This window comes from Prionailurus viverrinus, chromosome C1 (assembly GCF_022837055.1).
Source record: "Prionailurus viverrinus isolate Anna chromosome C1, UM_Priviv_1.0, whole genome shotgun sequence".
Classification (NCBI taxonomy): Eukaryota; Metazoa; Chordata; class Mammalia; order Carnivora; family Felidae; genus Prionailurus; species Prionailurus viverrinus.
The window spans coordinates 138,668,818-138,740,906 of record NC_062568.1 but is presented as its reverse complement, the minus strand read 5'-3'; the positions used below and the strand labels follow the sequence as shown (position 1 = coordinate 138,740,906).

General features: G+C 39.1%; 1 protein-coding gene across 1 annotated transcript; it reads right to left on the bottom strand.

The window, feature by feature from the left end:
* Positions 1-32,819: 32,819 nt before the first annotated feature.
* Positions 32,820-52,966, bottom strand: LOC125173264 (guanylate-binding protein 6-like). The gene is made up of 11 exons (XM_047872185.1): positions 52,835-52,966; positions 44,293-44,509; positions 42,941-43,068; positions 41,230-41,339; positions 40,832-41,028; positions 38,733-38,978; positions 37,347-37,627; positions 36,431-36,643; positions 34,597-34,699; positions 34,081-34,274; positions 32,820-33,084 (listed from the first exon to the last, which is right to left on the bottom strand). Exons 2-11 carry the CDS (start codon positions 44,480-44,482, stop codon positions 32,857-32,859), a joined length of 1,890 nt encoding a protein of 629 aa, XP_047728141.1. The 5' UTR covers positions 44,483-44,509; positions 52,835-52,966; the 3' UTR covers positions 32,820-32,856.
* Between the last annotated feature and the right edge of the window lie 19,123 nt (positions 52,967-72,089).

The following is a 72,089-nucleotide window of genomic DNA, read 5'->3' as shown; positions in this document are numbered from 1 at the left end:
CAGTCCTGAGAGGAAAATACATTGCAATCCAGGCCTATCTCAAGAAACAAGAAAAATCCCAAATACAAAATCTAACAGCACACCTAAAGGAAATAGAAGCAGAACAGCAAAGACAGCCTAAACCCAGCAGAAGAAGAGAAATAATAAAGATCAGAGCAGAAATAAACAATATAGGATCTAAAAAAACTGTAGAGCAGATCAACGAAACCAAGAGTTGGTTTTTTGAAAAAATAAACAAAATTGATAAACTTCTAGCCAGGCTTCTCAAAAAGAAAAGGGAGATGACCCAAAGAGATAAAATCATGAATGAAAATGGAAATATTACAACCAATCCCTCAGAGATACAAGCAATTATCAGGGAATACTATGAAAAATTATATGCCAACAAACTGGACAACCTGGAAGTAATGGACAAATTCCTAAACACCCACACACTTCCAAAACTCAATCAGGAGGAAATAGAAAGCTTGAACAGATGTATAACCAGCGAAGAAATTGAATCAGTTATCAAAAATCTCCCAACAAATAAGAGTCCAGGACCAGATGGCTTCCCAGGGGAGTTCTACCAGACGTTTAAAGCAGAGATAATACCTATCCTTCTCAAGCTATTCCAAAAAATAGAAAGGGAAGGAAAACTTCCAGACTCATTCTATGAAGCCAGTATTACTTTGATTCCTAAACCAGAGATCCAGTAAAAAAAGAGAACTACAGGCCAACATCCCTGATGAATATGGATGCAAAAATTCGCAATAAGATACTAGCAAATCGAAGTCAACAGCATATAAAGAGAATTATTCACCATGGTCAAGTGGGATTCATTCCTGGGATGCAGGGCTGGTTCAACATTCGCAAATCAATCAACGTGATACATCACATTAATAAAAGAAAAGATAAGAACCATATGATCCTGTCAATCGATGCAGAAAAGGCCTTTGACAAAATTCAGCAACCTTTCTTAATAAAAACCTTCGAGAAAGTCGGGATAGGAGGAACATACTTAAAGATCATAAATGCCATTTATGAGGGGTGCCTGGGTGGCTCAGTCGGTTAGGCGTCTGACTTCAGCTCAGGTCACGATCTCGCGATCTTGCGGTCCATGAGTTCAAGCCCCGCGTCGGGCTCTGGGCTGATGGCTCAGAGCCTGGAGCCTGCTTCTGATTCTGTGTCTCCCTCTCTCTCTGCTCCTCCCCCATTCATGCTCTGTCTCTCTCTCTGTCTCAAAAATAAATAAACATTAAAAAAATAAAAAAAAAGCCATTTATGAAAAGCCCACAGCTAACATCATCCTCAATGGGGAAAAACTGAGAGCTTTTTCCCTGAGATCAGGAACACGACAGGGATGCCCACTCTCACCGCTGTTGTTTAACATAGTGTTGGAAGTTCTAGCATCAGCAATCAGACCACAAAAGGAAATCAAAGGCATCAAAATTGGCAAAGATGAAGTTAAGCTTTCACTTTTTGCAGATGACATGATATTATACGTGGAAAATCTGATAGACTCCACCAAAAGTCTGCTAGAACTGATACATGAATTCAGCAAAGTTGCAGGATACAAAATCAATGTACAGAAATCAGTTGCATTCTTATACACTAATAATGAAGCAACAGAAAGACAAATAAAGACACTGATCCCATTCACAATTGCACCAAGAAGTATAAAATACCTAGGGATAAATCTAACCAAAGATGCAAAAGATCTGTATGCTGAAAACTATAGAAAGTTTATGAAGGAAATTGAAGAAGATATAAAGAAATGGAAAAACATTCCGTGCTCATGGATTGGAAGAATAAATAGTGTCAAAATGTCAATACTACCCAAAGCTATCTACACATTTGATGCAATCCCAATAAAATTGCACCAGCATTCTTCTCAAAACTAGAACAAGCCATCCTAAAATTCATATGGAACCACAAAAGGCCCTGAATAGCCAAAGTAATTTTGAAGAAGAAGACCAAAGCAGGAGGCATCACAATCCCAGACTTTAGCCTCTACTACAAAGCTGTCATCATCAAGACAGCATGGTATTGGCACAAAAACAGACACATAGACCAATGGAATAGAATAGAAACCCCAGAACTAGACCCACAAACATATGGCCAACTAATCTTTGACAAAGCAGGAAAGAACATCCAATGGAAAAAAAACAGTCTCTTTAACAAATGGTGCTGGGAGAACTGGACAGCAACATGCAGAAGATTGAAACTAGACCACTTTCTCACACCATTCACAAAAATAAACTCAAAATGGATCAAGGACCTGAATTTGAGACAGGAAACCATCAAAACAAGAGGAGAAAGCAGGAAAAGACCTCTCTGACCTCAGCCGTAGCAATTTCTTACTCGACACATCCCCAAAGGCAAGGGAATTAAAAGCAAAAATGAACTACTGGGACCTTATCAAGATAAAAAGCTTCTGCACAGCAAAGGAAACAACCAACAAAATTAAAAGGCAACCAACGGAATGGGAAAAGATATTTGCAAATGACATATCAGACAAAGGGCTAGTATCCAAAATCTATAAAGAGCTCACCAAACTCCACACCCGAAAAACAAATAACCCAGTGAAGAAATGGGCAGAAAACATGAATAGACACTTCTCTAAAGAAGACATCCAGATGGCCAACAGGCACATGAAAAGATGCTCAACGTCGCTCCTCATCAGGGAAATACAAATCAAAACCACACTCAGATATCACCCCACGCCAGTCAGAGTGGCCAAAATGAACAAATCAGGAGACTATAGATGCTGGAGAGGATGTGGAGAAACGGGAACCCTCTTGCACTGTTGGTGGGAATGCAAATTGGTGTAGCCACTCTGGAAAACAGTGTGGAGGTTCCTCAAAAAATTAAAAATAGACCTACCCTATGACCCAGCAATAGCACTGCTAGGAATTGACCCAAGGGATACAGGAGTACTGATGCATAGGGGCACTTGTACCCCAATGTTTATAGCAGCACTCTCAACAATAGCCAAATTATGGAAAGAGCCTAAATGTCCATCAACTGATGAATGGATAAAGAAATTGTGGTTTATATACACAATGGAGTACTACGTGGCAATGAGAAAGAATGAAATATGACCCTTTGTAGCAACGTGGATGGAACTGGGGAGTGTTATGCTAAGTGAAATAAGCCATACAGAGAGGGACAGATACCATATGTTTTCACTCTTATGTGGATCCTGAGAAACTTGGTGGAAACCCATGAGGGAGGGGAAGGAAAAAAAAAGAGGTTAGAGTGGGAGAGAGCCAAAGCATAAGAGACTGTTAAAAACTGAGAACAAACTGAGGGTTGATGGGGGGTGGGAGGGAGGGGAGGGTGGGTGATGGGTATTGAGGAGGGCACCTTTTCGGATGAGCACTGGGTGTTGTATGGAAACCAATTTGAGAATAAATTTCATATATTGAAAAAAAAATGCAGATTCTTATCCAAACTGTCAGGAATACGGGCTAAGAAAATGACCAGCCTGTCAATAGAGTTTGAGGCTCAATGGAACTTCCAGAGAAACTGTGGGAGAACTCACCAATTCCCCCTGTCTCCTGACTTCCTGTTGGCCCGATTCATATTTAGTAAGTGATAAGGTCTAAAGTTTATCCTTCCCTTCTTCATGGATGTAAAATTCTGGTTCTGGTGTCAATTTCAGGACAAAATCTAATAGTTTATTTTCTATTAATATAAATGACCTAAAAGGCAGTGTAGGGCAGGGTTACTTTGAAATCAGACTAATGCAGAGAAATGAGCTGCTTTTTCTGGTGACCGATAAAGTCTATGTTGTCCCGAAACCAAAAGAATTCTAGGAACAACTGAATGTTTTTGTGAACTTTGCAAACTGAATTTCTTGCCCATCCTGTAAACCCCTTTCCAGATAAATTAAAATTATTCATTGCATGCAGATGAACTTGGAAAAGTTGGTTAGAATAATTTAATTTGTATTATGTACTTTTTGATTCTATTTTTTAAATATACTTAAAAAGCAATAAAGATAGATAAAACCCTAGAAGAATATGTATGCTAAAATTAACATGATTTCTAGGACATTGAAGAGATTGAAGTTTATTTTCATAGTTTTGTGTGCTTTATAAATTTATCTTCAATGAATGTCAATTATTTTTATCACAGAAGTACCTACGTATAATAATAAAATATCTTCCATTTTGAAAAATTATGTCATTGCAAGTATTATTTTCTGAGTAATTTCCATGTATCATGTATTACAAATCAATCAGTCATATATTTTTTAGAGAAGTATCTAATAAACACTGACTACATCCCAAATCTCACACATTAGCGCTCAACTGGGCACATTGAAGTTATTTATATTAAACTGGGTCAGACAGGAAAAGTCACCTGGAGCAAGGGATTGTAGTGGCCTCCATGGTTTAGATAGAACCTGGGTATTTGATACACTTGCAAAGACAAAAGAAAAGGTACTTTATCCTAGCAAGCCAAGAAGGAGGCAAAACTTCATAACAATAGCAGTTCTGGACTGGAACAAGTTATTCTTTTATCCATGTGATAATTGAAATCGCACAGTTTCTGTTTCATTCTTTTTTTAACTTTATAATAAATCTTGGATATTATCTCATAATCATTAAATAGTGTTTCTCTTTTTATTTTAGCGACTGAGGAGTGTTCTGTTCTACCCATGTCCCATAATTTACATTACCAGTACCTGATAGACGGACTTCAGAGTTCTTTTAGTCTTCTGCCATTACAATAGTGCTGCCACAAACATCCTAGTACCTCTGTCATTTTCCACTAGGGCAGATTTTCTATGAGATAGAGTCCTTAAAAATGAATGGGTAAGGGGCACTAAGGAATCTACTCCTGAAATCATTGTTGCACTATATGCTAACTAATTTGAATGTAAATTAAAATAAATAAAAACACTGAATTACACATTTTAAAAAAATGAACTTGCTGGGTCAGAGGTTTTGTGCATTTAAAATTTTGATATATACTTGTACCAGTTTACGCCATTGCTAACAAATATGAGAGATCACCTGTTTCCCCAAACCCTTGACAACCTGATGTCCCAACGAATGTGTTATTTATTGCTGCTTTTAGAAGTAAAACAGATAACTTATAGTTTTAATTTGCACATTTCCTCATGACCCTTACATCTTTATTTTCTTCTACTATTTTTGCCCAGTTTTTCATGGGGTTGTTCTTTTTCTCACTGTTATCTGAAGGGCTCCCTTTTAGCATGAAGAAATTATCTCCTTGTCTGATATAAATTGCGATTTTTTTTCCATCTTGCCGTTTGTCTTTTTGTTTGGCTTATATATTTTAATGAATAATTTCATTATTTTTATGTAGGTGGATTTATTAATTTTTTATTTTATGTCTTTCATGTGACATCTTAAAAGGGACTCCTGATTATAGTACTGTTTTTTTAAGTTCAGATATATTATCTAAGTTTTTAGTTGAATTTTTCATGTTTCACTTTGATCCTTCTGAAATATATTTTGTAAAAGGAATATGGGAAGCTCTAACTTTATATTTTTTTCATAGTCCAAATACCATTTACTGAAAAATCCATATTCTTTCACTAATGTAAAACACCAAATTCATCATATACTGAATTTCAGTATGAATTTGAGTCTATTTTTAAGCTTTCAAGTCTGTTCTATTGATGCTTTATTTATTTATTTTTGAGAGAGAGAGAGAGACAGAGTGTGAGCAGGGGAGGGACACAGAATCTGAAGCAGGCCCCAGGCTCCAAGCTGTCAGCACAGAGCCCAACACAGGGCTCAGTATCACTCAGAGATCATGAACCTGAGCTTAACTGACTGAGCCACTCAGGCGCCCCTATTGATGTTTAAAATTAAGTACCAATGTGGTAATTGTTGGGATGTTTTACTGTATGATTATAGTGAGTGCCCCCCACCCCCATTTTTTCCCCAGAATTTCATTGGATATTCTTGCTTTAAGTTTTTTTTTCTGTGTGTGTGTGTGTGTGTGTGTGTGTGTGTGTGTGTGTGTGTGTGTTTAAGTGTGTTTAAGTAGGCTTCACACTCAGCACTAAGCCCAATGTGGGGCTAGAACTCACGACCATGAGATCAAGACCTGAGCTGAGATCAAGAGTCAGACACTTAACCCACTGAGCTGCTCAGGCACACAACTTGCTTTTAGTTTTTATATGTCTGCCTTAAAACAAGTTTTTCTGCTTCCCAAAGTATCTTTCTGCCAGATTTGTCTGAATCATATTAAATATATATATTGACTGTAAGGATTGACATTTTAATTTCTAACCCTCTTTTACAAATTTTTGTCTCTTTCAGTAACATTTTAATACTTCTTTATATGAACGCCTTATACTTGTTGATTTTATTCTACAGCACTTTGTTTTGATGATATTGCAAACTTGGCCTTTCTTTCATTACATCTTATGACTTGTTTCCCATTTATGTAAGTTAATTATTTCAAAAAACATGCAATTTGTTTTCTGTATTACAGGTTCTGATATTCTTTAGAAATTACTTTTTATTTTTAAAACTTGTATTGAATGAAAGAGGCATAATATATGGTGTCAAAAGTGAGCCACAGCATTATGCTGGGAAAGCAAAAAGAAGACTCATTGTATAATTTCCCTAACAGGAATCCCAAGCCTCTTTCATTTATAGCCTGAGAATTCCCTTCCCTATTCCAAATAGCCTCCTGCTCCCACAGTGCCAGCTGCACCACGAACTGTGTAACTCTGGGCTTCCATTGTCTTGAATTGTTTCAGTGTCTTCTCTTTTAGTTGATTTATTTCTTTATTTACCCCTCAGATTTCATTTTAAATCCTACATTAAGCAGTTCTTCTTGGACTTATCAAAGAAGAAAAAGAATTCACTTCTGAAAACCCCTAATTATCAGGAGCATGGTTTTGTATTTAACCAGAGTCAACAACTAAGCGTGTATGTCTATTTCTCTACCACCTCAGAGTATTCTTTGATGAGTTTGTCTAATGTTTCCATACGTTTGGGCCTAGATACTTAGAGTATCTGTGGTGTGACCCTTCCGAAGTTACCCTCAGCACCATCTCACGGCAGGTAGGGAGAGGTTGACCCAAGGCCAGTCCTGAGAACTAGCCTTATAATGTGTTCCAGTCCAAATGATACCCTTTGAGAGGTAATGTAGATTCAGTGCTAATTAATTCTCAGTTCCGACTGAGGTACATCTCACATCTGAAAAATAATGGAATGCTGACCCTGTATGAAAAACTGGTTATCAAGCTTCCTGTTGAGCCAAAAAAGGATTTTTCCCTCCGTGCTATAATAGGATGACCCAGGCACAAATCTAGAAACAAATGCAGTAAATTTTCGAGCTGTCAGCATCTCAAATTTCATATCAGGTGAAATTTGATTCTTTCAATATTGGATGGATCTATTTTAGATCTCTTTGATGATTGTTAGCAAGAATGATATTCATGGTTTTCTAAAGATTATAGATAGAGAAGGCTAAGGCTCTATTTAACTGGGACAAAATGAGACCATCTTATAATACACCCCTACTCATTCTTCCTTTTTCCAAACCATGCTTTTTCTATGTTTCAGTGAGTCAGGATCATTCTAGAAAATCCCAGTTTGAAGATCAACTGGGCACAGGAGTCCCCAGTGCCATTCCTTAAGTTCAAACATTCACTAGAAGGGCAGGGAACTCAGAAAAGTTACATGCTCAAAGTGACAGTTTATTACAGCAAAAGGCTCTGAATTGAAACCAGCAAAAGCAAAAAGTGCATAGACTAGAGTCCAAGACAGAAACAGGCACAGATTTCTAATTGTCGTCTCACAGTAGCATTGTATAGACAGTATGCAATTCTCCCAGAAACATGCAAAAACCCAAGCCTTGGTGTTTAGTATTTTTATTGTTGTGAGGGACAGCCATGTGTAGACCTGGGGAGCTCATGTAGCTGCTCTCAGTTACTCAGACTGAAGCCCCTTCAGAAGTCAAACTGATTCACCCTTATCATAAATCACATTGTCAGCATAAGTTATCTGGTGGTTTATATGGGAGCCCAACATACATACAAAACATTTTAATCAGGCAGAATATTCCAAGGGCTTTCATTTATTTTCTTCCAGGAGCCAGATAATGGCTACACCTTTCTTTGGAATGTGAGGGTCTCCCAGACCTACTGAGTTAACCTTCACTAGACAGGCTATAAGAATGAAGGCAATGTCGGGGCACCTGGGTAGCTCAGTCAGTTAGGTGTCCAACTTCGGCTCAGGTCATGATCTCACAGTTAGTGGGTTTGAGCCCTGCGTTGGGCTCTGTGCAGACATCTCAGAGCCTGGAGCCTGCTTCAGATTCTGGGTCTCCCTCTGTCTCTACCCTATCCCACTCATTCTCTCTTTCTCTCTCTCAAAAATAAAGAAACATTAAAAAAAATTTTTTTAATGAAAGCAATGTCATGGGAAAGGTAAAATGAAGAATTTGATCATCTTATTGGAAGGATATGTCAATGTTTTATTATTGGCTTTTTAAAGTATAAATATTATTCTTTCTCTGAAATATCTGACTATCCAGGTATTAGTAAAATATGTAGTATATGTTTTTAAAATTAGGTCATTTGGGGTGCCTGGGTGGCTCAGTCAGTTAGGCGACCGACTTCAGCCCAGGTCATGATCTCACAGTTCATGAGTTCGAGCCCCGCATCGGCCTCTGTGCTGACAGCTTGGACCCTGGAGCCTGCTTCCGGTTCTGTGTCTCCCTCTCTCTGCACCTCCCCTGCTCATGCTCTGTCTCTCTCTGTCTCTCAAAAAATAAATAAATGTTAAAAAATTTTTTTTAAATAAAATAAAATTAGGTCATTTTAGGGGCACCTGGGGTGCTCACTCACTTGAGCATCCAACTCTTGATTTCAGCTCAGGTCATGATCCCAAGGTTGTGGGATCAAGCTCTGTATCACACTCCGTGCTGAGCATGGAGCCTGCTTAAGCTTCTCTCTTTCTCTCCCTCTGCCTCTCCCCTGCTTGTGTTCTCTCTCTCTTTCTCTCTCTCTCTCTCTCTCTCTCTCTCTCTCTCAAATTAACAAAATTAAAATTAAATTAGGTCATTTTATTTCATTGTGATGTTGTAGTTAATAACTTCTAATCTGATTAGCTATTTTTCTTGACATATAACAGGGGGAACATTTGATAGGGAAAAGAAATAGTAAACCTTGGGAAGTTATAGCACTGATTGTAATCTGGACTTTTTTTTCATGGCATAAATTGGTCCAAAATCATTTGGTCCAATGTTGGGTGTACTGAGATCATTATTAAAAATGTTTAAACTTTTGGATGTAATGGAAGCCAAAAATATACTGTTGCTAATTTCAGTTTATTTAGAGTCATGTAAAATAAGGAGAAATGACTCATCTCACCTAATACTATAAAAACAAAAGACCAAAAATGACCTCATTTACAGTGTTTTCCATGAGTCAATTTCACGCTTCATAGAAGTCAGTGACAGGTTAATCTCAAAAGTCCAGAGATTAGGACTAAAATTTTTGTGAATGTTCCTGGCGTAACTGAAGTTTTTCTGTAGATTATTTAAATAGGTTACTTCACTGAGACCCTATACTTAGGATTCCTACTTCCAACCCTACCACTCTTGTATGCTCCAACAGGCAGTTCTCATTGATCCCAAGGTTACAGTCTAGATGCCTTTTCCTCTAGGATGCTCGTTCTAGCCTGGACCCTAGTGGGACAGGAGTATGGGGAGAAGTGAATAGGTTTTTTTAATTATAGTTTTTGTTGGTTGGCTTTATTTTAGAGAGAGAGAGAGAGCACACATATGCACGAGCAGGGAAGGGGCAGAAGGAGAGAGAGAGAGAGATTGAGATCTCAGGCAGGCTCCAAGCTCAGCATGGATCCTGACACAAGGCTCGATCCCACAACCCTGGGATCATGACCCGAGCCTAAAATCAAGAGCTGGACACTCAACTGACTGAATCACCCAGGCGCTCCTAAATGATAGTTTTATGAGCCTCATAAAAAGGCCATGGCTCTTGCACCTGACTTCTTATTTCTTCTGAAGATGCTTAAATCACAACTAATTCAAGTAATTTCAACAGCAGTTAAATATGTTCTAAGAGGAACATTAACTTTACAATTTGTCAATCTCGTCTATATTGAGGTAAAACCGTTTGAGAACCCTGCCTTAGGATCAACATAGGAAGAGTGTTCTTAGGTGTTGATGCCACTTCTATATTCACATTTTCTTCCCATCAGACCCAGTAAACTGTTTCTATTTTTCTTAATTTTTTAAAAAGTGTATTTATTTATTTTGAGAGAGAGAGAGAGAGAGAGAGAGAGAGTTGGGGAGGGGCAGAGAGAGAGAATCCCAAGCAGTCTCCACACTGTCAGTGTGAAACCTGATGCAGGGCTCAAACCCATGAACCATGAGATCATGACCTGAGCCAAAATCAAGAGTTGGACACTGAACCAACTGAGCCACCCAATACACTCCTCTTAATATGTTTTTTTTAACATTTATTTATTTTTAAGAGAGAGAGAGAAACAGAGTACAAGTGGGGGAGGGGCAGAGAGAGAGGGAGACACAGAATCTGAAGCAGGCTCCAGGCTCTGAGCTGTCAGCACAGAGCCCAAAGCGAGGTTCCAACTCATGAACCGTGAGATCGTGACCTGAGCCAAAGTTGGAAGTTTAACCTACTGAGCCACCCAGGTGCCCCTCTCAATATGTTTTGTATGCATGGTGGCACCCTTTTTATCCCAAATTTTACTCATGGGCTTGGTAATATTCAGATATGCCAACCTGCAACACAAGCAGCAACACCAAGGCACAGTGCCCTAATCAGAATTTTCATGAAGGTTAGCTAACACCACATTTTGATAACAGTGGGCCGAGATATAAGCATTATGGTTATTTTTTTTTTCTGTTAATGAAGTTGAGAAGAGTTTATTGAGTGCCTACTATGTTTCACATCTGTTCTTGTTGGTGGAAATCTAGCAGATGAAAAGCCAGATAAGCATTCTTATCCTACAGGTTTATATCTTAATATAAGAAGACAATAAATAAGTAAAGATATAGATGAACAAAATATTTAATATTGTGTTCAGGAATGAAAAAAAAGGTGGGATAAAAAGAGGAGGAGCAAGATAAAAAAAAGTGAGATAAAAAGAGGAATACAGTATTTAATATTGCATTCAGGAATGAAACCAAAAAGGTGAGATTAAAAAGAGATAGGATAGTCAAAGAAGACCTCTTGGAGAACTACATTTGTGGAGAGCCTTGAAGAGAAGAAGCAGCAGGAAGCATTGCAGGCATCGGAGCAGGGTTTATCAGTTCTTTTATTGAGAACCTGATAACTTTCAAAAGAAAAATTCAGGTGTTGTATGATTTATGAGCCTGAATTTCAGAAGAGTATTAAGGCAGGAAATATCAATGTGAGAGGTATCACAATAAAACTGACATTAAAAGTCCTAGGATTAGGAGCCCCTGGGTGGCTCAGTCAGTTAAGCATCTGACTTTTGATCTGAGCTCAGGTCATGATCTCTAGGTTTATGAGTTCAAGCCCCACATCGAGCTCTGTGCTGATGGTGTGGAGCCTGCTTGGGAGCTGTCTCTCCTCCTCTCTAACCCTCCCTAACTTGTTTGTGCATTCCCTCTGTCTCTCAAACTAAATAAATAAACTAAAAAAATGTTTTTTAAAAAGTCCTAGGATTAGATGAGATCACTTCAAAGAGGATATAAACAGAGGAGAATAAAGATCCTGGGGCCAAGTCCCAGAAGAGTTTATAATTTAGATGCCTAGAAGAAAATTTAGAGCCTGGTAAAGAGACTGAAAAGAAAATGGGAAGAAACCCTGAAGAATGTGGTACCACAGAAGCCAAGAAAGGAAAAGTAGTTGAGAGTAGCAGGGGTAAGTCACCTATGAAATATGATGCCAAGCAGGGGACCGAGATGGATGCAAAGAAACATCCATTTAATCAAAATGGAGGTCATAGGTAAATATAACAAGAGCAGTATCATAGAGTGTTGGGGTTTAAAACCAGAGACCAGCCAACTAAAATAACTAGTGGGGGAAAAAAGTGAAAAGAGGAAATTGAGACAATATACTTTTGCCTCGAAGAGGAGTAAAAAGAAAAAAAAAAGGGATGGTAGTCATTCTATCTGGGGACAGAAGAAGCTAAGGTTGCAATTTTGCTGGTGAGAATTAGAATGAAAAGATTTGTTAAATAAGAAATTTAGAGTCTCTTACCTTAGGATTTCACCACCAAGGATTTTCCAAGAAGTTCATCAAGCAGGATTATCCAACATGACACAGTCCTGCAATAAACACAGCCACCACAGGCTGAGAAATCTTGTAAAGAATCTTTTCGGCTTTCTAGTTCACAACAAACAGGTACTCAGTCTTCTTTTCCATCAGACACAGGGGAGTCCAAATAGTGGATTTAGATATCACGGTAACCTGCACACTCAGAACAACCTCTCAGGAGAAATAAAATCACACATCCATTTTATGTCTCAAGGTTATGCACACCAAAGCATATTTTATGTATTCAAAGCAGATGTACACCAGCTGAGGTCTGGTGGGACTTCTCTACTTTTCTATGGCACAAAACGTAGGCTAGTTGGTAAACAGCAGACCACTTCCTCCATCTTTCGCCAATTCTCTGATGATGTCAGTGTTGAAATGCAGGGTATTATCAGTCTCCATTGATTGTTTTCCATAATGAAAATAAAATTGAAGCCATACTTATTATGTATTGAGTATCTAATCTGTGCTAAGGTCTACGATGTATTCCTTCCATACCTGACCTCACTGATATTTATAAGAACTTTGCAACTTAGGACATATTATACTCACTTTGCAAATGTAGATGAAGTTCAGGAAAGGCTGAGTGCCTTCCCCAAAGGTAGAGTGAATAAGTGGTAAACCCAGAATTTGAAAACTGGATGATCTGTTTCACTATGTCATGCTTTGCAGCCATTTCACTGGCAGAATAATCCTTTAAAACATTAATTACTCCATGTACTCTTTGATCCGTAAACTACAGGGACTTTCTGTTGATTCTTCTATACCAACAGCATGCTCTCTAGTCAATAGTGTGACTATAAGGGCTCTATTTATTTCTGCAGAGTCAGCTCTCGTCCCACAAATTCAGTAGTTCCAGATTGGGTTCTTGCCTTGCATGGCTAGTCCCTCATCAGGAGCCCCAGTTCACTTCATATTTTGTAAAAGTATTGTTTTCATTGTTTTATATCTGATACTAGACTTTAAACTTGGTAAGTGTATTCACTTTTGCCTTCCTAAATTTTATTCTAGGTGTAATGATATTCTATTTAAAAAAACTAATTTAGAAGTCACATATATAAAGAACAGTAACTGAATTACATTCTTACAGTAGATAGTTTTCAAAAAGTAGGCATGCCCTCCTACCATAACCAAAGTCAAGCAATGGGTTATTACCCAAACTCCAAAAAGCGTAGTCATGGCACCTCCCAAATTTCAACTCCTTCCCTTCTCCCACAAGGAAACTGGTAGGCAGAGTTTGATAATGATCTCTGCCTTCTAGTATTCAGACGCTTGCATAATCCTTTCCTGAGTGTGGGCTTAACTTAGTTACCTTTATTTCTATCCTAACAAACAGAATATAACAAAAGTGACGGAGTGTCACTTCCATGATTAGGTTACAAAGAACTGATTCTCGTATTACTAGTACTCTGTGTCTCGTCTTTTTGACTTGCTCATTTTGATGAAGCAAATTGCCCAGGTGGAGAGGCCCAAATGTCAAGGAATTGAGACTAGTCTCCAAGCATCAGCCAGTGTGCATCTGAGGCCTTCAGTCCAACAACACACGGTGAGATGAGTTTTACCAACAACCACATGAAATGAGCTTGGGGTGGTAATCCTTCCCCAGTTGAGCCTTGAAATGACTACAGTTCCAGTCACACCCTGACTGTAGCTTGTTCTCACCTTGAAGCAGAGGACCAGACTAAGCCATGCCTAGATTCCTGGCCTATAGAAACTCTGAAATGACAAATGATGTTTTGGGAGTGTGTAGTGTGTAGTCATAGATAACTAATACAGAAACTGATCTGACTTCTATCACCATAGATTACTATTGTCTGTTTTTATTTTTACATCAATGGAATTTTACAGGATGATTTGTTTTATGTTGGCTTCTTCACCATTATGATTTATAATTTGTTCAAGTTGTTAGTTTTTTGTCATAATTTATTCATGTGTTCTGCTGTATAGTATTCCATTTGATGAGTATACTGCAGTTGTGTATCCATTCTATTGATGATGAGAACTTGGGGTGGTGTTTATGGCACTCAGCACATGCATGAGGATTTTAGTTGGGCATATGTCTAAGACTGAAATTAGTTGATCCTGTGGTGTTCATTTCGTGGTAGATAAAATCCAACAGTTTTTCAATATGAATGTCCCAGTTTATACTCTCACCAGCAATGTATATAATTTCCGGTACTCCATATTCTCACTGTTATGTAGAAATGCCAGTGTTTAGGGGCACCTGCGTGGCCCAGTCTGTTAAGCATCCAACTCTCAATTCGGCTCAGGTCATAATCTCATGGTTCATGACATTGAGCACCATGTTCAGCTCCGTGCTGGCAGTGCAGAGCCTGCTTGGGATTCTTTCTCTCCCTCTCCTTCTGCCCCTCCTCTGCTTGTGTGCTTTCTGTCTCTCAAAGTAAGTAAATGAACTTAAAAAAAAATTTAATTGAATCATAAACTATGTACTTTCTAGTATCTAGTGTATTTTTTCAGTATTATGTTTGTGAGGTTAGTCTATCTTTTGTGTGTAACTGTAGATCATTTGTTCTCATTGCCATATAGTATTACATTCTATGAACCACCATATGTATTGATACAAGTGTTCATGGACATTTGAGCATCGTCTAGTTTTTTGACTAGTATAAACAAAACTTTGTGAACATTCTTTACATATCTTCTCATTCATTTATGTGCACATCCTCTTGGGTATATACAAAAAGGATTGCTATAAAGACGTACCTACAGCATTAGCAGATACTGTCAAACATTTTCATAGTTGTGTTAATTCCTGTTTGCACTGGCAGTGAAGAGCATTGTGTGTGCTCTGTAGCCTTATCGATCCTTCTCTTTCATTTGGCAGATGTGTATTGGTAACACATTGTGATTTTAATGCCTCTTATAATTTGAGCATCTTTTCATATGTCTATTGGCTGTCTGATATCCTTGTTATTTCATTACAAAAATGATGTCATTTAGTATGTACCTGTTTTTAATATTTCTTTTTTCACACAATAATTGTTTTGAGACCTGGTGTGTTAGTAAATGTATTCTTGAACAGTTGCTTAAATAGATATGCATATAACTTTTGGATTTGACTGAAATCCACTTGAAGACTTTTAGGTTGTTTTCATTTTTTTAACACTTCTTTTTTACTTTATTTTTAAAATGTTTATTTATTTGTGAGAGAGAGAGAGCATAGGGGAGGGGCAGAGAGAGAGAGAGGGATACAGACGATCCAAAGCAGGCTCTGCACAAGAGCCCAGTGCAGGGCTCAAACTCACCAACCATGAGATCATGACCTGAGCCTAAGTCCCATGCTTAAACCAACTGACCCCCCCCCCCCCCCACACCAGGCGCCCCATTTTTTTTAACATTTCTTAGAACATCCCTACTTTGGGGCAGCACTCAATCTGTAGCTTATCCTCCAGTGCTAAGAGCCCATCTCATGCATGGTAGCCAGTCTCTAGGTCATTCTGTCTTGACATATGAGACATAGTAAAGAACTTAGAAGAGTCCAATAGTATGTGGCATAGGCTTCCATTCGCTTCCCTAGGAATTCACTTTCAGAGCTGTTTTTTTGTTTGCTAGTTCATGGTGGACTTCTTCACTCTACTAAGATCATTTATTGGAATAAAAACCCACTTATGTAATTCAAACATTCTGTCTTTAATTACACAGACTCCCAAAAAGGAAGGCATATCAAAGAGTCATTCCCTTTATTTTCCTGTAATGTTCATGTGGTTTCAAGGGCTAGCTAGCTAAGACCATGCTGGCTCATTGTCTGATTCTTTGCAGTATATTTTTTTGCGATACTGGGGGGAGCCGACTTCTTACCTTTTAGATGGTAATTCAATCAGAGATTAGAGCTGTTTATAGCACATCCTATAACCCCGCTGCTAAATGCAAGACTATCCATAAAGCTCATGTGAATGTAGTAGATGCTACTGAAGATGAGGAAGGACATCTTTTTTCCCTAAGATTGTTTGCTCATCACATCTTTGAAGGGAACCGTGCCATGTGCATTTCACTCACTGAAGCCCAGCCCCTTTCTATCTTGCTGGCTCTGTTTTCCTCTGCCTATTCTATTCTTTTGTTTACTCTCTATCTTGCTTTTAGGAACAATTAAAATTTAACACCATTTTTTATTCCTTAGATTTCACATCCTTGTATTCGCCCCCTTTGCTCCAGTAGGCGTGTCTATGAATTTTTACAAATACGCACATTTGCCTATCAAGGGGGTCAGGTGTTAAAATAATAACTCTTTGTGTTATCTTTTTATGTTACCCCAGGATCTACTCTGCTATAAGAAAGAAGGAGGCTGTGTGTGGAAAACTCAGAGTTCAAACAGTGCCCAGATACCATTGCTTTGGAAACTCTGTAGCAAAATATATCACAGAAACAGAGAGCTGTGCAGCTTCAATTGAATATGCATTTTGTTTTTTTTTTTTTTTGTTTTTTGTTTTTTAAATTTTTTTTTTTCAACGTTTATTTATTTTTGGGACAGAGAGAGACAGAGCATGAACGGGGGAGGGGCAGAGAGAGAGGGAGACACAGAATCGGAAACAGGCTCCAGGCTCTGAGCCATCAGCCCAGAGCCTGATGCGGGGCTCGAACTCCCGGACCGCGAGATCGTGACCTGGCTGAAGTCGGACGCTTAACCGACTGCGCCACCCAGGCGTCCCTGAATATGCATTTTGAATTGCAGCACTCTGGGGTTTTAGTGGAGTTCTGGGCCAAGCAGCAGTTGCATAGTCCATGATTTTTTTTTTCTGGCCAGTGAAATGCAGGTGGTGCCTAGTGGAAGAATGTGGTGTCTTAAGAGAGTTCAAAAACATATTAGGGACGGTGGTTTAACTGAACATTTCTAATACATTTTACTGTGGATTTAGATTATCACAAATAGGCTCTTGTTTTGCTCATACAGGAAGGCACCTGATTTCCTGGAAATAAGTCTGTTATAAAAGTAGCTCTTCATTACTTTCGGTTGCAATCTAAACTCTGTTCATAGGAAATGCCATTGTACAATGAGAAAGAATCAAACCTAGCCATTTGCAGCAACTTGGATGGAACCGGAGGGTATTATGCTAAGTGAAATAAGTCAGGCAGAGAAAGACAGATACCATATGTTTTCACTCATGTATGGATCCTGAGAAACTTAACAGAAGACCAGGGGGGAGGGGAAGGGGGAAAAAAAGTTACAGAGAGGGAAGGAGACAAACCATATGAGACTCTTAAATACTGAGAACAAACTGAGGGTTGATGGTGGGTGGGGGGAGGGGAAAGTGGGTGATGGGCATTGAGGAGGGCACCTGCTGGGATGAGCACCGGCTGTTGTATGGAAACCAATTTGACAATAAATTATATATATGTATGTGTGTATATATATACACACACACATATACATTTATTTATTTATTTATTTATTTATTTATTTATTTATTTATTTATTTATTTATTTGAATTCCATTGCAAAGGGCCTTGGATGACCAAAGAGATTATTTTTGTGGGTAGAAAACCTTTATATTAGATCATTTAAAAACCCAATTATGGGGCGCCTGGGTGGCGCAGTCGGTTAAGCGTCCGACTTCAGCCAGGTCACGATCTTGCGGTCCGTGAGTTCGAGCCCCGCGTCGGGCTCTGGGCTCGGAGCCTGGAGCCTGTTTCCAATTCTGTGTCTCCCTCTCTCTCTGCCCCTCCCCCGTTCATGCTCTGTCTCTCTCTGTCCCTAAAATAAAAACGTTGAAAAAAAAAATTAAAAAAAAAAAAACCCAATTACTGCACCTTAAACGTACACAATGTTTTATGTCCATTATATCTTACTAAGGCTGAGAAACAAAGTAACGATTGGAATTGTGCCCAGTTTGCAGGGAGCAAGGGGGAAAATGTTACATTTTAAGAGTTCCAACACCTCTTGTTGCTTTTAAAGCAAGTGTATGGCACTTAGCATTTTAAATCTTTTATAAACAGGATAGTAATTTTACAAAGCCCATTTTTAGGGGTGGTAGCATGGCCAGGAATCATCATTTTGGGCAGTCTCCAGTTCACTCTCACCCAGTCATTGCAGTGAGTTTTGTAAAAGAGATAAGTCATGTCACTTTTCTGCACGATCATAAAAGTTTGCGGTCGCCATACTGGGACTACAAGATCCTATAATCTGGCTGCTGCTGGCTCTTCTTCCCATTACATATTATCTGAGCTTCAGCGCGTGGACCTCATTTAGGTACCGAATACACCCAACGCTTCTGCAATTAGGAATTTTGCACACAAACCTTCCTTCTGCCCGGAAAGAACTCCCCTCATTTCTTCCCTAATTGCACTCTTATTAAAAATTCATCTTAACTCTCATTTCATCAGGGTAAGATGGCTGACTGACTAATCTAAATTAGCTCTCCTTTCCACACTTACTTGTGGCGCCCTGTATTATTCCTTTACAGTGCTTCTCAGAAATTCAATTATGTTTGTTTGCATAACTTGTTTTAATGTCTTATTTCTGAACTAAAACATGCATGAGCACAGGAACCACCACTATTATGCTAACCACAGAATCCTCAGTGCCTTCCACAGCGCCCAGCACAAGGTCAGCGGTCAGTGCATTTTTGTCAGTGGGGACTATGCAATGAGCTTTGCTGTCTGAATTGTAACCTTGTAAAAAAATATGAGAAACCCACGGGCAATACGCAAAACATGAATTGATGAAGGTGAGCTCTCGTTATTATTGGATGTGTTGCTCTCATCATCATGATCACTATAATCAGGCTTGCGTTTGATGGTCCCGTGACTCAACAAACAAACAAACAAAACAAAAAACAAAAAAAAAAAACACTCTCTCCCAAAGACAAATGTACAAAACTCAGGCAGTTTAGGGTTTTTGCTTAGCTTTCTTTTGCATTAATACTGTGAGTTCGGCATTTTATTCTGAGTTCAATGATTTGCTTAACATCGTTCTGAATAAAAATAAAAGGACAAAAAACTGAAAAATGTTAATAAAGTAGGGCACACTTCCTTACCCACTGATAAAGCAACAAAAACAAAGACCTGAGGAAGTACAGCAGGAGTCCGGTTGGATCATGTCACTTTTATTTTCTCCATAGAGAGTCAGGCAATTTAAACATATTTTAAGGCAAAGAAGACCTTTCCTCAGACATTGTCAAGTGGCCCCTCCCTCCATGTTTTTCTCCAGCCCTGTCGCTGCTTAGACCTTTGAACACCTGTTACGAGATGGGACTGTGATTGAATAGAAATGGTTTTAATTATTCCAGTTCAGTAGCTCCCAACAGTGGTGATTTTGCCCCCAGGTGACATTTGGCAATGTCTGGAGAAACATTTCATTGTCACACTGGGTTGAGTTAGCCTCCTTCTCAGGAGAATTTTGCTTGACTAAATGGGAGCTACTCTGCCCACAGTAGATGGCTCACAGATGTCTGACCCTTTGCTTCAGGGAGGGACCAACTCTGGTGCTATTTGTCTGAGATCCTACCAGGCCAGCCTGAAGCCAGCTTCCACCTGACACTGCACCCTCTTTTAGTTTTTATTTTCTTGTCCTCTCCTTCCCTGAGGCCACTTCTTCTGAAAGCATTCCTCTCAATAAGTCACCTGTACAAGAATCTGTCGCTGAGGCTCTGCTTCTAGGGAATCTGACTTAAGGCATTACAAATCCTACTTTGTGGTTTATTATATGCAAACTTCCTGTGGAGGTTCCTAGTGTTCCTCAAAAGAATGAGTATTCTGTTGTTGGATGCAGGTTTCTAAGTTAATTTATTAGGCCAAATTTGTTCACCGTGTTTTAAAAACATTCTCTAACGTTACTGATGTTTTTGGTCTGTTATTTTTTTTTTCCCCTGAATTACTCAGATGCATTAACATTGTTTTTGCATTTCTTAGTATGGAAATTTAAAACTTTCTCTGTTATTTGATTGATTACATTATAAATGACATATTCATACTTAAATTAACGAACTCAAAATTTTCTCCTTTACTTCCCTCCAAAACAATTCAGAGATTTTAGGACACTTGATTTATATCCCTGCACTTCCTGAGTTATTTTGTTAATTCCGTCTTCTCTTTTGTAATCCCAGAGTACGTTATTACAGATGCTTCATGCAGTCAGTGTTAATTGATTGCTTCATGTATCTACTTCTGTCTTGGATCTTCCTTTGCTGTTGCATTTCAGACTTTCTGTTTGGGATCTCTTCACTTCTGCCTAAAGTAAAATATTTAGAACTTCCTTCCGAATCCATCTGCTAATAGTAAACTCTCCTCCAAATATGAATTTTGCACACAGTTTTGAAAATTATTTTTTCCTCATACATTTATGTTAACAATTATTTTTTCTCTACCTTGCACTTTCTCTCTTGCACTGTTGTTTGGATTCCACTCATGCTACTGAGAAGTAAGCTTTCATTCTGTCTTGCTTTGAAGTAAATATGCATTTCCTCTGTAGATATTTTAAAGACATTCTTATTTGGATACTATAATTTTCCTCTGATTGCCCAGGTCTGGATTTACTACTTTTTTCTATTTTGATTCAATCTTTCATTTCCACATGGATGATTTTTAAAGTTCTGGAAAATTCTCTAACATTGTATCTTCAAATATTTCCTCTGTGCCATTTCTCTTTCCTGAGATGCGACTTCCGACTACATGTTGGTTGGACCCCCTTGCTCTATCCTATTACCAGCCGGTCTTTCACCCTAAATTGCTTTTTCTGATATATATTTCAGGTCAATCAATTTCTCTTCATTTGGGTCTAATCTACTTCTAAGCCCATGTTTTGAGTTTTTCAGAAAGAATTATCCTAATTTTTGTTTTGGAATTTCTATAAGCTCATTTTCAAATATATTATGTAATCTTGTAGTTCATCATTTCCTGCAGATATTTTAAAGTTTGTCTTCTATTTCTTTAAGCATAGAGAACTTAAAGGTTTTTTTTAATACACTGTTGATGATTCTGTGTCTAAAGGCTGTGAGGGTCTCTATTTGCTCTCTTTTGTTTTTGCTTCTTCTTATTCATGGTGCATCTTTGTATTGTGTACTTAGTTATGTTAACTCCGAGCTGCTTTCTTTTTTCCCCATATCAATATTTTATGGGATTCTTTGAGTCTTAATGAGGATTTCACCAGGTTCTTCCAGGAACATATTGGTTCTCTTGTCCAGTCCTACTTTAAAACAAGTTATTTTGTCATTATTTTTATATGAATGTATGTTTTTATTTCTCTTGAGTAAATATCTATGAATTGAATTGCTGGGTGATAGGGTAAGTATATGTTTAGTTTAATAAAAACTGTCATAAAGTTTTCCAAGTAGTATAACATATTATACTCCCACCAACAATATATGATAGTCCTATAACTGTCACCAAATACTCACTAACATTTGGTAGTCTTTTCGTTTTAGCCATTTTGATGGGTACGTAGTGCTGGCTCATTGCCATTTAACTTACATAAATATGTTAAACATTTTTTCATGTTCTTACTGGTGATTCATTTATCTTCTTTTGTGGAGTATCTGTTCAAGAATTTTGCCCATGATTTTTAATTTTTAAAAAAATTTAGTTGCCCATGATTTTATTTTTTAGAGAAATTTTAGGTTCACAGAAAAGTTGACTGGAAAGTACATATACTTTGTACCCAAGGACAAAGACTCCTTCCTTCACCAATCTTTAGTGAGTGTCCCTCTGAGCTCTTCTCTCTCCTCAACGAGGCCTCGACCTTGGTTCCTGTCTTTGGCTTGCCTAGCCCAACTTTAGTAAGAGTCCTTCCAGGTTAGTTTATTAAGATTCCCCCCTTCCTTGCTAGCTGATCAGATTCTTCATCACCTGTTCTCCTTGGCCTAGATTGAATACTTGTGTTCCCCTAAGAAAGAACTGGGTATCAAGAAAGGAGGTGCTGCTTTAAAAAATACCTAAGGGGCGCCTGGGTGGCTCAGTCGGTTAAGCAGCCGACTTCAGCTCAGGTCATGATCTCACGGTCCGTGAGTTCGAGCCCCACGTCGGGCTCTGTGCTGACAGCTCGGAGCCTGGAGCCCGTTTCAGATTCTGTGTCTCCCTCTCTCTCTGACCCTCCCCTGCTCATGCTCTGTCTCTCTCTGTCTCAAAAATAAATAAACGTTAAAAAAAAAATTTAAAAAAAAAACCTAAAAATTTGGCAGCAGGTTTGGAACTGGTTAATGGATAGAGGCTGGAAGAATTTTGAAGTATATGCTAGAAGATGCCAATATTGCCATGAAGAGAACTGGAAAGGTGATTCTGGTGAGAACCCAGATGGAAATGAGGAGCATGCTATCGGAAGCCAGAGGAAGGATGATCTTTTCCGTAAAGTGATAACCTCACTGAGTTAAGTTCATGTTCTGCCATTTTGTAGAGAAGCTAATTGGATGTTTAACTGAAGAGATTTCTAAGAAAAATATTGAAGGATTGCCTTGGTTCCTTCTGACTGCCTATAGTAAAATGTAGAAGAGAAAAAGTAGTTGCAGACATAATTGTTAAGCAAAACGAACCAGAACTTAAAGATTTGGAAAATTCTCAGGCTTTTCATATTACAAAAAATAAGAAAGTGTGCTCAGAAGAGAACAGAAAGGGTGTGGTAGCAGATGGACCATTTGATAAGGAGATCACTGTGGGTATGAACCACAGATTTAATCAGCCATCTCAACAAAAGGCGAGAATGGAAATGGGATTATACCAGCAGAAACACTGCTAGCTGGAACTAAAGGAAACAGAAAACAGTATGAAATTAAGAAGACTGTCAGACCTCTTAGACCCAACAGAATGACCACAGAGCTCTTCTGCTAATGTGTGCTATTCTTTCAGGTAAGAGAAGAACGACCCTGAATGCAATTCAGAGATTAGCAGGATTGCCACTCTCACCACAGCCCCAGAGCACATGACCCTGGGAGGGATGGGGAGCAGAGCTGCTTCCACCTCGATTTCAAAGGGTGGTAACAATACCTAGTGGAGGATCTGTAGAGGTATCACCCTCTCTCCATAGAAATACAGGCACATGACCCCTGCCAGGCTGAGATGCAGCCATGCAATCCCCACCATGCCGAGTTGTGGAGGCAGGACCACCGTCCCAATGGATCCAGAAGCAGAGTATCAAGAAAGAGCATTATTCTTGAGTCTTAAGATGTCATAGAGTTTCCCATAGACTTGCTTGGGCTCCTCACACCTTTCTACTTTCCTAATTTTTCCTTTTGGAACAGAATGTGTATTTTTACCCTGTCCCACCATTGTATTTTGGAAGCTTATAATTTGTCTGGTCCCACAGGTTCATAGCTGGAGAGTTTTTGCCTCAGAATGAATCTCAACTTCAAATTTCACTCATATCTGGCTTAGATGATATTTAGACAAGACTTTGGACTTTAGAGTTTACGCTAGAATGAGTTAAGACTTTTGAGACTATTGGGATGAAATGAATGTATTTTGCACATGAGAAGGACATAAGTTTGGGGTAGCCTGGGGTAAAATGCTATGGACTGGGGGCACCTGGGTGGCTCGGTTGACTGAGTGGCCAACTCTGGATTTCCGCTCAGGTTATGATCCCAGGGTTGTGAAATCAAGGCCCAAGCTGGGATCTGTCACTGAGCATGGAGCCTGCTTGGGATTCTCTATCACCCTCTCCTTCTGCCCCTCCCCACTCCAAAAACCCCCAAAACATAAAATAATGCTATGGACTGAATGTGTTTCCCCAAAATTGATATGTTGAAGCCTAAATTTCCAATGTGATAGTATTTGGAGGCAGGGCCTTTTGGAGGTAATTAGGTCATGAAGGTACAGCCTTTATGAATGGAATTAATGCACTTACAAAAACTAGATGAAACATAATCTCTCTCTGCTCTCTGCCATGTGAAGATAGAATGAAAAAACAGCTATCTGCAAACTAGGCACTGGGCTCCACCAGACACAGGATCTGCTGGCACCTTGATTGAACTTCCCAGCCTTCACAACTATGAGAAATAAATTTCTGTTGTTTAAGCTTCATCTATGGTATTTTTGTTATAGCAGCCTGAAGTGGCTAAGACTCTTAACATCTAAGTCTTTGCTGTCTTTAGCAAGAATTCTATTAAGCCAGTTTAGCAAGAATCTCCCCACCCCCATCACTTAGTACTTTTTCATTCACAGGACCTGTTACTCTGTCAGCTATATATTCCTAGCTGGCTTTGCTATATTTGGAATTGGGCTCAGTATTTCTCTTCTGATCCAACAGCCTTGACCCCTATTGCAATAGTCTTGAGTAAAGCCCTCCTTACCATTATAACAAGTGTCAGAATAATGTTTCTTTTACATTCTGGTGCTGCAACTCAGATAAAATCAACTTCATTATAGCCCCAAAACTCTCTCACCTGAGACTCCAAGTACACACCTGTTAGACCTTTGTCTTCATTCCTGACTGATTGATCAGGGATCCTTTGGTGAGTCTGACTCCTGATCCAGTGCTCTAGATGATAGTCCATTAAAGCACAGTGAGGACAGATTTTGATTCTTAAGAGTCTGAGTGTACTCTTGAACCTGGGTTAGAATCCCAGCCTTCTTTTTTACCATGGATTTTGAAAATGGTAGCTTTGCAGTTGACTGAAAACCCCCCTTCTTGAATCTCTGCTGATTACTTGCATCATAGAGGAGCCCTGGAACAAAAGGTTCCAAGATCACTGATTTGGACCTTGAGACCCCCCTTGGTCCTCCCCAAATACAGTCCCCTAGATCCCATCCTCCAATGTGTCCATATCCTCACTCCCCCTTTTCCTTACCCTCTCAGAATGCTCTCCTGCCCTTCAGTTTCCTTTGACAACTTAATTTGTTGGATCTCCATCTTCTGTACATGATGCTCAAACCACTCTCACAACCTACTCCCAACAAAGACCAAACTGAAGAAATAACTTTTAAACCTTGGTCTTGGTTAAAGATCTTCCTATTTCCCAAAAAGAGAGAGAAATCTGTTGAACAATTGAGGGGCTCTTGTGTGCTTACTCTCTAAGATTCTCCAACTTTTATCAACTTACTCAATTTTTTATGGGACCTAGAGATGCCACTCCTTGGTTTAAGAAAGCTAAATGAAAGACCTTCAAAGATCTTAAGGGATCTCAAACTACTACTGAGTCCAGACAGAGAGTAAAAAATCAAGGAAAAAATATTTGAATCCCATTCTGAGTTTTATCTTATTAAAAATGATTGGTCATGTACTCAAAATTATAAACAACTAAAGAATGAAATTGTGGCAAATTACCACCACCAATTAGAAACTACTTGGAAAAAGCACTCAGGGCTTGAACTTAATTACCAAACAGGCTTTGCTCTACCACGGGCTTTTGGAATGACTTAAGATGTGTGCTTCATAACACTACCAAAAAAAAAAAAATTCTCCTGATATAATGCTGAGATATCTGAATTTCAGACATTAGCCGAGCACTGTGAGAATATCATTTTTAAGAAAATATAAAATACACAATCCAAGCTCATGGCTTTACAATGAAAACAGCTAGAAAAAAAGACAAGACCCAAAAATATAGGCCTCTGTTGACCAGGATATTTGCTGGTATTGTAAAGAAAAAGGCCATTGGGTTTGGAAAGGAGGGAAAAGACCCAAATTCTTTTTTTTTCACAAGAGGAATACAAACTCAGCTCTGAGAAAGCAGACATTCCATACTCTTAATTGCCACTAAATCCACGAGATTATGTTTCCATCATGAATTGAAGGGCACCTATCACACTTCTCATTATTACTGGGGTAATGCATCCCCCCCTTAGCACTGCCTTATTTCCCTCCCTCTTCCTGAAAGTCACCAAACATTGCCATCTTTGAAAATTTGCCTCACAATTTGCCCCTTAGTCCCTCACTATCTCTATAGGATCTCTTAAGGCTCAACACAAGTTTCTTCTTAGCCTAACTATCCCAATAGCTTCATGAAATGGGATATTGAATTCATTGTAACCTTGAAAGACCCCCTGTTCATCTCCCTCACACCTGTGTCCCCTGATGGCTTTGTCTGACTCCTCTTTATCCATCTTATTGAAGATTTAAATCAGTTAGTGGGCAGGGTTTCTCCTTTTTGTAGGCAAGGAATTCTGCTATCAGGCATTCATGGGGTATGGAACCCCACAATAGAACACTATAATAGTTAGATCCTTTCGTGCTGCTCCTCAAGATTCCCCTATATAATTTATAACAGAGGGGCTTGAGGGACTTGGCCAATAATTCAGGGATTACTAAATAACAGACTTCTCGTTCCTACTTCTAGACCGTGCAACACTCCCATTTTTGCCGTTAAAATATCTGGACTCTATTTTTCTTTTAACGTTTTATTTTATTTTTTGAGAGAGCACGAGCACAGTAGGGGCAGAGAAGGAGACACAGCATCTAAAGCAGGCTCCAGGCTCTGAGCTGTCAGCACAGAGCCCGATGTAGGGGCTTGAACCCATGAATGTGAGATCATGACCTGAGCCGAAGTTGGACACTCAACCAACTGAGTCACCCAGGTGCCCCTGAACTCTATTAATATGTCACTCCAAAACTCCTATGTACTCCCTCCTTCAATCCACCCTTGTTAGATTTTTCCCTTCACACTCCAGCCCCTCTGCTCTCTACAGTCACTCAAGATTTAGGCACCCTATTTCCACTGAGGGCTCTTGAAGGACCCCAAAAACAACTATCTGAGGCTGAGAAAACTAACAGCAAACAATGGATATTTTAACCAATTAGATGAATTCTAGATACACCCAGCTGCTTAGTGTCTCCTTAGTCCCTCTCTTAAAATTTAGTTCACAGTCTCTGTAAGATTACATATCAAGGTAAAGCTTGCAATTCTACTTCACCAACTTGCACCTCATTTCATAAATTTTGACGTTATATTTTTATTTTTTTTTAACTTTTTATTTTAATCACCCGGTGCTCATCACCATAACTGCACTCCTTAATCCCATCACCTATTTCACCCAAGCCCCACACACTTCGCCTCGGTAACCATCAGTTCTCTATAGTTAAGAGACTTTTTCTTGGTTTGTCTCTTTTTCTTTTTCCCTTGGCTCATTTTTTTTTCTTGAATTCCACATATGAGTGAAATCATATGGTATTTGTCCTCCTCTGACTGACATATTTCACTTAGTATAATACTCTCTAGCTTCATCCATGTTATTGCAAATGGCAAGATTTCATTCTTTTTTTATGGCTGAATAATATTTGTGTGTGTGTGTGTGTGTGTGTGTGTCACATCTTTTTTTATCCATTCATAAACTGATGTACATGTGAGCTGCTTTCATATCTTGGCTATTGTAAATAATGCTCCTGTAAACATAGAAGTGCATGTATCCTTTTGAATTAGTGTTTTTATTTTTTCGGGAGGGAAGGGGTAAACAACCAGTAGTGTGACTGCTGGATCATAGGCTGGTTCCATTTTTAACTTTTTCAGGAGCCTCCATACTGTTTTCCACAGTGGCTGCACTAGTTTTCATCCCACCAACAGTGCATAAGTTTGCTTTTTCTCCACATCCTTGCCAACACCTGTTGTTTCTGGTATTGTTGATTTTAGTCATTCTGACTAGGTAGGTATAAGGTGATATCTCCTTATAGTTTTGATTTGCATTTCCTTGATGATAAGTGATGATGAGCATCTTTTCATGTGTCTGTTGGCTATCTGTATGTCTTCTCTGGAGAAATGTCTGTTCATGTCTTCTGCCCATTTTTTAACTGGATTATTTAATATTTGGGTGTTGAGTTTCATAAGTTCTTTATATATTTTGGAGACTAACCCTTTACCAGATATGTCATTTGCAAATATCTACTCCCATTCCATTGGTTGTCTTTCAGTTATATTGATCATTTCCTTTGCTGTCCAGAGGCTTTTTATTTTGATGTAGTGCCAATAGTGTCTGGTTTTTTTCCTGTGCCTCAGGGGACCCCTCTAGAAAAAAAGTTGCTATGGCCAATATCAGAGAAATTGTTTTATTTCCTGGTTGACCCATTCATTGTTTAGTAGCATGTTATTTAACATTCATGTATTTGTGCTATTTTCATATTTTTTCTTGTGGTTGACTTCTAGTTTCACAGTGTCGTGGGCAGAAAAGATACATAACATGACTTTGATCTTCTTGAATTTGTTGAGGCTTGTGTTGTTGTTTAATATGTGATCCTATTCTGGAGAATGTTCCATGTGCTCTTGCAAGAATGTGTATGCTGCTATTTTAGGATGGGATGTCTTGAATTTATTTGTTAAATACATCTGGACCCGTGTGTCATTCAAAGCCATTGTTTCCTTGTTGATTTTCTGTGTAGATGATCTGTCCATTGATGTAAGTGGGGTGTTAAAGTCCCCTACTGTTATGGTATTGTTATCAATTTCTTTATGTTTATTAGTTGGTTTGTTGGGTGCATAAATATTTATAATTGTTATATCCTCTTGTTGGATTGTCCCCTTTACGATTATTTAGCATCCTTCTTTGTCTCTTATTACAATCTTTGTTTTAAAGTCTGTTTTGTCCGATACAAGTATTACTACCCTGGCTTTCTTTTCACATTCATTTGTATGGTAAATGTTTCTCCATCTCTTCACTTTCAATCTGCAGGTGTTTTACTTGGCTTTCTTTTCACATTCATTTGTATGGTAAATGTTTCTCCATCTCTTCACTTTCAATCTGCAGGTGTTTTTAGACCTAAAAGGAATCTGTTGTAGGTAGCATATAGATGAGTCTTGTTTTTTATCCATTCTTTCACCCTATGTCTTTTTATTGGAGCATTTAGTGCATTTATATTCGAAGTAATTATTGATATATATTTATTGCTATTTTATTACTTGCTTTGTACTTGTTTTCTGAAGATTTTCTCTAATCCTTTTTCGTCTTTCCCTCTTCCATGGTTTACTGGTGTTCTTTAGTAATATATTTGGATTTATGTCTCTTTATTCTTTGCATTTTTGTTAGAATTGTGGTTACCATTAGGTTTGTGTATAACATCTTCTACATACAGCAGTATATATTAAGTTGATGGTTGTTTAAGTTTCAACCCATTCTTTACTCCTTTCCTCCCCATGTTTTAGGTATATTGTGTCATATTTTATATTCTTTTATTTTTAGTTTTTTGATTTTTTATAGAAATATTCATTTTTACTGCTTTTGTGTTTCCTACTTTCATACTATCACTTTTGGTCTTTCCTTTCCACTCAAATAGTCTCCTTTAATATTTCTTGCAGGGTTGATTTAGTAGTCATATACTCCTTTAGCTTTTGTTTGGGAAATGCTTTATCTCTCCTTCTGTTCCTAATGATAGCCTTGCTGGATAGAATATTCTTGGCTGCAGGTTTTTCCCATTCAGCACTTTGTATGTATCATGCCACTCCTTTCTGACTTGGAAAGTTTCTGCTGAAAAATTCACTGATAGCCTTATGGGGGAGGGGGAGGGCGTTCCTTTTCATGTAATTGTCTTCTTTTGTCTTGCTGATTTTAATATTTTTTCTTTATCCCCCGTATTTTGCCATTTTAATTATGATATGTTTTGCTATGGATTTGCTTTTGTTGATTTTATTGGGGGTTATCTTTGTCTCGTGTGTGGATATGTTCCCTTCCCCACATTAGGGAAGTTTTCAGCTATTACTTATTCAAATAAATTCTCTGCCCCCTTTTCTCTCTCTTCTTCTGGGAGTTGTATAATACGAACATTAATACATTGGATGGAATCACTGAGTTTCTTAAGTCTGTACTCATTTTGCATAATTCTCTTTTCTCTCCGTTGTTCAGCTTGGTTACTTTGCATTACTGTCCTCTAGGTCATCAATTCATCCTTTGCTTCTTCCAGGCTGCTGTTCATCCTATGAAGCGTGTTTCTCATTTTGTTTATTAAACCCGTTCTCTCTGCTGTATTATTCCTTATCTCTGTGTTAATAGTCTCGCTGGTGTCCTCTTTTCTCAAGTCCAGTGAATGTCCTTATGATCATTGCTTTAAATTCTCCATCAGGCATGTTACTTGTATCTATTTTGCTTAGATCTCTGGTTGTGGTCTTGTCCTGTTCTTTCATCTGGGACAAATTCCTCTGCCTAAATCTCTGTATATGTTTCTGTGTAGGAAACTCAGCTACATCCCCTATTCTTGAGGGTGATAGCTCTATAAAGAAGAGGTTCTGTAGTGCCCCACAGTGTAGTGTCTCCTGTTCCTCTGGGCCTGGCAGTCTGGGAGTGTCTCTAATGTGTGCTACGTGCACTCTACTGTTGTGTTCTGGCTGATTTATCCTTCAGGTCAGTCATCTGTAGAGGCTCTCTTTGCCTATTATGGGTAGTGTTTAGTCCCTGGCCTGAATGTGATGCATTTTAACTAGGTGTGCTCTGGTCTGCTTGTGAAACAAGACTTACCATGGCCACTGAGACCAAACGGTGTTGACATGGGTTTCAGCCAGTCTTCTGGGGAAGGGGGCCTGCCTCACTGGGACTGAAGCAAGCATGGCTGGGAAAGGCAGCTCTTTTGGAGCATGGGGGGTCGGGACTTGGTGTAAGCAAGTTAGGTAAGAGTGTTGGTGCTATGCTGGTTCCCTCAGGTGGCTCTGTGTCTGTGCTGAGGGGCAGGGGAGGGAAATGGCACCTGCCAGTTCTTTGGTTCCCTGAGGGGTATCTTTGTGAATACTGCCTCTCTGGGATATGCTCTGAGATGAGTAACTAACCTCCCCACCATATGTCCCAGGCTCTCTTCAGATCACTGTTTTCACAATATATGTTTATGGGATGTTTGCCCTGCTTTTTCTCCAAGAGCAGCCCCAATGTCCTCCAAGGTCTCCCAGAGTCAAGCACGCCAACGTTTAAAACTCCAGGCTTTGAGCCCCTACTCATTGCAATAATTCATAAAATTTGGGCCCTCTTACTTTCCAAGCCAATTGCCTTGGGAATTTGTTTTCTTTTTTACTCCCCTGTGTGCTAGTCTGTCTATTACCTGTCTCCAAGATCGCAGCTCCCTCCTTACCGCAGTGGCCATGAGCCAGTTCTCTCCCAGGCTCCATCTCCATACTTACTACCTTCTTCAAGGTGACCTCTTCTCTACCTTTAGTATGAGACTTTCTTCTGCCAGTCTTCAGGTCTACTTCAGGTTATTTAGGATGATGTGATAGTTATCTAGAATTCATGGAACAAGGGGAGCCCCAGGTCCTCCTACTCTACCACCATCTCCCCCACACTCTCTTTGTTTTCATTTTGTTTAGAACATTTTTAAATTTCTTTTGAGACTTGTTTGACCTATGTATGATACAGAAATGTGTTGTTTAACATCCAGGTATTTTAGGATTTTCCAGCTATCTTTATGTTATTGGTTTCTAGTCTAATTCCATTGTGATCTGAGACATACATGGTAATGTTTCTATTCCTTTAAATTTGTTAAGGTGTGCTTTATGGCCCATTATGTGGTCTGCTGTGATGAATGTTGCATGTGAGCTTGAGAAAAATGTTTATTCTGCTGTTTTTGATGAAATATTCTATTAATGTAGATTACATCACGTTAGCTCAAAATTTTAAAAATTATCATAATATACCCCTGTGAACAGAACAAAGGAGCAAAATGATTGTCCAAATGATGCACAAAAAGCCTTTTACAAGATTGAATACCCAAACTATTTTTAAAAAAACATGTAAATGAGGAATAGAAGAAAAAAGGGGTGCCTGGGTGGCTTTAGTTGGTTAGTCGTCTGACTTCAGCTCAGGTCATGATCTCACAGCTCATGAATCTGAGCCCCATATCGGGCTCTGTGCTGACAGGTGGGAGGCATGATCTCACAGCTCAGGAGTTTGAGCCCCAGATTGGGCTCTGTGCTGACAGGTGGGAGGCTGGAGCCTGCTTCAGATTCTGTGTCTCCCTCTCTCTCTCTCTCTGCCCCTCCCCTGCTCATGCTCCATCTCTCTCTGTCTCTCAAAAATGAATAAACCTTAAAAAAAATTTATAAAATGGCGATTCAAGATTTCTTTATAAAAGTCAAAAGATAGAGTATATAATGAAAAGCCTCTGTCTCTTCCACCCTGATGCCACTCAGTTCTCCTTAGAAGGAACGAATGACACGGGTTTCTAAAAAATTTCCCAGAGCTATTCTATGTGTACATAGGTATGACTACACATAATACATTTTTCATGGTGAACACATTATATGCATTCTCTCATACCTTACTTCTTTACAATATATTTTCAAGATTTTTCTATGTTTGTACAAGTAGAGCTCCACTATCAATTTATTTATTGACTACATAGTATCTAGTATCCCAGGGTATACACATGTTAAGTTTATACTACCACTTTGTATAGATAGATATTTAATCTAATTTAGCAATCTTTTGCCATTTAAGATGATGCCTCAGTGGATTTTGCACATGTAGATTTCCTAAATCTATAAATCCTAGATCTGGTGTCCTCCATTCTTTTCTTAAGTCCAGTGAGTATCCTTATTATCATTGCTTTAAATTCTCCATCAACAATGACCATTGCTTTAAATTCTCAATGATATAGCTATATCAAAATGCACATGCATTTATTCTATCTAATGCAGGCCAGTCATCACCACCCTCTCGCGGGTACTTTTTATATTTGAAACTTTGCTGAATAAAATTGAAAAGCATACACACTAAAAATAGGCCAGAGTATATAGCCACATTCTTTAATTTCTTTAAAAGGAGAGCTAATTCTTTTTAAAAATTGAGCTCACTGTTCTCACAACAGTATCAAGAACTCTAACAGGAGAAGCAAATATTGAAATGATCTCACTGCCAAATCTGTCTAAAGCTTGTGTAAACCATGAAGCTTCATTATTTTTAGTCATGTCAATCGTATGTTTCAACTGCCTTATCTCCTCATCCATCTCTTCAGATTTCTTTCTAAATCCTTCTTTGAGCAGATCTTCTTGGACCTAAATAAAAGGCGAGAAGGAAAACATTTAAAATTATCATTTTTTTTAAGATTTGCACTTTGTATTTGAAAATTTGGTCAAACTATGTTTTACTCATAAAATTCTTCTTTCTTACTCAAGCATGAAAGGAGAATTTTGCAATGAGGAATATCTCCCTGGCTTGGACCTGAACATTGAGAGGAAGCATAGTTTAAAGCCTTTCTAAAATTCACACACCACTAAGGTTTTGCTAGGATGCTAAACCTGACACAAAGACAAATGTAACATTTTTCAGCCAAAAAATGCCAATTGATAGGTAGCCTTGGTCTGATTGCACTAGTTCTCAGTCCCACTTGGGTTGGTATGGTCACCCAAATAGTAGAAATGATGGGAACTTACAAGCTGTTCTAGAAATCTGTTATAAATATGTTCTGATGGACAATAAGTGATTTCCTCCCTATGCCATTTGATAAATTGGGAAGACTATCCACACTTAGAGACAATAGAGTAATTTTAGAAGCTGTCACTTCCCTGAGTTTTTAAGTCTTTACATTTCTGATAGTTTTATGTCAGCATATATCTACCTCAGGGTCTTTGGGTAGCAGTAGGGTTTCTGATAATTGTCAGTGATCTTGGTAAAGCAGTTGCTACTCATACTAAATCATATGGTTGAATATATGTTTAATCAAGCCTCATGAGATCATTTTAAAACCCCTAAATGCTATTTGTAGAGCTTGGAGGGGCCATACTCATCCTGAACTCTCTAGAGTCTACATATAGAGTGGAATTCAAAGGCTTCTATAGAAAAGGAGGGGGAAGAGGAGGGGAGGAGATGGAAGAGGGGAAGGAGAGGGAGAGGGAGAAGAAGAATAATTCAAAGGTTTCAGGATTTTAATAAGTCACAAGCAATTAATGGCAATGATGCTTCCCTCCATGAGCTCCCTGTAACCTTCACCCATCCTTTCCTGAGGTACCAGGAGGACCATCAAGCAGCACCAAGGCCATGGGCAGACGTACCTTCAGCTTATGCTCCAACATCATGTTCTGTTCTTTTATTATGTTTTCTGTCTCTCTCTTCATCTTCTCTTTCAGTTGAGCTATGTTCTCCTGGAGACTCCTCTGTTGTGCTTCAATCTGCTGTTCCTGCTCCAGTAGTTTCTGTCTTAGCACCTCCTGTTCCTTCTCAGCTGCTTCCTTGCTGGCCCTCTCCGCTGCCCCAGGAAAGTTCCAAGAGGGAAGAAAATTAGGTGAAGACTGATCTCTACCCTCTTGAACTCAGAGACAAAACAAAGTTGGGAGGGAAGACAGAAAATCTCTGCGTTCCTTGTGTCCATACCATTGGGAGCACATTTCAGAATATTAGGGTAAAGGCCCTATCTGGCTGACATACAAACACAACTCTCCTTGTTGTTTATAGATTTAGCAGAGTTGTTCCACAGAAGGAGAGGAAGCTCCTTGTTTCAGGAAGGCTTTGCACTCACACCTGACAGAGGGACCTACCCAAGCCATTGTGAGCCAAGCCCGGCCCCGTACCTGCTATGGCCTTCTCCCCATCGGTAAGGGCTTTATCTGCCTGCCAGATGGATTTCTCTATCGAAGCCTGTGATTGTAGAAAATTCTGGAGGACCTCATTTGCCTGAGGAACCAAGAAGGAGACAAGAACTTAGATTTCCACTACAGAGATAAGTGCTGCAAAAACAAGTATGTATGTCCATGTCATTTTTGCTTCGTGCTTAAAATTCTATGGTTGCTCCCTATAGTGTTCAAGCTCCGTAGTGTGACCAGAGACTCTCCATATCTCCTGCTTCCTGTCTTCTTCCAGTGTCTACCCCCCATGCTGCTGCCTTCTACCCACTCTAGTTTCCAGCCAGTCAGAACTATGTTCAGTTCTGTAAATCCATAATCTCTGCTGCTTTTATAGGTTTGCCTTCTCACTGGGAAATGTTGCCTCTAATTTGTACTGTTGATCTCCTCTGTGGTTTGCTGGCTTTAACTTTAGGCAAGTTATTTTAACCTGCCTGTGCCTCTCAGTTCAGATCTGTAGAATATTGACAATAAATGTAGATGTTTCTTTAGGTTGTTTGAAGGATTAAGCTAAAGAGTCTAGGAAAACAGCTTTACATGATTGCTATAAGAAATAATAGTCTAGGAGCACCTGGGTGGCCCAGTCAGTTAAGCATCTGACTTTGGCTCAAGTCATGATTTAATGGTTTGTGGGTTTGAGCCCAACATTGGGTTCTGTGCTGATGGTACAGAGCCTGCTTGGGATTCTCTCTGTCTCCTTCTCTCTCTCTGCCCCTTCCTTTTTCTCTGTCTGTCTCTCTCTCAAAATAAATAAATAAGCTTTTAAAAAAAAAGAAATAACAGTCTAATATATATTAGTTGCATTATTATTATCATTATTTTTAAATTATTATTGTTTGTTACCACAACCTATGTAGCCCATTTGCATTTATTTATTTGTTTGTTTGTTTGTTTATTACTCTTTTTTAATTTGAGTGTGGTTGACACACAATGTTACCTTAGTTCCCAGTGTAGAGCATAGTGATTTGACAGGTTTATCCTTATGCTATGTTCACCAAAAGTGTAGCTACCTTCAGCCTTGTACATCGTTGTTACAATATCTACAACATCATTGACTGTACTCCTTATACTGTGCCTTTCATCCTCATGACTGATTCACTCCATAACTGGAAGCCTGGACCTCCCACTCCCCTTTGCCCATTTTGCTTATCCCTTTATCCCCCTCCCATCTGGCAACCATCAGTTTGTTGTCTGTGTTTACAGGTGTGATTCTGCTTTTTGTTTGCTTATTCATTTGTGGGCTTTTTTTAAAGATTCCACTTATGAGCAAAATCATATGGTATTTGTCTTTCTCAGTCTGACTTATTTCACTTAGCATAATATCCCTTAGGTCCATCTATGTTGTCTCAAATGGCATGATCTCATACTTTTTATGGCTGTATAAGATTAAGTCGCATGTAGCCCATTTCCATAGGTTCATATGGGTTATAACTTTGTATGCAATTATCTGTGTATTTGACTTTCTCTCTTACTTTTGATCATACTTAAGTACAAAGACTCTGACTTTACCTTGTAAATTGTCAGCACTTAGCATATTCAATGTCATGTTGTTAAATGAAGAAATGAGTAATTTCTATCTCGTGTGGATTCCAGAAATCCATACTCATTTCTTGGGAATGGGCATTTCCACTCTCTTCAGGAGTATATAACACATAGTGGACCTTAAAAGCTAAATCTGTCATGATATCCCCATGCTGTCTTATCACCCACAACTGGTGCTGTCCTTTCAGATTTTCAGGAGGCTCTATTCTGTAGGCTCCCCCATGTTCCCCTTATTCCTCACCTTCACTCCTTTCCTGGGAACTTGTGAATAATTCCATTCAATACTTTCCTTTGCTTGCCTGTAGAGCTTGTACCCTCCAGGAACAGAAAAAGTTCCTATGGAAATATTTTCCATTAGGGCCTTTGAAAGCTGATCAAGCATAGACTGGCAGTATTTAACTGATGCTTCTTCATTCTGCTGCAAGAAATGTTGCTTCTTATCCTTTATGATTTCCTACAAGGGAAATGTAGAGAGATGTCACCAGAAGAAAGGAATGGAAAAGGTAAGATTCCAAAGAATCTGGTAGAAGGATTGATCTAACTGTGGTCCGTGAGAAAAGCATTCTGTTGGCGAAGGACATGGAATAAAACAGGAATCACAAGACTTGATTTACTGACAACCTTGAATACTCCCTGCAAGACTATGGGAAAGTTTCTTAACCTCCATGGTTCTTCTGAAATGTTGGAGTTGTGTTACCATAATTTCTATGGTTCCTTGCAGCTGTAGCATTCAGTGATTTTATCTTCAATGATACAGCGATACAACAAGGAGCAATGTAAGTTGAAAATGGCCTGGAATGAGGATCTGATAAGAGAAAGTTTGCTTCCTGACAAGGGGATTGTGTTCACAGAAAGCATCCATGCCCAGGAATGACTTTTGGGTCTTCTGGGCAGGCTTGGAATCCATAGAAGTATTCAGATCAGGAGGATATCTGTACTGATAATTGCTTCAGAAATCAGAGAGATTTCTAGATAAAGTACCTCAGTTTTCAGAGAAAAAAAGAAAGAAGAAAATGTAGTCCTTTGAAACTCTCTCATGAGAATCCAGATTTTTTTTATCCTTGAGTAAGAGATGAGCCATGGGGTCAGTAAAGGTATTTCTAGACTTCATCCTTCAAAGGGAAAGGACCCACAGAGTAAAAACTAAGACAAATTACCACAAGAGTCTTCTGGAACTCCTGATTTTCATCCTTGAAGGAACGCTCCATGAACACCCTAATGGCTTCCCTCTCACAGTCTGCATGCACATCCAGCAGCTCCTGGAGCGTGTCTGTGGGGAACCTCACTTGCTGGGCCATCTGCTCGCTGTAGTGGTCAGCTGCCTTCTGCACGGCCACTGAGTTCTCAAGCTGGGCTAGAGTTGTCACTGCATTCTCCAAACAAGGCACCGCCCCAGTATTGATGGTATCCACATAGGTCACCACCAGAGTTCTCAACCCTGAATGAGCCAGGATATTGAAGGGAAAAATATCAAATTATCACTCCACAGGATCTCAGATTCTGAGACTACATTTCTGAAGTCATGCACATGCACACACATCCCCCCACCTTCCCCCACAGGAGCCCTGCCTCCTTCTATCTTCACCTTTGTTTTCCTATTGACTCTTAATTTTTATGGTTTTCCAGGCCACACAGCCAAAAAAATTTAAAAATATACCTTCATCTAACATACTAAAAGGGTATCTGGAAAACATATTTTACCATTAAAAATTAAAAACAGGGGCGCCTGGGTGGCTCAGTCGGTTAAGCGGCCGACTTTGGCTCAGGTCATGATCTCACGGTCTGTGAGTTCGAGCCCCGTGTCGGGCTCTGGGCTGACAGCTCAGAGCCTGGAGCCTGTTTCAGATTCTGTGTCTCCCTCTCTCTCTGACCCTCCCCTGCTCATGCTCTGTCTCTCTCTGTCTCAAAACTAAATAAATGTTAAAAAAAATTAAAAACAAAATAAATTATATAGGTAGATAGATGAGGCAAGGTAAGTCAGATTATATTTATTTCTAATTATGAAGCTTCCAATGGATTTTCACTGATTTGTGGGGATGCTCTAAGTAACAAATAACACTTATCAGATAGGACTTCCCTTGAGGAAAAAAGAGCCCATACAGTATATTGTTTGTTTTTTGTTTGTGTTTTGTTTTTAACTAGGCTTCATGACCGCATGGAGCCCAATGTGGGGCTTGAACTCACAACCCTGAGATCAAGACCTGAGCTGGGATCAAGAGTTAGACATTTAGTTGACTGAGGCACCCAGGTGCCCAATACATTCTGTTTTTATACCTAGTTATTGATTTTTTTTTTAATCAGTGAAGGATTCTTTCAAATAAGTGGATGCCATAGATATCAGTGACAAAGTGTGCAATTTTGGAGAGGGGTTTGTAGAGCCCCAAAAGTGAGATAATGATAAGATACACGCATCTCTTCATAGAGTGTGAATGTATGTATATCCAGAATTCCATAAAGAATCAAACAAAAATGCCGAAAAACACATTATATAATATATTCAACATATATTAAGCCCCATAGAAATGGTGGAAAAAGAGACTCACGATTCCCGGTGACCATGACTCCCTCTCTGAGAGTCTTGGTCCTTGCCTGGGTGAAGATGTAAGAACAAAAATTGTTTGCTTGTTTCTGGAATTTAGGATCCAGTTGATTCTCAGGTATATTCTCAATATTGGCTAGGAGTTTTGTGTCATTTGTTGGCCGGTCAAAGACAAAACATTTCCGTTTTGGAAAGAAATGCCTGATGCACTCTCTGGGTAGATTGGATGCTTGGATTCTGGGATTCTTGCCTGAGGGATAAGAACAACAGAGATTACTGTGGGAACATTCTTGATGCAAGGGAGCTAAAGGGGTTTTTTTTGTTGTTTTTTTGGATTGAGAGAGAGAGAGAGAGAGAGAATGCATGTGCGTGCAAGTGGGGGAGGGGAAGAGAGAGAGAGAATAATAAGCAAGCCCCAGTTCAGCACGGAGCCTGATGCAGGGCTGAATCCTACAACCCTGGGATCATGATCTGAGCTGAAATCAAGAGTTGGATGCTCAACCAACTGAGCCACCCAGGTGCCTCAAGGGAGCTGAAGGTTTTTATGACAGGGATTTCAATTCTTTGCTTACAACAAAGAATTGTTTATGTCGTCTATGCTTACAACACCTTTAACATAGACATTCAATACTTCCTTGTACAGCAAACTCACACTAATGATATAATGCTGGAGAGAAATTTGGGGAGACATCTGATCCAGGTGAAAGAAGCCCATCGCTGGTAACTCCAGACCTGAAAATGGTAGTGCAGTTGTTTATTAGGTGTTTACTGAATGAATGGTTAAAAGAATGAAAGGTCAAGTGGAACTTTTTGGTCTAATGTAGAAATTGAGCTGTGGGACCAAGAGCCACGTGGAGCAATGTTAGGAACAAAAGTACTGGGCATATTAGGACACTCTGGTTATTTAAGGAAAACTCATTTGATGCTAAAAATAATTCGTACAATGTTAGCTTTTTTTTTTTTAAGCAAAAACCTCTGAAGAATACATGTAACTAAAATGTAATTTTAGGATGTCAACACTAGTCTACAAACTTCTTGAGGTAAAGGACCACACTCGATTTAACAGCCTGGCTCTTCTGCCTAGGCAATCTCTCATTAAATGTTTTGGGAAAGTATAAGTAGAAAAATGAAAGGGGCGCCTGGGTGGCTCAGTCAGTTGGGGGGGTCCGACTTTGGCTCAGGTCATGATCTCGTGGTTTGTGAGTTCCAGCCCTACATCAGGCTCTGTGCTGACAGCTCAGAGCCTGGATTTTCCTTTGGATTCTGTGTCTCCCTCTCTCTGCCCCTCCCCCACTCATGCTCTGTCTCTGTCTCTCAAAAATGAATAAATATTTTAAAAAATTAAAAAGAAAAGAAAAACAAAAGCAAGAATGGATAAATCAGAATTGATATTTTTCTCAAGATTTAATGAGATGTATACATCATTATAAATGTAACCTATTCAAGTAACTTATCATTTCAAAATTATATCATGGATAAATATGTGGGAATTAAGAGAAAACTATGACATAGAAAGTAAGATGAATGTTCTGATAATTATCAGAAATATTGAAAAGGCATAGACTGATAAGACAAACTTCTTCAGGTTTATTTAGAACACATAGTCATTTTTATATGTGATATATTCATACAGACATTAGAAAATTATATCCTTCTTTGAGAAGATTAATATCTGTGTGAAGTATATTTTTTATGGAAATATGTTGTGTATATGGTGACACATTGATTTTCCTTGTAATTTCACACATAACAAGCATCTAGTCAGTTGTATTCTTCAACACAGAAAAACAGAAGCCAAAATAAGGTACATGTATCTGGTCTTTGGAAAGTTTAAGTTTAAGCACCCGTTGTAATCTGGTAGCTAAATTAGCAATTGATTAAAGAACAAATCAGTGTTGAATAATCTCACCCTAGCCTAGGCTCTACTTTTCTTAAGTGAACTTAAACTCCAGTCCCTGGAGCTTTTCAACCCATCTTCAAGTCACCATTTCTATAGACTTCATTCTGGTCTTGAACACAAGTGCAACCCCAAAGATAATGGTCTGTGTTTAAGAGCTCCCACCCTCTGTTGGACTACCCACTACCCAGGCCATGCTCTGATACCTGGAATCAGCTTCAAGGCATTCTCCAGGTACTCATCTTCTGTGATAGGATCATCATTTAACTTCAGCTCCAGGGTGAAATCCCTCACAGTCCAGATGAAGTCTGGAAAGAAACTCACAAACTCTGTGGAATCTTCTGTTCCATCCTCTTTTGGAGAGGACTTTGTCCTGATTAGTTCTGTGAGCTCTGTCACATAACTAGGGCTCAGTTAAGGAAGAAGAAGTTCGTACCCCAAATTCCCACATTTCTCTAACAAAAAGTTATTATGAACACTTCCTTTTGCCCTGGGTCCCCTTGGGTCCACCAGAGGCAACGAAGTGGCAGGGAAGGAGAAACTAACTTGATCTCTGTTCCCATAAACCTAATGAAACATGGTGGTTTGTTTCATTAAAGGATACTGCAGCTGCTCCAGGGCCTGGTGGTTGATGGTGCCCAAGCTGTTGTAGACAAAAGTGCTGCACAGAAGCACAGCCAGGGCAAAGATCCAGGAATCATTCTTAGGGTCACCCTGCAAAGCACATTCGAACAAGAGTTTTAGGACTTTGCTCGTTAGAAATTCATTCAGACACTTATTTTGTCAGTCTCTCATTTATTATATCAGCTAACATACTTGTCATGCAAAGAAATAACTTTGAAAACAGACATAAATACAGATACCAACTTTGACAATTATAGAGACATTCCTTGTGATTGTGACTTTGTTCATATATACAAAGATTCTAATCTTCACAGAGCTTTCTTTTCCCTCAATTGGAGAAAATAAAGGAACATATATAGAAAAACTAGCACATTACCTGGTATGCAATTACGTATTCAATTCATTTATTCATTTTATATATAGCTATATAAAATACACCATAATTGCCATAACTGGGGATTCAAATTATATTCGGTTAAATTCAACAAATGTTTATCGGGAACTACTGAATGTTTCCCATTGTTCTTATATTTAAAAGCAAACTTGAAAATGGCAACTGTTACTTTCAAGATGACTATTTCAAAGTGGTGACAAACATCCGTAACAATGAATGTAACAAAGATGACAATATAAAAAGTTTTAGTAACCTTACATCTTAGATGTATTAGAGCATTCTAGAATGCTCTTTGGGCAGTTCACAACAAGAAATGTAAACCTGACTCTTAACTCCAGACCTCAAATACACATTTCATCTGGTAGATACATCAGAAATATTTCCTGGGGCGCCTGGGTGGCTCAGTAGGTTCAGTGTCCGACTTGGGCTTAGGTCATGATCTCGCGGTTCATGAGTTCCAACACTAGGTCAGGTTCTGTGCTGACAGCTCAGAGCCTGGAGCCTGCTTCAGGTTCTGTGTCTCCCTCTCTCTGTGTTATCTCTCTCAAAAATAAATAAACATTAAAAAAAAGAAAGAAAGAAATATTTCATCTCTTGGGAGGGAACTGATGTTTCTTCCTCTTTCCTGCCAAGGCACCCTTATGCTTAATAGTCTGTGGTGCAAACTATGGTGTGCTGCCTGGATCACCTTATAACATCGAAGGACTTGTTCTCCCAGCTAGTGGGAGTGCTGATGGAAGACAGCTCCCAAACGCCACTCCTTTTAATTAGAAAGGCTTCTAGAACCCTCTTTTAGTGATTTATCAGCACCCTTGCCCTAACTCAAGATAACTCAAAAGAGCCATCGCAGCCACATAACTCCCATGGAACTGACAGAGGTTAGTAATTGCGTTGCTGTGCAACTTTTTCCTGTCTCCAACTTGCTTCTTTCTCAATCATATTTTATTAAATCTGACGGCATATTTGGGGTCTTCTCAACTGGACTGAAGATGTTTTGAGAGCAGGACCTTTACTGTGGTGACAAATATCTATAGTTGTAAGCCAAGAGGCTGCCATTCAGCTATTCAATAATTATTCCTTAAACGTAATCAAATAATTCACCCAGTGCCAAGAAATAAAATATTTTATCTAATATCTTATCTAGAAGTGAGATTCTAACAAACCAGCATGCCTCATTTACTATACTTGGATTTCTAGATTTTGCAAATAGATCACAGCAGTTAAATTATAAAATATCGTGAAGGGGTCAAGAGCAAATCCAGAATAAAAAGGATTTATGTGTGACACTCTGCCTTACCTTTTCCACATCACCCAGGCCCTCAGTATCCAGAAGGACCAGGGTGTGGTTTGGCTTGGAAGGGTGAGGCACACACCACATCCAGATGCCCTTGGTTTTAGACTGCACTGTAGAGCCCAGAGGGAAACCTGCAAGGGGAGGGCAGAAGACAACATACAGTGACAGGAGACAATCTAAACAGCCAAAGGGTCACAAAGTCAGACTTTCTGTAATGTAAGTGCCCTAGCATATAAGATGGCTCTTTCTCGAGTTCCTCAAGAATGTTCTACTTTGTGTGGCATTCTGTTTCAAGGAGGAGGGGACGTTAACTATGAGAATGATGCCAGTCAAGTGCTCACGATGGAGACAGAGGCATTCGTGAATCAGCAAAGAGTGGAGATCATTGATAACCATAACAGGAGCATTTTGAAAGAATGGTGAGATGCAAAGCCAGAGAGCAGTGGATTAAAGAGAAACATGGGAGAATAAAAAGTGGAAAAAGGAAATTGAGATCATATTTTTTGCCAAAGTGATTAAAAAAGAGGTGGGGGAGGAGGTTTGGTAGCTACAATGGGGTGTGAAATCTAGGAAAGATTTTTAAGATGATGGATGTTGCAGGATCATTGAGCACAACAGTCAAGAAAGAATTCTTGAGAAGTTTTATGGTGCATCTTAGTAAGTTCATTCACGTAGCATGGGGACAGGACCCAGGGACAGAAAGAGCCACATTTTTGCAGTGTGAACTTGGTGGTTATATGCTCAGTGTTCACGAGGGAGGGGACACGCAGGGAGTATTAGATCATAAATGTTTCTTTGAATTTCTACTCATAAAACTTTCACAAGATTTTCTGGGGCTTGTCATTCAGTTCAATATTAAGTATGGGTGAGACGAACAGGCAGTCATGAAACCCTTTAAGAATGTAGCAGCCAGTACACATTTGATATTTATTGAAACTAGGTAGGCTGTAGGTCAGCCTTCTGAGCTAACCATGAACATTTTTCTGATTCCACCCCTCCTCAATAGGTATTCAAACATGTTTATATGTTGATGGGAATATCCCATAAAAAAAGAAAATACGTTTCAAGAGAGAAAGGAGATACAATTATAAGAGCCCAGTATTTGGTCAGGTAAAAGAAGGTAGGATCCTGAGCATTACCAGGAGAGATTTTCCTCAACAGCAGTAAAACAGTATGATAACAGATTATTATAAGAGTAATTATAATAAGAGTAATTTAGTGGTGAGAATTAGAATTGGAAGTTTGGTTTATTGAGAGGAGTTTGGTTCTCCTTTCTTGTGACTGGGGAAGAAAAATAAGGATCTGAGATATAGCTAGAGTTAATCAATTTGCCCCAGACTCAATACAACACTCACCTCTGTTCTGTCCTGCAAGACGATTCATCAAGTAGGATTTGCCTGTACGATACAGTCCTACAATGGCCACCACCACTACTGGTTGAGAAATCTGTTCAAGAATCTGTATAGCTCTCTGGTTCACTGACAGCTGCATATTGTTATTTTCCACCAGACAAATGGGGGCCATCATATTGGGTCCAGATGCCATGGCAACCTGCCAACCTGGAAAAGTCTCCTAGTAGAAATAAGATTTCAGAGTCATTTTCTGACTTCGAGTTACCAAAAGCATCCATCAATATAGGAGTAGGTGAAACTTCTGTACTTTCTATGGGACAAAATGTAACCTACAATTAACATTAGTGATGAAACATAGGGTATACTCCAAAATTTTGCTTCAATAGTAATAATAGAATTCAAGCCATTGTTACTATGTACTGAGGGCCTACAATATACCAACCTCTGTGACACATACCCAGCCTCATTGATACTTCCGAGAACCTACAAGTTAGCAATTATTGTGCCCACTTTGCAAATAAGATAAATATGTCTCACAAAAGCTAAGTCATACAGCCAGGATCAAGCCTAGACAATTGAGCAAAATGGCAAGCTAGGAAGCTCTAAGTTCTTATTTCCCTAAGGAGATATCAAAAATAATCAAAATAGGGGCGCCTGGGTGGCGCAGTCGGTTAAGTGTCCGACTTCAGCCAGGTCACGATCTCGCGGTCCGTGAGTTCGAGCCCCGCGTCGGGCTCTGGGCTGATGGCTCAGAGCCTGGAGCCTGTTTCCCATTCTGTGTCTCCCTCTCTCTCTGCCCCTCCCCCGTTCATGCTCTGTCTCTCTCTGTCCCAAAAATAAATAAAAACGTTGAAAAAAAAATAATCAAAATATTGGCTAGAATAACTTTATAGTAGTTCTGTGAAAACAGTGAAAGACCTAAAGCAACCAAGCAAACACCCAATCAAGAAAATGCCACATTAAAAATGGTAGGAAATTCTGTGGTGTTTTTGCTTGCCCTTGGCCCACACTGTCCCCGGTGTGGTATAGTCTTGGTCTGGAAGGGGTGGTAACCCAGTTCCCAATTTTCTCCCTTGACCCAGAGACAACAGAGCAGACTTTGTTCACAGTGTTCTAATCTGTCTGGGGGCTACCTCCTCAGGTCTCTGGTTCATCTCACACGGATCTCAGGCAGGGGCAGAGGATGGGGATGTAGTGGTATAACTTGGATGTCAGATGGAAGGAAGCATTGGCATTGATTTCATGGGCATTGCTCACGAAAGCTGCAGAGAGATGGAACTGCAGTTGCCTGGGGCAAGAGATCACCCATGAAGACATAAAACAGACCATCCTAGGCAATAGTTCAGTTCATATCTCCCTCCTTTAGACTGGATGGAACAGAACACACTGAGTTTATAATGTTCTAATCTGTTCCAAGCTGCCTGAAGGACTACTGGTCTTTGTTTCACCTAATTGGGATCTCTGGCAAGGAGAAGCAATGGGCATTGCTAGGGAAAGCTGCTGGAGATTCACCTGCGGACCCCTCTGGCAACATATTATGAGTGTGTGATATTGCGATGTATAATAAGTATATATTTGGTCTTTGTCCCTGCTCTTGACACACAGCTTCCAAAACACTTTTAATTTCCCAAGTGATGAAGTATCTTTTGTTATAATATTTGCTCTTTTGTCTTTGGTTCCTAAAATAGTCCCAGAGTAAAGAAGGTGAAAGAAGTTGTCTTTTGTCATACATAACAAGCACCTTTCAACCACACCCAAGGTTACGTTAATGAGGTAACTTTGGAGATACCCTGGAAAACCCCAAAGGCTGGTTGCTCGGGTAACAAAGCATGTGACTAGAAAGTTAGAAATTTCAGCCTCATCTCCCAGGGGAGGGGAAAGGAGGCCTGAAGGTTGAGCTAATCACCGCAGGCTGATGATTTAATCAATTGTGGCTATTTAGTGAAGACTCCATTAAAAAACCCTAGCTGAAGGGGCTTAAAGGGCTTCTAGGTTGGTGAACATGTGCAGGTGCTCAGAGAGTGGTGTTCCCAGAGAGAGCATGGATGTTTCACACCCTTGATACCTTGCCCTATGCAGCTTTTTTGTCTTGTTCTTCCTGGGTTGTATCCTTTTTCTTTTTCCTTCTTTCCTTCCTTTCTTCCTTCCATCTTTTTTTTCTTTTCTTTCGTTTTTTCTTTCTTTCTTTCTTTCTTTCTTTCTTTCTTTCTTTCTCTCGCTCTCTCTCTCTCTCTCTCTCTCTCTCTCTTTCTAAACCAGTAAACTATTGAGTAAACTCTTTTTCCTGGGCTCTATAAGCTATTTTACCAAATCATTGAGCCTGGGGTAGGGATGGCAAACATAGCCAGTCAGAGCACACGTTACACCCTGGACTTGCAATTGTCATCTGAAGTAGGGCCAGTCTTGAGACCTTAACCTGTAGGGCATGCACTGACCTCAGACAGTTTGTATCACAGTTGCTTGGTGTGGAAAATTGCCCATACATGTGGTGACCAGAAGTGAAGTAGTGAGAATAGAGTGTTGAGAGGAGAAGTAGAATTGTTTCCTTTTCAGGGTGGAGACAAACAATAGACCATAAAAGGCCCCAAGGGGAGATTCTGAGGGAAATTGAGACATTTAAAAGCAGCATGTATCTGAGAAAATTGAAAAAAGCCACACTAACGCTCAGGGAAGATGCACGCTCAGAAAAGACCTAAAAAGACTTTAAGATTTCTCCCTAGGTTATTCCTGAGGTTCAAGATCAAGACCCCGCTAATTAGCAAAAGATTTCCTTGGCACAAAACCAATATGCAAAAAATGGAGAAGGTAGCTTCTTCTATAAATGACCAGTTTTCAACAGCAACAACAAAAATCACAAGGCATATAGAGAAACAGGAAAATATGGCCCATTCAAAGAAAGTGATTTAAATAAATGTGGCAGAAAACATCCCTGAAGAAACACAAGCATTGCATGTGTTCTAGGCAAAGACTAAAGTAATTTTCTTAAATATGCTCAAAAGGCTAAAGGAAACCACAAAGAACTAAGGTAAATCAGGAAAATGAGATGTAAACAAAATTGGTCCAGTCACAGTGGCATAAAGATAGACACACAGACCAATAGAATCGAACAAAGAGACCAGAAGTAAACTCTCCCATATATGGTCAAATGATTTTTGACAAGCATGCTGAGATCATCCAGTGGGGAAAGCGCAGTCTTTTCAACAAATGGTGCTGGGTAAATGTGATATTCACACACAAAAGAATGAAGTTGGATCATTTCTTTAACACCAAATATAAAATTTAACTCAAAATATATCAAAGACTTAAACATAAGAGCTAAGACTATAAAAAGTCTTAGAAGAAAACACAGGAGAAAACCTTCATGACACTGGATTTGACAATGATTTTTTGGATATGACACCAAAGGCATGATCAAAATATGAAAACATGGTAAATAGGACTTTATCAAAATTAATAACTTTGTGCATCAAAGGACACCATCAACAGAGTAACAAGGCAACCACAGAGTAAGAGAGAATAACCGCATGTCACATATCTGGTAAGGGATTAATATCCAGAATCTGTAGGAACTCTTACAACTCAATAATAACAACAAAAATAATGCAGTTCAAAAATGGGCAAAGGACTCAGACATTTCTGCAGAGAAGATATACAAATAGCCAATAGATACATGAAAAGATCTCAATATCACTAATCATGGGAATGCAAATCATACCACGATAAAGGACAATTTCACACCCATTAAGGTGGCTGTTATTTAACAAAACGAGAACAAAAACAAACAACCAACCAAAAACCCATCAAACAACAAGTGCTGGCCAGGATACAGAGAAATTGGAACACTTGTGCATTCCTGGTAGGAATGTAAAATGGTTACAACCACTGTGGAAAACCCTTTGGTGGTTCCCCTAAAAGTTGAACATAGAAATACCATCTGAACTGGCAATTCCACTTCAGAGTGTATGGACAAAAGTATTAAAAGCAGGGACTTAAGCAGATATATGTACACCAATGTTCATAGCAGCAGTATTCACAATAACCAAAAGGTGAAAATGTCCATCAAGGGATGGATGGATGAACAAAATGTGGCATATACATACAATGGAATATTTTTCAGCTGTAAAAAGAATGAAATTCTGATACATGTAGCAACACTGATGAACCTTGAAGACGTTATTCTAGGTGAAATAAGCCAGACACAAAGGACAAGTACTATATGATCCCACTAATAAGAGGTACCTAAAATAGTCAAATGCATAAAGACAGAAAGTAGAATAGTGTTTACCATGAGCCTAAGGGAGAGGGTATGGGGAGTTACTGCCTAAAGGGTACTGAGTTTCCATTTGAGATGATAAAAATATCTGGAAATGGGTAGTGGTAATAGTTGCACAACAATGAGAATGTATTTATTGTCACTGCACAATACTCTTAAAATGGTAAAATTGGGAAATTTTATGTTAAATATGTTTGTATCACAATTTTAAAGTTTTTAAAAAGCAACACTGGACAGTCTATTTTTCTTCCATGCTACTGCAGCCACTTACTGGACAGAATATTCTTCCTCAAAGACATTGATTATCCTGTAAAGTCCTTTATCTGTAACCTATGGTAGCTTTCTCATCATCATCACATAACAAAATGTGCTCTCCAATGCTTTCGTGTGACCCATGTGCTCATCTTTTGTCTACAGATTGACAAGTGTTGGGAGTGGAATGAGGTCAGTCTAGAGAGTGTAGCCTCCCTTTCAAAAAGGGAAGGCAGGAGAATGTCCTGAATCTTAAGAGATACAGGCCGAAGTCCTTAGCTGAGAGGGTCAGGTTTTCTGCAAATTACTCCTATGAATAAGCATAAAAATAAAAATGTAAATGTAATTTTATATTATATAGGGAGACATATATGTATATGAGAGATAAAGCAAATCTAGCAAAATGTCACCAGTGGATAAATCTAGGTGAAAGATATATGGGATTCTCTTGTAATTGTTTTTCAAGGTAAAGTTTAATATAAAAAATTAAATATTAAAAGTACAATTTAATCTCCTGGCATATTTTTTATTGCATTATAGTCATTTTTTTTTTTAATTTTTTTTAATGTTTATTTATTTTTGAGACAGAGAGAGACAGAGCATGAATGGGGGAGGGTCAGAGAGAGAGGGAGACACAGAATCGGAAGCAGGCTCCAGGCTCTGAGCCACCAGCCCAGAGCCTGACACGGGGCTCGAACTCACGAACCGTGAGATCGTGACCTGAGCTGAAGTCGGATGCTCAACCGACTGAGCCACCCAGGCGCCCCAGATATAGTCATTTTTTTTTTAATGATATTGTAGAATTGTATAAAATGTCTGGACATAAGAGGCTCCATTTTGAAGCTCCATTTTCTTTTCCAAATAATGAACTCTCTAATTGGGCCAGAGTGGCAATAGTTTTCAAGCAATTGCTCATAAAACTTCAATAGAGCAACTGGCATTTAGATCATATGAGGATAGTAAAGTTAATACATACCAGGGACAGTTTCATGTGATAGCACCAATAACCTTATGAACAAGATAGTAATCAGAAGCAGCTTAACCAGTCAGCACCAAATTAGGGTTGTTTTTTTTTCCCTCTTCTCTTCTTTATCTAAATCGTATAATTACCTCTTCCTTCTTTCCTGCAAAAACCCCTTGCTTTTCCCACATGAGCAGGACACTTTTCTGGTCAGTTTAGAATCTGTGCTCCCCAAAAATGAACTATTGGGACCTCATCAAGATAAAAAGCTTCTGTGCTACAAAGGAAACAATCAACAAAACTAAAAGGCAACCAACAGAAGGGGAGAAGATAGTTGCAAATGACATGTTGGATAAAGGGTTAGTATCCAAAATCTATAAAGAACTTACCAAACTCAACACTGGAAAAACAAATAATCCAGTGAAGAAATGGGCAGAAGACATGAACAGACACTTTTCCAAAGACATCCAGATGGCTAACAGACACATGAAAACATGCTCAACATCACTCATCATCAGAGAAATACAAATCAAAACCACAATGAGATACCACCTCACACCTGTCAGAATGGCTAAAATTAACAACTCAGGAAACAACAGATGCTGGTGAGGATGTGGAGAAATGGGAACCCTCTTGCACTGTTGTTGGGAATGCAAACTGGTACAGCTGCTCTGGAAAACAGTGCGGAGGTTCCTCAAAAAATTAAAAATAGAACTACCCTACGACCCAGCAATAGCACCACTAGGAATTTATCCAAAGGACATAGGAGTATTGATTCATAGGGGCACATGTACCCCAATGTTTATAGCAGTGCTTTCAACAATAGCCAAATCATGGAAAGAGTCTAAATGTCCCTCAACTGATGAATGGATAAAGAAGATGTGGTTTATATATATAATGGAATACTACTTGGCAATGAGAAAGAATGAAATCCTGCCATTTGCAGCAACATGGATGGAACTGGAGGGCATTATGCTAAGTGAAATAAGTCAGTCAGAGAAAGACAGATAATCATATATTTTCACTCATATGTGGAACTTGAGAAACTTAACAGAAGACCATGGGGGAGGGGAACGGGAAAAATAGTTACAAACAGAGAGGGAAGCAAACCGTAAGAGACTCTTAAATACAGAGAACAAACTGAGGACTGATGGGGGGGGGGTAGGGCAGGAGAGAGGGGAAAATGGGTGATACGTATTAAGGAGGACACCTGTTGGGGTGAGCACTGGGTGTTGTATGTAAGCAATGAATCACGGGAATCTACTTCCAAAACCAAGAGCACAATCTACTCCCAAAACCAAGTACACACTCAATGTTAGCTAACTTGATAAATTATATTTAAAAAAAAAAAGAAAAGAAACTGTGCTCCCCAAATTGCAATTCTGAGACCACAAATAAAGGCCTTTGTTCTTTTTCAATTTTACTTCCTTTTCTCAGTTGATAATATCTAGATATTTTTCATAATCAGAATGTGTAAGCATGCTATGATGAATATTCAAATGTCTCAAATATTCAGTTTTATATTAATATGTCACATATTCAAAATGCATCTAACACCAACTCTGTCATATACTACTTATGGGCCCTTAAACAAGGAGCCTCACCTAGCTATACTTAAGTTTTTAAAGACAATTATAGGGGTAATGGGAATACAATTATAGGTCCAACCTAGAGGATATTTTGATAATTAAACTAGATGCCATAAGCTTTTATCTTAGCATAGCATGCAGCACAAAATAGGACTTCAGTGTACGTTTGCTGAATAAATGGAGATTATAACAATTGCATTGAGCAATTTGGTCCATTGGGCTATGCATTTCGACATGCTCTGTAAACTATAGATTACTAAGAAACAAGGCCACCATATAAATTTTTTGTCGGATCAAAACAGTAGGCAAGTTCAAACAGGCTGCCCTGTACCACTTCCTTTTGTCTGCTTCTTCAGTGTGGGGAGCAGAGAATGTGGAAGTAAAATGCCCGCCTCAAATAGCTCCATTCTAACGACTGAAACTTACAGTCCCCTCTTTCGAGTGAAGATTAGAGGAAGCTGAGGAAGATGTGATGGGAACTATCGAACAACGTTATGAAAACAGGTGTGTGGGTTCTTAGCTGTGAATGAGCCACAGAACTTGTAATTTCAAATGAACAGCCATTGGATCCTGTTCAGGACTGGTTTTCAAAATTCGATGTACATGAAGAATCATCTGAAGAAATTGTTAAACCCAGATTCTAGGGGAACCTGAGTGGCTCAATTGGTTAAGCATCGGACTCTTGATTTCGGCTCAGGTCATGATCTCACAATTCATGGATTGGAGCCCCAAATCGGGCTCTGCGCTGACAGCACGGAGCCTGCTTGAGATTCTCAGTCTCCCTTTCTCTCTACCCTTCTCCCCCCACCCCACCTGCCCCTCAAAATAAAGCATTAAAAAAATACCATTACACCCAGATTCTACACATTTACCAAACGGTACAGGTGACTCTGATGTTCCTGTGAAAAATAAGCCAACAAACATCAGAGGGCAACAGAGACAGACAGACTTGACAAGATAGTTATTTTTAACTAATAAAGACCAGTGATGTGGGAACTGAATTTATTTCTACATGGAGACTAAACAGAACTCTCAGTCTCAAGCTTTCTTACGTATGACTAATAGAAAGATTAGAGAGAAACTATCTCTTTTAGATTATCATTGCCTAGAAGCTCCTTGATGGGCACTATCTTGTCCTATGGATTCTAATGCCTGTTACAGAGCCTGATAAAAATAAACTAGGGAGGCTCCCATGGGGGCTTGGCCCACTCTACTTGCAGCTGCCCTGGCTGACATTGTTCTGGAAGCAGCACATTCAGGGAGACACGGTGTGCCTGGCTGTCACTTTGCAGCTGCTACTGTTTCAAACGGAGAAGCTAAGCTACCCCAACACTAAAGCCAGCCACAGACCCCTATGGGCCAGACAAAAAGGCAACCTGCCCTTCCTGCTCATTCCTCCCTTGTCACTTTGAACCAGAAATCAGGTCCTGAGTTCAAGACAACGTTGCATATGAAAGAAGATGTGCATACCTGCTCTTCAGCACTACTGTCCAAGAAGAGTTCTCAGCTGCTCGTTGCTTGCTCACTTGATCCTTCACCTTTCTGTCCCTCCTTTATAAAAGCTTGAAAAAACTGAGGAAGTTAGACATTGCTACTCTTTTAATCATGTGTTAAAACTGAAATTGAAAGTAAAAGCGATTCAGGCACCCTGAATCAGTAGCCTCAGGCGTGAATATGGTTGTTTGGTGCATGATGAGTTGGGGTTAGGGAAACCCCACAGTTACTCAACAGTCAGGCTTTTTAGTAAACACACTCCATCAACTTCCTTTTGTCTTCCCCATGTTGGAGTGTTTTCCTGGCCTCTGTTCTCCATATGTCTCTCTCGTTCGGCTTAAGTTTCCTTAGCACACAGGAAAAACAGAAAATTCATGACACAAATGTCAGCAAAGCTGTATAAAACAAGAATATTTCAACTGTTTTTCTCTTAGTGGGAATTCCTGGGTTCTTTTGTTAGTGGAGAGCTTTTAACATTTTAAATATGTTCCCCAAGATATAGTGTCCATGCAAAATGAACAAACCTTTTAGAATTTCTTTTCTTTTCTTGACTAATATATTTTTAATTTTACTTATTTTTTTAAATTTTAGTGCCAGTGTAGTAAACATACAGTGTTATGTTAGTTTTGATGTAGTGATTCGTCAGTTCCGTATGTTATTCAGTGGTCGTCCCAATAAGTGTATTCTTTATCCCCATCACCTATTTTACACAATCCCCACCCACCTCCCCTCTGGTAACCATCAGTTCGGTCTCTATAGTTAAGAGTCTGTTTTTTTGGTTTGTCTCTTTTTTTCTTTTTTTGTTCCTTTTCTTTCTTAAATTCCACATATGAGTGAAATCATCTGGTATTTGTCATTTTCTGGCTTATTTCACTTAGCATTATAACCTCTAGATGCTTACATGTTGTTGAAAATGGCAAGGTTTCATTTTTAATGGCCAAATAATATTCCATTATATATATATATCACATCTTCTTTATCCATTCATCTATCCATGGACACTTGGAATGCTTCCATAGTATGGCTACTGCAAATAATACTGCAATAAACATAGGGGTGCGTATATCCTTTTGAATTAGTATTCTCATATTCTTTGGGTAAATACCCACTAGTGTAATTATTGGATCATATGGTAATTCCAGTTTTAACCTTTTAAAAATTTTTTTTAAGTTTTTGTAGTGTTTATTTTTGAGAGAGAGACAGAGTGCAAATGGGGAAGGGGCAGAGAGAGAGAGGGAGACACATCTGAAGCAGGCTCCAGGCTCTGAGCTGTCAGCACAGAGCTGGACACAGAGCTCGAACTCACAAACCATGAGATCATGACCTGAGCTGAAGTTGGACACTCAAACAAGTGAACCACCCAGGCACCCCTTTTTCAAAAATTTTTTAATGTTTATTTTTTAGAGAGAAGACAGAGCATGAGCGGGGGAGGAGCAGAGAGAGAGGGAGACACAGAATCCAAAGCAGGCTCCAGACTCCAAGCTGTCAGCGCAGAGCCCGAGGTGGGGTTCAAACTCACAAACTGTGAGATCATGACCTGAGGCAAAGTTGGACATTTAACCAACTGAGCCACCCAGGCACCCCTCTAGTTTTAACTTTTTAAGGAATGTCCATACTTTTTTCCAGAGTGGACGCACCAGTTTGCATTCCCACCTACAGTGCACGAGGGTTCCTTTTTCTCCATGTTCTTGCTGATAGTTGCTTCTTGGTTTTTTTTTTGTTTTGTTTTTTTGTTTTGTTTTGGTTTTGTTTTAGCTATTCTGACAGGTGTGAGGTGATAACTCATGTGGTTTGATTTGCATTTCCCTGATGATGAGTGATGTTGAGCATCTTTCCATGTGTCTATTGGCCATCTGTATATCTTCTTTGGAGAAATGTCTGGCCATGTCATCTGCCTATTTTTTAATTGGATTATGTTTTTGGGGTGTTGAGTTGTATAAGTTCTTTATATATTTTGGATACTCTTTAGAGGATATATGATTTGCAAATATTTTCTCCCATTCAGTAGTTGTCTTTTAGTTATGTTTTTTGTTTCTTTTGTTGTGCAGAAGCTTTTTATTTTGATATACTCCCAATACTGTCTTTTTGCTTGTTTCCCTTGCATTAGGAGAGACATATAGAAACTGATACAGCCAATGTCAGAGATATTACTGACTGTGCTCTCTTCTAGGATTTTTATGCTTTCAGGTCTCACATTTAGGTGCTTAAATCCATTTTGAGCTTATTTTTGTGTATGGCATAAGAAAGTAGTCCAGTTTCATTCTTTTGCATGTTGCTGTCCAGTTTTCCCAGCACCACTTGTTGAAGGGACTGCCTTTTTCCCATTGCATTTCCTTGCCTCTGTTGAAGATCAATTGACCATATAATAGTGGGTTTATTTCTGGGCTCTCTGTTCTGTTCTATTGATGTAAGTGTCTTCCTTTTTTGTGCCAGTACCATACTGTTTTGATTACTACAGTTTTGAAATATAACTTGAAATCTAGAATTGTGATACCTCCAGCTTTTTTTTTTTTTTCAAGATTGCCTTGGCTATTCAGGGTCTTTTGTGGTTCCATAAAAATTTTAGGATTATTTGTTCTAGGACTGTGAAAAATGCTGTTGGTATTTTGATAGAGATTGCATTAAATATGTAGATTGCTTTGGGTGGTATGACATTTTAACAACAATTTGTTTTCCAATCCATAAGCATGGAATTTTTTCCCATTTTTTTTTGTCTTCAATTTCTTTCATCTATGTTTTATAGTTTTCAGAGCACAGATCTTTCCCTCCTTCGTTAAGTGTATTCCTAGGTATTCTATTCTTTTGGGTGCAATTGTAAGTGGGATTGTTGTTTTTTTTTTTAATTTTTCTTTTTGCTGCTTCATTATAAGTCTATAGAAATGCAATGGATTACAGATTTATTTCATATCCTGTGATATTACTGAATTTATTTATCAGTTGTAGTAGTTTTTGGGTGAAGTCTTTTGGGTTTTCTATATATAATATCATATCATCTGTAAAAACTTAAAGCTTTACTTCTTCCTTAGCAGTCTGGATACATTTTATTTCTTTGTCTTGTCTGATTGCTGTGGCTAGGACTTCCAATACTGTGTTAAATAAGAAGTCAACATCCTTGTCTTGTTCCTGACTTTGGGAAGGAAACTCTCAAGTTTTACCATGGAGTATGATGGTAGCTGTGGATTTTTCATACAAGGCCCTTATTATATTGAGGTATGCTCCCTCTAAACCTACTTTGTTGAGAGGTTTATCATGAACAGATGTACTCTATCAAACGCTTTTTCTGCATCTACTGAAATGATTATATGATTCTTATCCTTTCTCTTATTGATATGATGTATCACATTGATTGATTTGCAAATATTCAACCATCCTTGGAACCCAGGAACAAATCCCACTTGATCGTGGTGAATGATTTTTTTTTAAGGTATTATAGGCTGTGGTTTGATAATATTTTATTCGGGATTTTTGCATCTATCTTCATCAGAGATATTGGCCTGTAGTTCTCTTTTTTTGTGGTGTCTTTATCTGGATTTGGTATCAGGGTAATGCTGGCCACATGGAATGAATGTGGAAGTTTTCCTTCCTCTTCTATTTTTTGGAATAGTTTGGGAAGAATTGCTATTAACTCTTCTTTCAATGTTTGGTAGATTTCACCTGTGAAGCCGTTTGGTCCTGGACTTTTGTTTATTGGGAGTTTTTTGATTGTTGATTCAATTTCATTGCTGACAGTCTGTTCATATCTTCTATTTCTTCCTAATTTGGTTGTGGGACATTATGTATTGCTAGGAATTTATCCATTTCTTCTAGATTGTCCAATTTTTAGCATATAATTTTTCATAATATTCTGTTGCAATTGTTTGCATTTCTGTGGTTTCAGTTGTTGTTTGTCCTTTTATTTCAGATTTTGCTAATTTGAGTCAAAAATTGATGAATCTGGCTATTTATCAATCTTGTTGATCTTTTCAAAGAGAAAGCTCCTGGTTTCATTGATATATTCTCTCTCTCTTTTTTTTTTTTGTCTCAATTTCATTTATTTCTGCTCTAATCTTTATCATTTCCTTCCTTCTACTGGTTTTGGATTTCATTTGTTGTTCTTTTTCCATCTCCTTTAGGTGTAAGATTAGATTGTTTATTTGAGATTTTTCTTCCTTCTTGAGGTAGGCCTCTATTGCTATAAATTTCCCTCTTAGAACAACTTTTGCTGCATCCTAAAGATTTTGGACTGTTGTGTTTTTGTTTTCATTTCTCTCCATGCATCCTTTGTCTCCTCTTTGATTTCTTGGTATAGTAGCATGTTAGTTAACCTCCATGTATTTGTGCTGTCTCCAGACTTTTTCTTGTCATTGATTTGTAATTTCATATTGTTGTGGTCAGAAAAGATGCATGGTCTGGCTTTGATCTTTTTGAGTGTTGAGATTTGCTTTATAGCCTATTATGTGTCCTATTCTGGAGAGTATTCTGTGTGCACTGGAAAAGAATGTGTATTATGCTGTTTTAAGATGCAATGTTCTGAATATATCTGTTAAATCCATCTGGTCCAATGTGTTATTAAACTATTTCCTTGTTGATTTTGTTTGGATGATCTGTCCATTGATGTAAGTGGTGTATTAAAGTCCCCTACTATTATTATATAACTATTAATTAGTTCCTTTATGTTTGTTATTAACTGCTTTATGTACTTGGGTGCTCCCATTTAGGGTGCATAAATACTTATAATTGCTATATCTTCTTATTGGAGTGTCCCCTTTATGATTATATAGTGTCTTTCTCTGTCTCTTGTTACAGTCTTCATTTTAAAGTCTATTTTGTCTGCTATCAGTATTGCTATTCTGACTTTCTTCTTACATTTATTTGCATGAAAAATGTTTCTCCATCCCCTCCCTTTCAATCTGCATGTGTTTTAGGTCTGAAATGAATCTCTTGTTGGCAGCATTTAGATGGGTCTTGTTTTTTTATCCATTCTATCATCCTGTATCTTTTGATTGGAGAGTCGAGTCCATTTATATTTGAAATAACTATTGATAGGTATGTAATTATTGCCATTTTGTTATTTATCTTATGGTTGTTTTTGTAGTTCCTCTCTGTTTCTTTCTTCCCTAGCCCTCTTTTCTCATGATAAGTTAGCGTTCTTTAATGAGATATTTTATCTTTATTTTTTTCATATCTGGTTTTTCATTTTCAGTTACCATTAGGTTTGCATATAACAACTTCAGCATATAGAGTCTATCTATATTAAGTTGATAATTGCTTAAGCTTGGACCCATTCACTACTCCTCTCCCCTCCTCACCCATGTTTTAGGTGTATGGTATCATACTTTATATCCTTTTATTTTCTGAGTCCCTTGACTGATTTTTACAGATATACTTATTTTTGCTGCTTTTGTGCTTCCTACTTTTCTTACTCTTACTTATGATCTTTCATCTCCACTCAAAGAGTCCTTTTGACATTCTTGTAGGGCTGGTTTAGTGGTCATGAATTCCTTTAACTTTTGTTTGTCTGGAAAACTCTTTGTTTCTCCTTCTATTCTGAATGATACCTTTCTAGATAGAGTATTCTTGGTTGTAGATTTTTCCTTTTCAGCACATTGAATATATCATACCACTTCCTTCTGGCCTGCAAAGTTTCTACTGAAAAATCTGCTGGTAGCCTTATGAGATTTCTTGTATGTAACTGTTTTCTTCTTTTCTTGCTGCTCTTAAAATTCTTTCTTTATCACTACTTTGTGCCATCTTAATTACTGTGCGTCTTGGTGTGGACCTCCTTTGGTTGATTTTTTGGGGGGATCTCTGTGGATCCTGGATCTGGATTTCCATTTTCTTCCCCAGATTTGGGAAGTTTTCCACTATTATCTTTTTAAATAAAGTTTCTGCCCCCTGTTTTGTCTCTTCTGCTTCTGGGATCCCTATAATGTAAATATTATTACATTTGATGGAATTTCTGAGTTCCCTAAGTCTATTCTTATTTTGCATATTTTTTTCCCACTCAGCTGCTCAGGGATTCAATTACTTTCCATTGCTCTGTCTTCCAGGTCACTGATTGGTCCTTCTGCTTCCTCTAGTCCACTATTTATTACATCTAGTATATTTTTAATTTCATTTATTGTATTCTTCATCTCTGATTTGTTCTTTTTTATCTCTATGTTAAAGGTCTCACTCATTCTTTTCTTAAGTTCAGTGAGTTTCTTTATGATCATTACTTTAAATTCTCCATCAGGCATATTACTTATCTGTTTCATTTAGGTATCTTGCTGTGATTCTGTCCTGTTCTTTTGTTTGGGACATATTCCTTTGTCTCCCCATCCTGTATAACTCTCTGCGTCTGTTTCTGTGTGTTAGGAAAGTCAGCTATATCTCCTATTCTTGCAAGTAGTGGTCTTACGAAGAAAGGGCCACTACTTCAGGGCAACATCCCCTGTTTATCAGAACCTGGCACTTCAGGGGTGTCTCTTATGTGTATTGCATGTGTCATGCTGTTGTGGCTGAGCCACTTTGTTTTTCAGTCCAGTCATCCGCACTGGGTCTCTTTGCCTGTTGTGGGCACTGTTGGTCCCTGTGGTGTTAGTGGGCCAGTCTGAGGAAACTCTGGGCTTGAGTTGAGTCAGACCAGGTGTCTGCCAGAGATGCAGTAGCATCAAACTGCAAGGTGCTTTCCTTATGTTATACCCTGAGAAATTTTCATTGCTGGGTGGGGCCTGCAATCAGATCACCTGTTTACCCACAGCCCACTGCTGTGTGTGATTATCTTTCCCTCTCTCCAAGGCAGGAGTCACTTTGGAGTGGTGCTGGCTCCTGTTGAGGCAACATGCACACTGCCAGGCTATGGCTCTTGTTTGGATGGGCTTTGGCCAAGAGTGTATTAGAGGGGGTGAGTTCACAAAGTGCGGGGGCTGGGAATACAGTTTGAACAAGATTTGCGTGCTTGTTCTCCACTAGAGGGGATCTGCCACCACTAGGATCAAGACCTAGCACAGCACTTGGGTGGGTAGATGCAGTGTTGTCAAGATTTGCACAGTCTTCTGGGGAAGGGGACCTGCGTCTCTGGGACTGAGGCGGGCCTGTCAGGAAGGGGCAGATCCACCAAAATTCAGGGTGGGGGAAAGGAGGGGAGGACACCTGGGTGCACTGTTACCAAGTTAGGTGGGAGTATGAGCTCTGGCCTGGTTCCCACAGGTGGCCATGTTTTATGCTGAGTGGCAGGGGAGGGAAATTGTGCCTGCCTGCTCTTTTGTTCCTGGAGGAGTCTGCCAGCAATCTCTGTCCCTCTAGGACATGCTCTGAGATTAGTAAATACCCCTCCCTCCTGTATACCTCAAGCACTTTCAAGCTGCTGTTTCTATGCTGTACCTCAGTGGGATTGTTTAGTGTGCTGTCTCTTCAAGGGCCAGGACTTAGTTCCCTCTGGCCCTCTCGGCTCTCCCAGAGCGAGTCTGCTGATTTTTAAAAGTCCTACTGGTTGTTAAGAACTCAGGAAATTCAGCCGCTCTGGTTTTCAAAGCCAAACAGTATGGGGATTTGTCTTCCCCATGCGGGCTTCCCAGTGATAATCTGTTTCTCTCTCCTACCCCTTGCCTGCCAGCCTTCAGGTCATTTTCAGGGTTATTTACCCATGTAGTGGCTGTTATCTAACTGTATCCATTGGACAAGGTGGGCTTAGGGTCCTCCTACCTGGCTATCTTCCCAGAAATCCCTAGAATTGCTATAAAGAAGGAGGAAAGTTTACTCAACCCCAATTAGGACAGTTGCCTGGGATACACAATCTTTTTTTTTCTTTGATTTGTTTAATGTTTATTTATTTTTTTAAAGAGGGCATGAGCCATGGGGGAGGGGCAGAGAGATAGAGAGAGGGAGACAGAGAATCCGAAGCAGGCTTTGTGCTCTCAGTGCAAAGCCCGATGTGGGGCTTGAACTCACGAACCGGTGAGATCATGACCTGAGCCAAAGTCAGATGCTCGGCTGACTAAGCCACCCAGGCGCCCCTGGGATACACAGTCTCCATAAAGAACAAGGTATGCTTGTAGAGGAACATTTGGTGCAGGGTTATATATACATTTATACATATATATAAATATTTATACATTTTTTACATAAGATGTTACAAATGTTACAAACTAGTAGACATTTCAGAAAGTTGCAGACCTTGAGTTTCTGGTGTATGCAGGACTGTGTGACTTAATCTAATGGGAACTAGGGAAGTGTTTCTCATCTTTTGTGTTCAGAATGCTCCTTTCTGGTTATTTTCTTTAAAGAAGCAAATGTATAATGTGTGCGTGGAGCAGAAATAGAGCCCATGTTTTGAGGTTTTGCTGAGTCATTTGGGCCTTGGTAGATGTTAAAGTATAGCTTCCCTAGGAAGCCAAGGAGCAGGGCCTGTGAACATTGAAAGTTGAAAATTACTTTTTCAGTAGAGAAGGAAAGAAATGGAACAAGTGCATAGCAGGAAAGAGAGAGGTGCAGGGGGAAGTTCCTGCGGAAGCCAGGCTGTGTAAGGATAGGGGAGTCTTGTCCTTCTCCTCCACTTAACTCACCATCCTCCTCATCTATGAAACTTTTCCGTAAGAGACCAGACAGTAAATATTTTAGGATTTGCCAGACATTGGGTCTTTGTCACAAAGATTCAGTGAGAGCATCCATACGCAGTAGGTAAACAAATGGGTGTGGCTATATTCTACTCAGACTTTATTTACAAAAGTAGGCAATGGGACAGGTTTGGCCTGTGGGCCATGGTTTGCTCACCCTTGGTTTAGACGAATGTGGTGTACTACATGCTAGAGGTTGTCATGGAGTGATCACTCCACATATCATTGTCTTATAAACAAGTTCCAGTTCCAGAATCTCAACCTAAGTATCTCATCCTATGGATATTTGGGTCAAGTGGTATATAATAATTCTTATTGTTTTGGAGCAGAGATCTAGAAAAGGAGTGTATTAACTCCATCTGTGTGAACACCATCCAAGTGAGTGCCTGCCTGGGTCCTAGGCCATGCATTCACATGTCTACACAACTAATTGCCTAACTCCCAAAAAATAGCATTGCCAGTAGCTCCTAGATAGGCCAAAGAGAAAAAAGTGGTGCTGGAACATAGTCAGTGGTAATAACGAAGAGGCTGGTTTGGTTGGGGAGGAGGGGACAACCAGGTCTATAGGCCTCTGTGAGTGAGTGAGGAAGCCTAACACTTGGGTATATATCAAGGTGACTTCAGCCATCCCGAGGGGGTTGGGCATTGGTAAAGGTTATACACACATTTCAGGGGTTTTTCTGCCCACGTTTGCTACGCATGCCCTTTTCCCAAGCACCGATTAAGGGACAGATTTTCATGGATACAGTACAAGGTCATACTTAAGATAGAAAGGCTTGTAGGCACTGCCATCCTGTGGTTACTCAGAATCATAATTTATCCAGTAACGCATGAATGAGTGAACTTTCCTGTCAAAAGTGCTTTATGGATATCAATATAGAATTTATAGAAATTTGATTATAACAAAGTAGAAATCCACATATACAAACACATCCTACATATGCGGTGATAATATTGCCTGTAAATGCTTCCTAACATAAATATTGGCTATAATGTAGGTTCTTTTAATGTTAATTGAAATGAGCAAACTAGTAAGGTCTTAAGTGCCTGTGGAAAGAATGTGTTTCTACTTGGGTTCTCCCTTCTGGAAATGCATGTAGTTTATTTGGGAAGTGGTGACACGAAGCCAGAGGAAGGGAGAAGGAGAAAAGGGAGAGTAAGACTGGAATTGGGAAAGTCAGAAAGATAAATTATTGAGCTGATTACCGTTGTGGGAAACTAGAGATCAGTCCCAATGTGGATATTCTGAAGAACCATGTAGAATGCATCTCAGAATTGTCCCCTTGAAGGGCACTGTGGGGATTTATCCAACAGCCTATGTATCCCATTTGACTGAGAGCTGCCATAGGGGTCTTAAACATCTGCTAAACTTACAGGCCATGATTATGCAAAATGGGCTGCCTTTCACAGCCTGAAGAAAAAGCCTGAAGAAGAGGAGAAATATGCTTGAGGTGGGACAGAGCAGTGTGCTGACAGGAACCATGACTGCACTGCTCTCTGGAGTCTGAGAATAGAGGCAAGAGACAGGATGAACAGACAATAAACACTAGAAGTAACTGAAGCCCAGGAATTGGGAAATATGGTGATCTAGCCTGTATAATGTTTCAGACAAAGCCTAGTGCCAAACGCAATTTAAAATTCTAGACTAACAGAAAGTTTAATCCTTTTTAAAAGCAATAAAACATTTGGCAAACTGGCAGTGAATGACGTTACTAGGCCAAATTTCCAGGGAAAGTGGGAACTCAAAGAGTTAGGTGGAGCTTTGAAGCTGCTTTTTCCTAGTGTACTTGGCAAAGGAGGAAATGTACCATCAGTCTTGAAAGCATTATGAGATGAGGGGCCAGAGTTCAAAAGCCAGTGCTTGCTTGAAGCAGAGTCTATGAGGAAGTAATATAAGCATGATGACTATAATTAACAATACTGTTTTGTATATTTGTATATTTGAAAGTTGCTAAGATAATAGATCTTAAAGGTTCTCATTACAAGAAATAACAATTATAACTGTGTAGTGATAAATATTAACTAGGCTTATTGTGATGATCATTTTGCAATATATATGCATATCAAATCATTATGTTGTACACACACACATACATATATATGTTACATTACATATATGTTGTTATATGTTTTATATATATATACATATATATATATATTATTCCTCAATAAAAAAGTAGTTGAAAAGTAGTTTGATAATTTTACTTTATTTCTCATACAATCCTCACAGGAAAGTTTCTAAGAAATTAAATAGAAATAAAGAGAAAAATAACCAAGTTTAAAGAATGCAATGAGCAAGCGTGCACACACACATGCACACACACAAATGGAGACTAACAAAGTTGAAATATCAATATATTGAATACAGATTACAGTGGTTACCATAGGCTTTCCCTGTTTAAATAAATAAAAGACAAACTTTAAAATACTTGTAATAGCAAACTATATAAAGTGCATAGCATTTCAAAAGGAATGGAAATGTCTTTAAATGAAAATGGAATAGCTGGAATTAAAACTGAAAGATGACTGGGTGGCTCAGTCGGTTAAGCTTCTGACTCTTGGTTTTGGCTCAGGTCATGATCTCACAGTTTGTGAGTTTGAACCCACATCAGATTATATGCTGCCATCATAAAGCCTGCTTGGGATTCTCTTTCTCCCTCTCTCTCTCTCTACCCCTCCCCCACTTGTGCTTTTTCTCTATCTCTCAAGATAAATAAATAAACTTTAAAAAACACCAACATTATTATTAAAAGCAGAATAAAGACATCTGAGGAAAGAATTGAAGAATTGGTATACTGAAAAGATATTGGTATCTGAAAGATAGTTCAGAATAAAATATCATGAGTGTGCAGCACAAAACAAAATAAATAAATAAAAAGGAAGAAGAAGATATGGATGAGAAATGAAGAGTAGTCAGGGAAGATAAAGCAAGAAAACCTAAACTAGGTTGAATGGGTATTCCAGAACAAAAGAGAAACGAATGCAGGCCGAAAGAAATATTGGCTGATGTTTTCCAGAGATGTTGAAAGATTCAAGACCAATTATTCAAACAGAATAATTTCCAAATATCCCCACATAGACACACCCCCGTAAAGATGCAGAACCACAAGGACAAAGGGAAATCTCAAAATTAGGTGGTAAGATAGAACAACTAAAAATAAAATCAACAGGGATATAGAGGACTTGACATCACTATCAACCCACTAGACCTCATAGGCTTCCGTAGCTCACTGTCCCTGACCACAGTGGAATGAATACACTCTATCCTAAAACACACATAAAACATTCTCCAAAAGGCCATATGCTAGGCCACAAAACAAACCTCAATAAAAAGGACTTGAATCATGTAAAGTATATTCCCCAACCACAGTGGAATTAAATTCAAAATCAATAATATATGGAAATTTGGAGATCTACAAATATGTGGAAATTAAACATACTCCTAAATAATGAATTAGTCAAAGAAGTTGCAAGGGAAAATAGAAAATAGTCTGAGAAGAATAAAAACAAAAACATAACATGACCTCCCAAAATGGATGGATGCAGCAAAAACAGAGTTTAGAGGGAAATTTAGATCACATATGAGGCCATAAAACAAGTCTTAACAAATTTAGGAAGATTAAAATCATACCACCTATCTTTTCCCACCACAGTGGTATGAAACTAAAAATCAGTAATAGGGAGAAACTGTAAAATTCACAATTCTGTAGCTATTAAGCAACGTACTTCTGAAGAGCTAATAGGTCAAGGAAAAAGTCAAAAGGGATATCAGAAGATATTTTGAGACAAAATGAAAATAAAACATCAAAAATTATCAGATGCATCAAGAGCAGTACCAAGTTGGAAGTTTATAGCCATAAACACTCAGATTAACAAGAAAGAAAGATCTCAAAAATGATCTAATTTTACACCCGGAGGAACTAGAAAAAGAGCAACCTAAGCCTGAAATTAGCAGAAGAAAGGAAATAATAAATGTTAGAGCAAAAATAAACAAACAAAATAGAGACTAGAACAAGTCAATGTTTGTGTCCCCCTAAAACGCATATATTGAAATCCTAGCCCTCAAAGATGTTGGTATTAGGAGGTGGGGTCTTTGGGAGGTTCTTAGGGGTTTTTTTAATGTTTATTTCTTTTTGAGAGAGAGAGAGAGAGAGAGAGCATGAACAGAGGAGGGGAGGGGCGGAGAAAGAGGAAGAGAATCCCAAGTAAGCTCGTGCTGTCAATGTGGAACCAGAGGCAGGGCTTGATCTCAAGAACCATGAGATGATGACCTGAGCCGAAATCAAGAGTCAGACACCTAACTAAAAGCCCACAGGTTTTGAAGAAGACCATAGTCCTACTGATCTAACAATAATTCATTGGGAACTCATGTGTTCTAACGATAAAACTACAACTGTATCAGCAACTCACCTGCTTCATGAATTTCAGGTAACCCCTGCCGACTCTTCCCTGTGTCTACTTCCAACATCCTCCCACCCTCCCTAGTACCCACATTGGAGAGTCCCCCATGGTTTCCTGTGGTGTGCATTTCCCTTGCTGCAATAAGCCAAATAATTCTAACTTTTCCCTTGGTGTATTTTGGCTGCTGAGTGTTAAAAATATAAAATAAGTTAAGAAAAACTTTTATAATATAGATTGGAATTGAAAAGTTTTATATATTCATATTTCATATATATAATTTATACTTTATAATTTTATATACTTTTATAATTATATGCGCTATATAATTATATATAATATATATAATTTTATGTATATCATATATATAGTTTAGCCCACTAAAAACTTCTTGTAGCAATAGCACTCTTATAATAATGAGCAAATCCAGCACCTGGATTTTTGTTTTCAAGTAACTTTTGTTTACTTAAAAAGAAACAATGCTCCTTGGTGAAATCACAGATCCTAGGTTTAAGGGGAAAACACAAGGTGTGGCTAGGACGTATTTCTGTGCCGGATAGCAAAAGCACACTTAAAGATGAATAGGATCATATAAAAAAGGGTAGAGAAACTAGCTTAATGAGCACCCTGTGAACAAATTTGGGCCAATTTTAACATCAAAAAAAAAATCATGAGTATAAATGATCATTATAATTGTATAATGAAGCAAGTATCTAGATCTAACTTTCAGTGACACGAAATATGGGGGAAACAAAAACAAGGTAAATGACACCATGAGGAAGTGAGCAGGTAGATTCTGTGGGATATTCTATAAGAAAACTAATGTAGTTCTTCCAAAAAGGTCAATGGCATTTCAAAGTGAATAATAAAAATACAGAATGATTCTTCTATATCAAGTATAAATAGATACATAAATTAAAAAATGGTTTGATCCTGGATCAAAAATATAAATGAAAAGGACATCTATAAAAGTATTTTTAAAGGCAATTAAGGAAATTTGATCATAGGCTATCAGGCTATATTTGCAAATTACGAATTATTATTAACTTTACAAGATGTGCTAATACCATTGTGCTTATTTAGGAGAATGTACTTCTTCTTTTTTTTAATGTTTATTTATTTTTGAAAGAAAGACAGAGTGTGAGCAGGGAAGAGGCAGAGAGAGAGGGAGAGAGACAATCTGAAGCAGGCACCAGGCTCCCACCTGTCAGCACAGAGCCCGATGTGGGGCTCAAAGTCACAGACTGTGAGATCATGACCTGAGCCGGTCAGATGTTTAACCAACTGAGCCACCCAGACACCCTGAATGTACTTATTTGTTCTTAGGAGATGCATGCTGAAACATTTAGGAGTGAAGTACATTGTAGTCTACAACTTACTGTTAAATGGTATCCAAAAAAAAGTGCAAACAAAGTGGAAAAGTATTAACAAATATGTAATCTTGATGAAAGGTTCATTTCACTATCCTTTCTACTTTTTCTGTTTGTTTAAAATGTTTCTTTAAAAATTTTTTTTAAATGTTTATTTTTGGAGAGAGAGAGAGAAAAAGAGAGAGAGAGAGCAGGGGCAGGGCAGAGAGAGAGGGAGACACAGAATCTGAAGCAGGCTCCAGGCTCTGAGCTCTCAACGCAGAAGCTGATGCAGGACTTGAATTCACAAACTGTGAGATCATGAACTAAGCTGTAGTCCAAGGCTCAACCGATGGAGCCACCCAGGTGCCCCATAAAATATTTCAGTTTAACATTGGGAGGGAGAAAAGAAACATCCAAGTGAACAAAAACATTCTTAGACTGCTGTTAAAATATTAAAACACTGGGTACACTCTATAATAAGAAATTGCTTAAGCATGATAATCAGTCCAGCCATAGAATGAATTCAGTCAGTCAATAAATATTGTCTCACCAAATTCTAAGCCCTGAGGACAGAGTCATAAAGAAGATAAAGTCTCAGCTCTCCCGGAGTCTACCTTCTCTTAGGGGAGCAGCTACAACAAGCCAACAAATGAGCAAGATCGTCTCAGGAATGACAGGTGGCACGAAGGGAATGCCAAATGTCAAAAGAGGCTCCCTAGATTGAGGGGTTAGGGAAGACCGCATGCTGTGGCAGTATTTGAGCTGAGATTTCAATGACAGTGAGGAGCCCATCAAGGGGACGCCTTCCTAATATTCCTGTCTTCACAAAGGAAAGCCCAGCTCACAGGCACTAATGTGAGTGTGACAAAGTCTTCACAACTTGGAAAGGTTGGTGGAAATTATGTATCAGAGCATAGAAAGGTGCTTGTGGAATGTCATTGTGTGAACAGAGTGATGTAAAACCACTTCTACAGTAGGATATATTGTTTTGGAGATGTGTATGCATATAGAATGATGTAATGCAAACTATCAACAGCCTGGCAGTCTGTTGACATTCCTAAAGCATATACAAATAAATGTGTTATTTTATTATAATAATAATAAATAAAATGAAGATTTATGCCTCACCCTGGGGGTAAAAGCTAAAAAAAGAGCAGCAGAAGTAGCCCCCAGTAACTCTCGGATGCCCAGAATGAAAGTCAGTCGGGACACCAGAGAATGACCATTCTGATCCCACCTGGTGACAGTCCACCAAGTGGCAACTTGCCCTGTTCCAGAGTGAGGCATCTACTCTCCACAAGGAGTGGCTTTATACATTTTTAATGAAGAAATGCTTTTGCTTTCTTCCTGGACTCCAAACCTTGGGACTGAGACAGGAAAAAAGAAACTACTAATATGCTACCAGCAACAGGAAACTAGCTGAGTCTATCAAATTAAATCAAAGAACTAGTGTAGCTGTGACTTCAGGTCGATGTCCCGACTGCTGCCAGAGAGGGAAGCAACTCCCATTGGTGGGAGCCAGGTAATAATCTCACCAAATTTCCTTAACCACTTTGTCAACTAGTTTGACTCCTTTTGAGGAGCATGCCTGCTTGTCAGAAGATAGCCACAAGAGGGCAGCAGAAGGTTTTTTGGTTTTAGCCCCGGACGTTTGTTTTTGTTTTTAAGAGCTGGGGTCATTTGTAGATCTTGAGAGAGGAAGACAGAGGGGAGAGGGAGAGGGAGAGATTTTAAAATAAATTTTGTACACACGCAAGTTTGTAAGGAATTTACAAACTTCTTGTAAGATTTGTAAAAGATTGTAGCATAAGAGATTCAGGACAAACAAGCCAAAGATGCTAGAAGAAAGAGGTAAGGAAATCTGATCTACCAGAACCTGCTATTAAGAAAACAAAAAAGAGATAAAAGGAAGTTGAGAATAAAGAAAGATCAACTTTTTGGGAGATGGCAGGAAATATTAGTCAGCAAACCAAATATTCAAGGATATTGTACTCAGGGATAGTTTTATATTCATATATAGCAGCGTCTGAGGGACATTGTAAGTCCTATCTGTCTATAGATATCTCTCCTTCAAGTGCCCAAAGTCTTATGCCTTTATGTTCTATGATTATTTGGGATTAAAGCACCTACAAATACATAGGTACTTGAAAAAATATATTTTAGACCTTTAATTAGAGTTTTTTTCACCCTATTTTTTTCTTTCCTTTCCCACTTTCAAACAAGTAGGCTCTGCTTCATTGGTTTTGGAGACGTCTGTAGCAGAACCCAAAGCAATAGTCTCTAGGTTTTATTTCACATAATGTAAGCCCATGGGAAAATTTAGATGTGTGGAGGAGAAAAAATATAAAAGAGAATTTATAAGTAGAGTATCTTGGATGAAGTAAGTAGGATAGGGAGATTGTCCAGTCCAGGAAAGGATTTCCTGGGAGTGGTGGAGTGAAGGGGGAGGGGTAACAAGAAAAGATACGGGTCCCTGAGGCTGGGGGACAGGGGAGAGCCAAGACCCCAGAAAGCAACGACTGTGCCATTTTAGACAAATGAGATCAAGCACCGAGTTGCAAAAGGCCTGTGGTAAAACCCAAAGAGACCCACATAGGTCCATTTGAGGCTCAGGACTGCCATTCCTGGCTGAAATGTGTGAAGGCAAAGTCACACCCTTACAGTGCTCAAGTGGGGCTCATCAACAACACGATTCCCCCAGTGGTCATGACCACCCCTTGTCACATAACTACAGAGAGGTCTTACAGACCCTCATCAACTAGAGAATGGGAAGAACGAATGGGGAAAGGGACAGAGAATCCCATCCTTCCTCAATCATGTCTGATTCTGATTTTCTCCCCAGAGGTTTATTATCCAGGTATGAGCCTCCAAGTCCCTTGGCTTTCCACTTAAAACCCCTTCCATCCGTTTCCTTGATCACAGGAGCCGACGTGGCAGAAAAGTAGGGCAGGAACACTCAAGACAAGAGCTTCCGTGTCAACATCTAATGGGAAAAAGGGAGAGGAATTATCACAGTGAAAGTAAATTTGATGTGTTGTCTGTAGGTTTCATTTTTTTCCCATACCATTCCTCTTGCTCAATGCTGCATTATATTAAATGTTTGAATAAAAACAAGACCATTTGCTTTCTGCTTTCTGTACTGTTTTAAGGCTTTGAAGCCTACCTGTTCTCATAGTCTTACAAGCTCAGAAGTCTGAATATCCACTAGGGCAGGCCCATCATCCACTGTGGAACACTGTGGACACTGCAGAACTGTGTCCTCTGACCTCTTAGGCATTCTAATCCCTTTTTCCTTTAAAGTGCCGCCTTCTCTCTTCTCTGCACTTAGGCCCCAGACATTTTCCCCTCGCGCTGATTTCTGCTCTCCACGCTGTCCTAAATAATGACATTCCTTAGGATCCAATGCCAGGTGATACCTATCGTCTGTGATAAACTCATTATATGGCTATATGTGGTTTGTGCTGTGGTTTCTAAGCACAGAAGTGATGGCTATAAGTTAGAAGGCTTTTCCTTCCATTGCACTTACATGTGCACATCCTTCTCTGCTGAGGAACCTCACAGCATACCCAGATTATGAAGTTGCTCCCCTGCATTAGTCTGTTGATGTTATCCCATCATTTAACAAATATTAATTAAGCACTTACTATGCGCTGGACATTGTGCTGCATGTTAGGGAATCAAAACAAATAAGCCATTGTCTTTATCTTTAAGGGACAGAGTAGAAGTTATTCAGCTCCCTAGTTAATTTTCTGGAACTTTCACCAGAAGCAAGCAGGGCATGTCCAAAATCTGCTATGAAGTGTGATCATTTTCCTCTTGATCCATGGTTGAGAAATGCATTCTTGTCAGTCAGGGCATTTTTGAAATGGTTGACTGTGTCTCTAATACACACACATACATACACTTCCGTTAATCATTTTGCCCTGCTTAATCCACGGGCAGCATGGAATGGCAGAGTTTGGGAAAGCACACCCCAAATCCTGGGCTGAACCCAGTGTGACCCCTTGCTTTCTTTTTCCCATTGGCTCTTTCCACCCCCAACTTGGCTTTGGAAAATTCAGTCTACACTTGGCAGAAACCAAGGTGCTGACTAATTGTTGACCTAAGCTTTTTGTCAAAGCTTAAGTTGAATCATATTGAGTGAAATTCAACCAAAACAACTGTCATATTCCTTACAGTTGAACTACTGTAGTAGTGAAGTGATATCTTCCGAATTTACTGATTTAATTGGAAGTAACCTCTTCTGTGACTGGTTACTTTTCAGAAAGGTTGACTGAAGCCAAATTTTCCTTTGAGAATGCCAGATACCTTCCAGATGATGTATTTTTATAGGCAGTTGTAATTACCTAGGACGGATCCAAGGGTATGACCCTCAGAGTTCCCCTCTCTTGGATGGGCTTTGAGCCAGGAAGGCCAGGATGTGCTCGGGTGGGTCCCACAGCCTTCCTGGAACTCTGTGCTCGGACCCCTCCTCGCTCTCCTGCAGAAGGGCGGGAGGAGAGGAGTGGGGAGGGGACTGACAACCTCCATACCATTCACTTGCAGTCTCACAGTCTCAGCGCAAAGCTGGCCTGTTGGGTTGGCAGAAAGGCACAGCGATGCACTGTTTGTACTCACTACAGGCAACCTGGTTACAGCACACTTTTTTTAATTGATGGCAAGTCTAACCAGCTGAGTGTTTTGTTTTTGCTGCCATCCTTTCCTTTGCTCCAAAACTGAGATGGTGCATAAATGGAATGTGAGTTACAATTTTAGGGGCTTCAGAAGGGATCGCTGCCCAGTTTGCAGAGCCACATCTTCAGTTTGAGACTGGGATTTCTGTTCAAATGCAGATATCGCTGGGAGAGCCAGCTGTTACACCTTGTGGATACTTTACACCTTGATCTGATGAGTTTTAGGTTACTT

What these genes read in the sequence shown, in the direction of transcription:
- LOC125173264 (XM_047872185.1), bottom strand. Translation starts at nt 44,482, where the DNA reads ATGGCATCTGGACCCAATATGATGGCCCCCATTTGTCTGGTGGAAAAT. An exon ending in CAGGCCCTGGAGCAGCTGCA is followed by an intron (nt 41,029 to 41,229) that starts GTATCCTTTAAT and finishes ACTGAGCCCTAG; the next exon opens with TTATGTGACAGAGCTCACAG. An exon ending in TGTTGGAGCATAAGCTGAAG is followed by an intron (nt 33,085 to 34,080) that starts GTACGTCTGCCC and finishes CCTTTTATTTAG; the next exon opens with GTCCAAGAAGATCTGCTCAA.